General features: G+C 38.4%; 1 protein-coding gene across 1 annotated transcript; it reads left to right on the forward strand.

The window, feature by feature from the left end:
* Positions 1–24,858: 24,858 nt before the first annotated feature.
* Positions 24,859–26,817, forward strand: LOC122282856. The gene is made up of 7 exons (XM_043094910.1): positions 24,859–25,020; positions 25,152–25,235; positions 25,303–25,461; positions 25,545–25,703; positions 25,797–25,850; positions 25,956–26,096; positions 26,242–26,817. Exons 1-7 carry the CDS (start codon positions 24,859–24,861, stop codon positions 26,641–26,643), a joined length of 1,161 nt encoding a protein of 386 aa, XP_042950844.1. The 3' UTR covers positions 26,644–26,817.
* The last annotated feature ends 36,402 nt before the right edge of the window (positions 26,818–63,219 follow it).

Genomic DNA, 63,219 nt, shown 5'->3' on the forward strand with positions numbered 1-63,219 from the left:
CTGAAAGTGAAATCCCACTTGCTACTTCTTTAATTAATTGGGAAGGTAGTTTTGTGGCATCATGCAGAAAAAGCCACAATTATCATACCTTGTTTCTCTCTTTAGGCTATTTGGTATGACATCAAGCTGATTGTTTAAAACTTGGAATTATGTGATTATAGATCTTAGGGCAGGGAGATCCGCTTTATTAGTGCTAAAAATCAGCTTCACCTAGAGTAATATAGATCATAGACGTTCATGCACAACGTACAAAACAACTCTACTTCATGCCACACTCCCATATAAAAACGTAGAAATAGATGATAGCAACCACAAATGAAGTATTTTAGAGACAATGTATTGCAAATGGAATCTAGTTGGTATGTTGCATATATATAGGTTAAATGCCACAATTATTCAGTCAAACCAGGATGTTGAACTTGCAGTACTTATTAACCTTGATGCATGGAAAGAGCAGTACTAAAGTCTGAATTGGTAATCCTTTTGATGTGGCACCCGATCAAATGTCAAAGCACTGGTGTCAATAAGTAGTCAAATTATAAATGAAATTAAGTTTTATAGTACGGAGCTCTCTCTGCTTTAAAGTATGTCTTAATCATATAATGCCTGAATCTTGACATTATATTGAATTAATTTTGTATCCCCCATATATAATTCGATCGGGGCGTGACATTCATAGGTTGACTAGAATCAGTGTTCCATTATTCCTCTTGCATTAGACGATTCTAATTTTTCCATCTTCCCATGAGTAGGGCTTATCTGCTTACCTATTTTTCAAATCTGAAAAGAGAAGGAAGATCTTGCTTTAGGGAGGTGTTATTTTCAAACCCTTTTGAGCTTCTTTTACCTCCAACAATTTTTCTTGATAACTAATTCTCAGCGTACAGATGGTCCTTAATTTCTTGTCTCATACACCCATGTACCTGTTTATACCCAACCAAGCTTACCTCTCATGTAGGGCAAAGGTCTTGTACGTAGTTGGTAGAATCTTCCTTATAATTATAGCTACAAGCCTAAAAGATTACAAATTCAAAATTTGTAATCTGTTGTCATTTTGCCAAACCAATGGTTGAACATGTGAAATCGCATGAGGTTAGGATACAATTATAGAAACTTTGAGGTCTACATCAACAACTCTCCTAGCTCCTTATCTAGTCTTTTTCTCATGTATCATAAAAAAACCATCAGAGTCAAGAGTAATAAGAACCTTCCTTATGTGCATTATCATTGTGAGCATTATATAATATTTTAATACCACATTGCATATATTTAATTGCTACCAATCACAATCATATATATCTAATGTTTGTTATCATCGAGTACTCTACAAAGATTGGAAAACTAGTCTACACTAGACTTCTATACGATTAATCATAGTTGTGGGAATACTCATTATTTTCCCCTTGATTGAGCAGTGATGTGCATTACTCAACCTTTGCATAGTTGGTAGATTAGGTTACTCGTGATTAGTGTAATTCTTTACAGTTGAAAATATTTTAAGGGTCAAGGGGATCTTAAACTTTGATAGCTACTCTGCCATACTCCTACTTTCCATGTTTCTCTACCAATTTACCGTGTTACTTGCTTTCATGTGACATTCTGCAGACCTGGTAGCCCTTTATCATCACCCCTTACCATCTAGAATGTTACCTGGAATGTAGTACCAAACAACTGTCATAACCATAACAGATGGTTATTAATCTCCTACATGAAAATCAGCCATGAACGTAACAATCCTTCCTGAAAAATATTAGCAAAACCTTTTAGTTTAGCTTGATACAAATTCTGTCTACCTTAAATAGTTATGTAGTAAGAAACTTTATGAAGTCCCCTGTTCTTCTTTGGTCTTTTCTTTTTTTAGTAAATAATGATTAATATAACTTGTATGATATTTACCTATCAATAAAGTATGATTTGTATGACATGTGAACAAAGCACATTTGGCTGTATCACATTCATGTTTGCAATTGCATATGCACAAACAAAGTCATTCAATTTATTTTTCATCGAGTATCCTTTGCAAGGATGTGTGAATCATGTATGTTTTTCATTCTTATATCTACCATTCACTTAATATTGGTTGAAATTTTACTCAAGAAATTCCAAAACTTATTCCAACTGTTAATTGTGCCACTCGTTCTTGAGTGTTTTGCATGAATATTACAAGTTTGGCCTTCCCATTCATTCTTCTGTTTATTTATTGCTCTATCTTGATTGACATGTTTATTACTACCAAAAGTGGTTTGGAAATTAGCAAATTGAGCCTTCTATTGGTTGAATGTGATAACCAGCTCCCTCTTTTGCTTTGGAAAATAACCTTGTATTGTTCTCAAATAATCATATTTCTGATGAAAAAATACTGAACACCACCCTTAGAGTAGGGACACAAGAAGGGCTCTAAGATTAGAATGTATATAATCAATTGTGACCTATATTCGGCGGATAATTGTTTCAAAGTCTTCCCCTCTTCCCAAAAATATAGTGTTCACAAACTATGAAATTTCTACTTTTTTTATCACAAAGTTTACACTACGCGCATTGGCGATTAACATACCTCTCCCACTCATATGTTTGTAATGCACGTGCCATAACTAGCAAGTGTTTGCTGTCAATATCTGAAGATGACAACTCAGTTTTTTGGATGTGTTATTGTGCTGGCCTAAAGAAAATAAAGGCCATTAGCTTTATTACCTTTGGTCACAACTAAAGAGCTTTGTAAATTCTAATGGATCACTGGATTTAAGAGAGAGATTGACCTTTATTCGAGTATCTAGCAATCAACAACCTGGCCGTGAGTGGCGGCAACTAGCGACAGTGAGGTTCCACAGGGCGGTGAAAAAAGAAACCACCACTAGAGTTTTTCTTAGATTATGCAGTGTTGATGGGCACAATCTGGGCTAGGGATATCTCAAGTGAAGATTTAAGAGAGAGAGATTGACCTTTATTTGAGAAAAACAACAAACTCACAGCCTGGCCATGAGTGGCGACAACTGGCGACATGAGGTTCCATGGGGCCGCGAAAAGAGAAACCACCACATGAGTTTTTCTCAAATTATGCGATGTTGAAGGGCACAATTAGGGCTAGGGATCTCTCGGGTCAAGTTTTGAAGGCAAAACAGCATGGTGGAATGTTTTATTATTACCAGCAAAAATTAATATAGATTAGAGGCAAAAACCACAACCATTTAACACGAACACAATCTTGTCGCATTAAGTGGTTTTTAGCCATGACTTTCATCTGTGGCACATTTTTGGTTATAAATGTCAAAACTTATTGCGATGGAAGACTTTTGTCCCAGAAGCTAGTATTTCCCACTAGTGCTAGTCACGGAGAAAAAAATCGTGTAAAAAAATACTTTTTCTTGTAGTGACGGGATCGAATTCATGAGAATATGTGTAGTTATTACAACTGGATGATGATCTGCCTAAGGTCAGTCTGTGGCCAACAAAAGTATTTGGAAGATTAAATGACTTCAGTAACCAAGCCGATTGGGGGGAATAAGTTTATAGTCCTTTGGACCAACCAAGTCCACCTATGGGTACTGGCATTCATCCCTATGGGGACACAAGTTATGTAGCACATAGTCATCTTATTGCAATTTCATATGAGAATTCACAATCTAAATTTGTGAATGTAGGTGATGCAGTGTTATATGAATCAAATCCAAAATTGTATAGTGTTTTCGATTCTGGATATAATACTGGATATTGGGGACATTTGATTTTATATGATGGTCCCGAAGGAATAAAAAGTGATTGAGGTTATAAGTTGACTCGTTTCTTTGCTAATACAATTTCCCAACTATTTATGTTCTTTTTTATCTTTTAGTAAGAAAACTTGGCTAGTTGCTCAAGGCTATGAAAAAAAGTATTGTCCACATATTATACCATAAACAACATTTGATATTTAATAAATTAAGTTTATTTATATGTGACAACATGGCTTATTTGAAGCCTTTTGGGGGAAAAAAAAAAATCCCAAACTTTTCCAGCTAGCCATCCATTACTGAAAATATAATCAAGAGACTCCACATGATCAATATTTTCAAAACAACAATGGCACTTAGATGCAAGATGAATTCCCTATCTTCTAAATTGCCAAATCGAATGGAGGAGCCCGATTCCAAAACCCCTAAGCCACAAAAGAAAATTTTCCCAGCAAACCTTTTCACCAAGTCAATTTAGCCCAATACTAAGTATCGGAATGAACCCTTACCAAGTTCCACGCCTCTTTAGTGGAGAACTTACCATCAGCACAATGAGTCCAAATGAAAATATCCTAGCCTTACTGAATTGTAATATCAGAATTAACAATTTGTTCAAACATATCATCACTCACAAGTTCCTTAAGAAGTGAAATATTCCAACCCAAATGTGAAAGCAAGGCATGCACCTGAAGCAATTGAGATCCAATAACCGGCCTCAGCTTCGCTAAGACACCCAAAGGGAGCCATGGCTCTAACCAAAAACTGACCTCCCATTTCTGAATTTTCCAAACGCCATGTTTAAACATTAGAGGCACTCGAGATAAAATACTCCTCCAATATCTTCACCCCTTGGGTGATAGAGTAGTTTCAAAAAGATTGACCTTTCTCAAATAACGACTTCTAAATAAAGAAGCCCAAAGAGAATCACTATTAATAATTTTCCATACTAATTTTGTAATATCCTGTTTTTACGTATATTTTAATGAAGAATTTATTTAAATAATTATAAATATTAGTTCTCTTATTTTAAATTTAATGTGATATTTGTTGGATTTATTTTATGATTTTTAAGTTGTTCAATTTATTTTAAAAGGTCTTCTTGATGTTACTTATTATTTTGCATTTAAGTTGCTCTTTGCTTTAATTTATTTTATTTTTGGGCTTTAAATATTTTATTTTATTAATGTTTAGTTTTAGTGTTTTTATTAGGCTTTTATTTATTTTTATTGAATCTTTTTCTTCTATTTTCGGACTGGGCTCTTCCTAGTGGGTTTTACTCTTGTTTTTATGCCGAAACCATCTCAATTCGGGCCCAACCCATGACCCATAAGCCCAGCCCTCTCTCCTTAGCAAAATGGCATTGTTTCAGCCGTGTAGCCCTTAGGGCTTGATTTCTTTTTCCTTCCAGCGCTGTTACTCTCTTCTTCTTCATTTTCGTTGCTTTTTTTACCTCTGCAATAGACCGATTCTCCTTTCTTGTGTGCTGCGTTCTGTTACACTCAACTAATTGATGTAATAGAAAATGGCGGAATGAAATCAGAAAACTATATTAATTCTATGAACATGAGCTCTCTTCAAGGGGAGCACCTCCAAGTTCAATCGAACAGTATAAGAGAAAAGTTCCAGATCCTTCCCTCAGGAACGTACAGGCAATTTTATACTAAAAATGAAAATACGAAAATACTAAACTGCCCCTTTACTACATGGGCTTCAGACAACAATTGTATTTTATTTAGTTAACTAATATTGGCCCATAGGGCCTGCGATTCCAGTCCATTGCACTACAGCCTTGTAAGCCCATCCTTCGCATATCCCTTTCTCCAGACCTATGTCCTCTCTCAATCTGCTGACATCTTCTAGTTCGAGAGTGTGATGACCCGCTTTTAAATGTATTTTCACTGAAGGGTTGTTTTTAATTTAATTAATATATTGGTTTATTTATTTTAAATTATTGTATTTTAAATTGGTTGTAATTTATTTGATATGTTTAATTTATTTTAGTCGTTTTACGGTTTTTAATATTGTTTTCGGTGGATTGGTTTTTAGTTTCTGGAGTGAGGATTGGACCTCATTTATTTTCTTCTCTTTTTTCTTTTTCCTTTTTTTTTCTTCGTTTTATTTCCTTCTTTTTCTTTCTTTTCTTTCTTTTCTTCTTCTTCTTTTCCTCTCTTCTCTCCCGCGCATGCCTAGCTCTCTTTTCTCCTTACCGTCGCCATCCCTTTGACCACCCGATTCACCGCCGTCCAGCCGCCGTGTAGTGCACCACCCCCACCAAAATCTTCCCCTCCCACCAGAGATCATCCCAACTAATTTTCAGGACCATCCGTGTGATACCCCTAAATCCCCACGCACGGACACGGAAAAATCGAGATGTCCGGATGATGACAACACGGGTCACCACCCTATCAACGAATGTCAAATGTGTGTAAAAGCAACAAATGTGCAAAAGAAAACGCAGCAGATAACGAAAGTCAAATAACTAAGTACCAAAATTTTCCTTAGTTTAATACAAAGCTGTTTAAAACATACATAATAAAATATTACAAAACACAAATATTGTTTTAAAAACTAACTACAAAGCATAGACTTTAACTCAGCACTCCAGCGGAGCCGCATCCTCGGGCTCAGCCTCCTCGTATTCCTCGAACTCTGCACCAAAAACTATGGAACCAAAAATGGTGCTGCAGGTAAGCAAAATCCAAACACCACTAGATAAAAACATATAAAACTCAAACAATATGCGTGAAAGAAAAGCTAATGCACATGTCCCGTAAAACCATATTTTTCCATGCACGCCAAAAACCCATCTGGCCCACAAAAACATATCGCTTAAAATCAAGCCTCGCCATTATCCTAGATAATGGCCCAAACCACCATTTTCCCAGAAAATGGATCAAAAATCTCAAAACCAACTTTCGCCATTTTCACAGAAAATGGCCCGCATCTGAAAACCATAAAAATGACCCAATTATGCATGCACCATGATCACTCCTAGGGATCATCTGCACACCCTGGTTCTGTGCCACACCGCCGGTAACTACTACGCATGTGACACCTAAACGAGCGATGCCCAGACTCGCGCCCAGCGCGTACCTGGCCAGGCCATCCTCTAGTCCCCTCCACTCTAGGGAGCACGGAGTCGACATGACAACGTTACCATATCGTGCAATCCGTTCATCGCCCTGCGACAACCCGGGGGATGTCACTCAGTATTATCCACTCTCGAGTGACCAGAGGAGCTCTACCGAGATAATAACCCATCCCGGCTTGGGCTCGTGAGACACACGCACCCGAAATCCATTTACGCCAATAAAACATAATTTTCTCACTTAAAATAAATGCATATGTATGCAATATGTAACGCACGCCTCATGGCACAAATAACCAAATAATCACAAACTACCAAAACTAAGCATTCCGTCCTCAACCCATCCGACCCTCGAACTCCTCGGACTCATTCTGGAATCAACCAACCAATAGATAAATATTTATTGTATGAGTAAAATATATTTAAATCTAAAAGTAGGGTTTGAAAAATACTTATAGTGCTATACAGTATTTTTTGAAAGCTCGCGGCGTTGCAAACGGCGGAGGAAAAGCAATGTAACAGTGTAATTTACACTGTGGCCGTGGGTAATATATTACCCACTTTCGAACGGAGACAAACCAAGGCATGAAATTGATAGGGAAAGGTCTTGAGATATTTATGAAGCTAAGGGAAATGAGTTTTGGCCGTGGGTGGCGGTGAAAATGGCGGAGGAAGCGGAAAAAGCTCAAATCGGAGTTGAGCTCATGGGAGCTGCTCCGACAACGGATCGAGGCCAGAAATGGGTGGTTTAGGTCGGCAAGAGGTAGGGGAAGATGCTGTGAAGAGATGGAGGTGGTGCGATGGCGCCGGAATCGGTGAAATATCGTGTGGCTTGGAGGAGCTTGTGGTGGCTAACGGTGGCTCGGATGGAGGTGAAACTTGGTGGGGATGTTCACCGGTGAGATGAGAAGAAAACTGGGTGGGTGGTGTAGGCCACGCCACTGACGAACAGCGGTTCTGGGCTGCAAAAGCAACCAGCAACAAGGGAAAAAATAGAGCAGGTGCCGTGACTTCCAGGGGCTCGTGGCGGCTAACGGTTGGTTCGATGGCTTTGAAAATTGGTGGGGATGATATCTGGTGGGAGGGGAAAAGAATGGTGGGGGTGGTGCACTACACAGTGGCTGGACGGCAGCGCACTGGGCGGTCAAAGGGGCGGCGACGGTAAGGAGAAAAGGAAGAAGAGCTGCGCGGGGAGAGAGAAACCGGGAAGGAAAAAGAAGAAAAGAAAGAAAGGAAAGAAAAGAAGAAAAGAAAAAGGAAAAAGGGAAAAAGAAAAAGAGAAAAGAAAGAAATGAGATTCAATCCTCACTCCGAAAGCCAAACAATCGATCCGCCGAAAACGATATTAAAAATCGTAAAATGACTAAAATAAATTAAACACAACATTAAATAAATTAAACTCAATTTAAAATACAATAATTTAAAATAAATAAACCAATATATTAATTAAATTAAAAACAACCCTTCAATGAAAATACATGTAAAAATGGGTCATCACAATCCGACCAGCGGTTTTCCGCCGCGCACGGCTGGAAGTCACGGCACCAGCCCTGTTTTTCTTCTCTGTCGCCGGTTGCTTTCTAAGCCCAGAACCGCTGCTCGCCGATGGCGTGGCCTACACCACCCATCCAGTTTTCTTCCCCTTCCACCGGTGAACATCCCCACCGAGTTTCACCTCCATCCGAGCCACCGTTAGCCACCATGAGCTCCTCCAAGCCACATGATTTTTGTGCTTTTTCGGCGCTGTCGCTCCACCTCCAGCCACCACCTCTTCACAGCTTCTTCCCCTACCTCTTGCCAACCTAAACCACCCATTTTCAGCCTCGATCTGTTGCCAGAGCAGCTCCCACGAGCTCAACTCCGATTTGGCATTTTTCCGCTTCCTCCACCGTTTCCACCACCACCCACGACCAAAAATCGTTTCCTTTAGCTTCATAAACATCTCAAAATCTTTCCCTATCAATTTCGTGCCTTGATTTGTCCCCGTTCGAAAGTGGGTAATTTATTACCCACGGCCACAGTGTAAAATACACTGTTACGTTGCTTTTCCTCTGCTTTTTGTAACGCTGTGAGCTTTCAAAAAATACTGTATAGCACTGTAAGTATTTTTCAAACTCTACTTTTAGATTTAAATATATTTTTCTCGTATAATAAATATTTGTTGTTGGTTGGTTGATTCCGGACTGAGTCCGAGGAGTTCGGGGGTCGGATGGATTGAGGACGGAGTTGCTTGAATTGTTGATTTATGGTTGGTTGGTTGTTTTGTGCATTGAGATTTCATTTACATGGTGCATGCACGTGCATTTTATTTAAATTGAGAAAATCATGTTTTGCTGGCGTAAATGAAATTTTGGGTGCATGTGTCTCACGAGCCCAAGCCGGGATGGGTTATTATTTCGGTGGAGCTCCTCTGGTCACTCGGGAGTGGATAATACTGAGTGACATCCCCTGCGACGACCAGATCGCACAATACGGTAACGCTGTCATGTTGACTCCGTAGTCCCTAGAGTAGCGGGGACTAGAGAATGGCCTGGCCAGGGACGCGCTGGGCGCAAGTCTGGGCATCGCTCGTTTAGGTGTCACACGCGTAGTAAACGAGCTATTTGATTTGTTTGATTTGTTTTGAATTTATTTGAGCTAGTTTGCTTGTATTTATTTATTTAGTTATGTTATTGCATGCTGGTTTCTTTTTGGTTCTTGTTGTGTGGTTTGGTTTTGGCTTTTGGTTTTACGTTGGTTTTATTCATTTTTCTTAAAGGGGGTCAAAGGTTGTGTTGTGGCAGGAAGGCGGTATAATCGATGATACTATTATTAGGCAGGAACAATTAGTGTAGTAGGTTTGAATTTTTAGCAATGTGGTTTGCTTGTATGATGTTGAGGTTTGAAGGGAATGTCGAGGTTTAGGCAATCTTTGTAAGGTTGGAACTCACGTAGCAATGAGGGGAGGAATTATCTTTAAGTCGCTTAAGATGATTGAGGTCAAGGTTTTGTAGAATTTATGTAACGAGGCCATAGGATAGGAGAGTGTAGGTTCAGTGAACTTTAAGGATGTGTTTAAGAGAAGTTTATGTAAGGTTTGCGACCAGATTTATGCAAAATGGTAGTTTGCCACCGGATTACAACTTTTCAGGATTTAGTAGATTTGACCACTCTAGCAGAGCGTGAGGTTAGTTTGAGTGTGGGCTCCCCTCTAGGACATAAGAGGCGGAGTTTTTCTGGTAAAGGAAGTAGTTCGGGTTTGACTTAAAAATTTGTTCAGCGGACCAGGACCCGACCACAAGCGGCCTCAGGTGTACGTATGGGAGGACGGGTGCCAATTTGCAGAATATGTAATAGAGCTCACGAAGGCGAGCGTCGTCTGGGTAGTAACAAATGTTTTGAATGCGGTCAGACGGGGCATTTTGCTCATGAGTGCCCTAGTTGAGTTCAAGAAAGCCGTGGAGCTCATCGCAGTGGTAAAACTAACCAGAGGCAATTAGCTCGGGTTCAAATGTATGCAGTGACTCTTGGTACCATTAGAGGCGATGTTACGGAGACTCAGAATGCTGGAGTCATGGCAGGTAGGGGTCTAATCTAATCTTTAGTGATGAATGCCTTGTGTGGTTTGTTTTTTTTATATTATCGAGGCTTAGAGAGAGTGGCATGATCTGGGTGATCTTTTAGGGAAGTAGAATAATTGAGTTCTTTGGTTCCGTGGAATTTATGAAAATGGTCTAAAAATAGTAGGTTGTAAGTTCAACAAATTTTGATGTTAGATTTTATGAAGTTTCAGCAAAGTTTTAAAGTTTGGGGCCTTGTAGATTTTAGGAAAATAAGTTTATGGTAATTAAGGTGTTAGGTTCGACAAGCTTTTGCGGGGGGATAATTAAATTTGGAGTTGTAGATTTCTTGATTTGGATGAGTAAATTGGTGGCAATTGGGGCTTTAGATTTTACAAGCTGTTAAGGTGAATGTTTTCGATTAAAGCCACCAATCTTGAGAATTTCAGAAAATGATTTGTTATTTATTAATGTTTTAGAATTTGAAAGATTCGAGAGTCGATTTATTCTTTTATAGGTTGTAAGTTCTTTGATCTTAGGAGTTCCGGAAGATGATTCTTATTTGATTTAAGGTTTTAGAATTGTAGAGTTGAAGGACTGATTTATAATAAGAATTGAGTTCTTAGTTTTACAGACTTAGTGCTGTAGCTTGATTTACTCTAGTGAGTGATTAGTTTGTAACCAATAAAATGGGGTTGATTGGAGTTGAGTTATTGATATGAGAATTTTTCTAGAGTAGATTTCTTTGAGGATTGAAGATATCGAGCTAGTTTAGAAAATAATTATTGTTAACCCGAGGTTGTAGTTGTAGATTTTAGGAAATGATTCTATCGACTCGAAAGATATAGGTCATCAGGGTGTTGGAAATAGTAGATTTTGTGTTGGTATTGAATTTGAGGCTATATGATCCGTAGACTTTTGGGAATGGATTCTTAGCAGGTTTAAGGTCATTCTCGGTACCAAACTTTAAGCAATAGCTAGTTGCTGATTTAAGAATGTAAGTTGAGTAGATTCAGGAATGATTCTTGTTGAGTTGAGGATATAAGTCCAGGTGATGGAGATGTGATAATGGATCACTTGTATGTTTGAATGATTTGTGGTGTTGGCTAAGAGTACATGAGATCGATGAGTAGTAATGGTAAGTGCGTATGGATTTCGGGGAGTGCTGGTCCTAGTCTCATCTATTTTTTTTGGCTTGGTAGGAGTTGAAGAGGAGTATGTGTGGTAATATTAAATTCAAGAGATTTTGGCTTTGAGTTGTTTGGTAAGTTGAATGAAATGTGCAGTCGAAGCGGGTTACCCATTGGGATGATGGTTTGAAATGATTGTTGTGTTTATCTTGAGAATTAATTGCAACTTGAAGTCATAGGAATTTAAATTGGTGAGGCTATACTTTTCTTTGGAGATCAAGTATCTATTTGAGAGAATTGGGGATATGGTTATTTAACTTGAAAGGAGATCGTTAGGTCACCATGTGTGGTGTATGAAGTAATAAATATTGGAAGTTGAAACTTGTGCATCAATGGTGGGTAGCATAATCATATGTATGAAGTAATAAAGCAATAGGATCCATGAGTGTTGCTTAATAGTTTTGATAGATTGAAGATTTAAACAGTATGGCCTGTCTTGAGATTTATTTGTGAAGTGCTATTGAACGAATTAGTTGTACTAAAACTAAAGTTTTTGATAGTACAAGTAGGTGGGTGAGTTACCAAGAGCATTTCGATTATGTCTAGGTGAAGTCAATGGTAGCTAATAGTGAGTTAGTTATTGCAAGATTAGATGTTATTCAAAATATAGGTAATGAGCTCGAAGTGTGGGATATCGGATAGAGGTTATAGGCGCTCTCGTTGGCTGGCCGGGAAAGACTTGGGCCTTTTGGAGATGTTCCTTATCTTTAGAAGAGACAGGTGTATTTTGGGATGATGTTATGTGTTTTCAAATTGGGGCCTGGAGGTTGATTAGTACTGGTTTCCATCATCAATCAATGGATGTATTTTTGCGGAATGTTGGTTTTCATTTAGGGTAGCGATGGCCAACTGAGGAATGAGTGGAGATTTGTGGTTTTTGGAAGTATATGATTCTCTATGGAAATGTGGTAAATGTTTTCTTGTGATTAGGTGTGGGTTGAGCTTGTACTTCATGATATTAATTTTTGAGGATATAGCCTTTATGTAGTTTGGTGAGTTATCAGAGTGCGCGCGAAAGCATGATTTTTGGAGATTCTTAGAATTTCAAATTTTGTGTTGATTTTGAAGAATTAGTAGTGATTCGAAGTTTTAATGGGAGATTAATCTTTTGATCGTGCAATTTGGTTTATGGATAGTTAACTTTGGAAGTGGCTATTAGGTTACCAAAGGTGGAATGGGATGAAAGTTTGGAAGGTAAAGCAGAGACGTCGTTGATATTAGTAATTTATGGTGTGAAGATAATAACCATTGGAATTGTTGGGAGTTGTCGATGATATGTATCTCTCAGTTATGTTCAGAGTTGTATCCAATATCTTTTTGGCGCTAGTGTTTGATCTTGCAAATTTCGAGGACGAAATTTGTTTTTAAAGGGGGGAGGATGTGATGACCCGCTTTTACGTGTATTTTCACTGAAGGGTTGTTTTTAATTTAATTAATATATTGGTTTATTTATTTTAAATTATTCTATTTTAAATTGATTTTAATTTATTTGATGTGTTTAATTTATTTTAGTCGTTTTACGGTTTTTAATATCATTTCCGGCGGATCAGTTTTTGGGTTCCGGAGTGAGGATTGGACCTCATTTCTTTTCTTTTCTCTTTTTTGTTTTTCCTTTTTCCCTTTTTCCTTTTTTTTTCTTCCTTTTCTTTCCTTCTTCTTCTTTCTTTTCTTCTTCTTCTTTTCCTCTCTTCTCTCCCGCGCACGCCTAGCTCTCTTTTCTCCTTACCATTGCCGTCCCTTTGACCGCCCGGTTCACCGCCGTCCAACCGCCGTGTAGTGCACCACCCCCACCAAAATCTTCCCCTCCCGCCAGAGATCATCCCCACCAATTTTCAGGACCATCCGACCAGCCGTTAGCCGCCACGCACGGCTGGAAGTCACGGCACCAATCCTGTTTTTCCTCTCTGTCGCCGGTTGCTTTCTCAGCCCAAAACTGCCGCTCACCGGTGGCATGGCCTACACCACCCACCCAGTTTTCTTCCCCTTCCACCGGTGAACATCCCCACCAAGTTTCACCTCCATCCGAGCCACCGTTAGCCACCACGGGCTCCTCCAAGCCACATAATTTTTGAGCTTTTTTGGCGCCGTCGCTCCACCTCCGGCCACCACCTCTTCACAGCTTCTTCCCCTACCTCTTGCCGACCTAACCCACCCATTTTCGGCCTCGATTTGTTGCCGGAGCAGCTCCCACGAGCTCAACTCCAATTTGGCTTTTTCCTCTTCCTCCGCCGTTTCCACCACTACCCACGGCCAAAACTCATTTCCTTTAGCTTCATAAACATCTCAAGACCTTTCCCTATCAAATTCATGCCTTGGTTTCTCCCCGTTCGAAAGTAGGTAATTTATTACCCACGACCATAGTGTAAAATGCACTGTTACGTTGCTTTTCCTCCTCCTTTTGCAAAGCTGAAAGCTTTCAAAAAATACCGTATAGCACTGTAAGTATTTTGCAAACTCTACTTTTAGATTTAAATATATTTTACTTTTACAATAAATATTTGTTGTTGGTTGGTTGATTCCGGACTGAGTCCGAGGAGTTTGAGGGTCAGATGGATTGAGGACGGAGTTGCTTGGATTGTTGATTTATGGTTGGTTGGTTGTTTTGTGCATTGAGATTGCATTTACATGGTGCATGCACGTGCATTTTATTTAAATTGAGAAAATTATGTTTTGTTGGCGTAAATGGAATTTCAGGTGCGTGTGTCTCACGAGCCCAAGCCGGGATGGGTTATTATCTCGGTGAAGCTCCTCTGGTCACTCGGGAGTGGATAATACTGAGTGACATCCCCTGCGACGACTGGATCGCACGATACGATAACACTGTCCTGTCGACTCCGTGGTCCCTAGAGTGGTGGGGACTAGAGGATGGCCTGGCCAGGGACGCGCTGGGCGCGAGTCTGGGCATCGCTCATTTAGGTGTCACACGCATAATCGTTACTGCGGTGTGGCACAGAGCCAGAGTGTGCGGATGATCCTTAGGGGAGATCGTGGTGCATGCATAATTGGATTGGTTTGATGGTTTTCGGATACAGGCCATTTTCTGGGAAAATGGTGAGGATGTGTTGAGGCTTTGTGATACATTTTCTGGAAAAATGGTGGTTTATTGATTTGGGCCATTATTTGGGATAATGGCGAAGGACTGGTTTTAAAGGTTAGGTTTTTGGGCCCAAAGGGTTTTTGGCGTGCGTGGAAAAATGAAGTTTTACGGGTCATGTGCATTTGTTTTTCTTTCATGCATATTGTTTGAGTTTTATATGTTTCTATCTAGTGGTGTTTGGATTTTACTTACCTGCGGCACCATTTCTGGTACTGTAGATTTTGGTTTAAAGATCGAGGAAGAGGAGGAGGAGGCTGAGCCCGAGGATGCGGTTCCGCCGGAGTTCTGAGTGGAAGTTAATGTCTTGTTGTTGGATTTGAATAATATTTGTAGTTTGTAATATTTTATTATATATGTTTTGAACAGCTTTGTATTAAACTAAGAAAAATTCTAGTACTTAATTATATGGCTTCGTTATCCGCTGCATGTTTCTTTTGCATATTTGTTGGTTTTACATACACTTGGCACTCGTCGTTAGCGTGGTGACCTGTGATGTCCTCATCCGGACGTCTCGATTTCCCCGTGTCCGTGCGTGGAGATTTGGGGGCGTCACAGAGAGCCTTCCAGTTCGAGATAACTCCAAGCACTTAGCCATTCATCTTCTCATGTTACTAGGCTTCCGTATGCAGTGTATACCAACTACCCCCTACTCTAGAACACCTTGCCGACAAGGTGAGGATATGCGGCACAAAGTGAATGGTAGGGTTCCCTCGAAGCATCCTCTGGAGGTTGTCCCTGCCAGCGCACCAAGAGTTCAACCAAGGGGCGATTTTTTTCCTTCCTCATCCTTCTGGTGAGCACCTCCTCCGGTTCTGGTTTAAAAATGCCATTTTTATCCACTGGTGGTAGGCTAGGAGTTAGTGTCCGATTCTGACCTAGTTTCGGCTTCAATTGCTAGACGTGAAAAACGTCATGGATCTAAGCGAAATCCGGTAGCTGGATGCGGTAAGCCACTTCGCCCACCTTCTAAAGCACCCGAAAAGGACCATAGAACTGTGGTGAGAGCTTGAGGTTCTATCGGTGGCGCACAGATGACTGCCTATAGGGTTGTAATTTCAGGTAAACCCAATCTCCCTCATTGAAATTCTGCTGTTTCCTTCCTTTATCTGCGTATTTTTCATACGATCTTGAGCCCGCACTAAATTTTGTTTGAGAAGCACCTAGAATCTATCACAGTGTAGTAAGTTATCTTCTACCTCTTGGACCTTGGCTGTGCTCATAGTGTAGCTCACCCACCTAGGAGGTTTATACCCATACAATACCTCAAAAGGTGTGACCTTTGTTGAGGCTTGTACACTAGAATTGTAACACCATTCTATGAGGGCCACCCACTGTGACCATTCCTTCGGTTTGTCCCTCACATAGCTTCTCAAGTAATTCTCAACCCATTTATTTAGAGCCTCTGTTTGTCCATCCATTTGAGGATGGTAAGCAGTACTAAAGGCCAATTGTACCCCCTGTAACGTGAAAAGCTCCTTCCAAAACTTACTTGTTAAGGTTGGATCCCTATCTGAAATGATGGAATGGGGTAGACCATGAAGTTTGAAGATATGTTTGACAAAAAGCTGAGCAACAATTTTAGCTGTGTAGGGGTGGGATAAGAGAATGAAATGGGCGTATTTTGTGAATCTGTCTACAACAACCCATAAAGAATTAAACCCTCCTGAAGTTGGTAACCCATCAATGAAATCCATGGTAATATTAGACCACGGTAGAGAGGGCAAGGGCAGAGGCTGAAGAAGGCCACTAGGTAAGGTATTGTCCACCTTGACAGTTTGACAGATTTCACAGTTTCTTAAAAATTCCTTGACATCAGATTTTTGCCTTGGCCAATAGAAATCCCTTCTCATTTGATGCATAGTTTTGTCAAATCCCATATGGCCTCCCATGGGGCTGCTGTGTATGAAGTCCCAGAGTTTCTGGAGGAGAGGTTTATGGGCAGGAATGTAAAGCCTATTCTTGTAAAACAGTGAGCCATCCCTCACTGAATAGGGTGCTGGTAATAGGCCTTCCTGGTGCTTCTTTAAAAGATCTTTCACCTGCTGGTTAGCCCGATAATGGAATTTTATTTCATGCATCCAATCCCATGTGGGAAGAGATAACATAGAGACCATAAGTTCCATAAAGTCATAGCCCATTATCTTAGAGATTGCTACATGATTGTTCCCGCTCTCTGGTCTAGAAGGAATTTCAAGCTTTGATGGTCAGTTTTAATCACAAAAGGTTGCCCCATGAGGTAGTGCCTCCATTTTTGCACTAAGGAGACGAGTGCAACAATTCTTTCTCATAGGTAGAGAGTGCTATCGCCCTGCCTTTAAGTGCTTGACTAAAAAAAGCCAGGGGTCTGCCCCCTTGCATTAAAACTGCTCCAATGGCATTCCTTGAGGTATCACATTCAATGACAAAGTGAGACTTAAAAGCAGGGAGGGCTAGCACAGGTGGTTCTGTCATGGCCCACTTTAAATTGTCAAAAGCTGCTTGGGCCTCCTCATCCCATTGAAAATTGTCCTTTTTTAGTAAACTGGTCAACTTAGCAGCAATAGAGCCATATCCTCTTATGAATCTTCGGTAGTAACCCCTGAGGCCTAGGAACCCCCTCAAAGCCTTTAGGTTCTTAGGAGCTGGCTAGTCAATCATGGCCTTGAGCTTGGCTGGGTCGGCTCGCACCCCATTCCCTGAAATTAGATGGCCTAAGTAGGAAATTTCGGTGCAGCCAAAACCGCACTTGCTCAACTTGGTAAAGAGTTGATTTTCTCGTAAAATTTCAAAAGTCAGGTGCAGATGCTCCACATGGTCAGCAGTGTTTTTGCTGTAAATCAAAATATCATCAAAGAAAATTAAAATAAATTTTCTGAGATAAGGTTTAAAAACCTGGTTCGTGAGGCTCTGGAATGTTGATGGTGCATTGGTTAAACCAAATGGCATCACCAAGAATTCGTAGTGGCCATCATGTGTGCGAAAGGCCATTTTAGGGATGTCTTCGGGCCGCACTCTAATCTGATGATATTCGGACCTGAGGTCCAGTTTTGAGAACACTTGAGCTCCATGTAATTCATCCATGAGCTCTTCTACCACAGGGATAGGAAATTTGTCCTTTATAGTAACATTGTTTAAGGCTCGATAGTCCACACACATCCGCCAAGAATCATAAGCTTTTCTTACCAGCAATACAGGTGAAGAGTAGGGGCTTTGACTGGGTCGAATGACCCATATTTCCAGCAACTCCTTAACTATTTTCTCGATCTCATTTTTTGGAAAATAGGGATATCGGTATGGTCAGACTGAGATAGGATTAGTGTTTGGTTGAAGGTTGATACTGTGGTCATGGGATCTTGTTGGGGGTAGGCCAGTTGGTGTAGCAAAAATGTCAGGATAATTGTCGAGGAGTGATTGGATAATTGTAGGAATGGGTGGGTTCTTTGTAGTTGGAGTGTCTTCAATTAACTGTAAGAGGAGACCTTTTTGTTCCAAACTTTTAGATGAAGGCAACTTCCCTTCTTCAATTAACTTGGTACTGCTGAGCCGTTTTAAAGTCACTAGTGCTGACTTATGAGTGAACTGCATAGTAAGCTGTTGAAAATTCCAAAGTATTGATCCAAGGCCTTGCAACCATTGAACACCAAGGACAATATCACATCCAGCCAATACCAACACATACAAGTCCATGGTAAAAAGATGCCCCTGCATATTAATATTAACTCCCACGGCCTTCCCTTCACTTTTGATTTGATCTCCATTAACAACCTTCACTTTCACCCTTTCTTCTTCCTTAACAGCTAGGGGTACTCGGGTTAAGAGTGCTGGGTCAAGGAAATTATGAGTACTACCCGAGTCTATCAAAATGGTCATTGCTTGATTACCAATTCGACCTCGGATCCGCATTGTTCTAGGGTTGAGTGACCCCAAGATGGCATGCAATGAAATTTCTGGACATTTGCCTTTATCCAGAATTTGTACCACTTCCCCCTGGTCGGATACTTGGCCCGTATCGTGTTCTATAGGAGGCTAGTTCTCATCCACTTCCTCAATTAAGTACAGTTTGGGGCTGTGACATCTATGGCCTAGATTCCATTTGGAATCACAATGATAACAAAGGCCCTTCTCTTTGCATTCTTTCATTTGATTTTGAGAGATCTTTTGGACAGGGACAATTGCATTGGAAGAGGTAGTGTTTGCAGGTTTGGAAGGTGTTTGGGTCAGTTGCTGTGGTGTTTGGTAGATTGGCTTAGATTTGAAGATGGCTGGGTCGGTGTAAGAGTTGGTGCTGGGTCTTTGGTTGTGTTTCTTATACAGCAAAACTTTCTCCTCTTGAATCTTAGCAAGCCCATAGGCTGCCATCAAATTGGTTGGATCAAACATTCGCACACTTAGGCGTATTTCATCCTTAAGGCCACTAAGGAAGCAACTCAATTTAAAGGACTCAGATAAACCCCTTAATCTGTTTGATAACTCCTCAAAATGTGATTTATACTCCTCCACCATGCCCACTTGTCTCAATCTAGTAAGTTGCTCCACAGGATCATCATAGCTACTAGGGCCAAACCTTAATAATAAGGCTTTCACAAAGGCTTCCCAGCTAGATAAAACACCCGATTCATCTAAATCTTGGAACCACACAAGGGCCTTGCCCTCCACATCGAATGAAACCAACCTTAAACGATGCTGTGGTAATGTGTTGTGGAAGGAAAAAAATTGATTGACCTTATAAAGCCAACCCAATGAATTATCACCAGTAAAAATTGGAAAATCCAATCGTAATGTGCGTGGAAAAATCTCACCAGTATGAGGCGTGAGTTGATTTGCATTGCTGTTTTTCCCAGTGTGATTTGCACCAGCTAATATGATCTTATTCACATTGTGTAGATCTGCTGCATCACCTGAAAATTGCTGCATCATAGCCTCCATCTGCCTTCTCATGGCCAGCATCTCAACTTCAATGGTGGTAAACTAAGATTCAGAATGTTGAATATGAGATTCGGTGGATTGCTTAAATGCCATGAATCCCTCCTGTAAATCCTTTAAACGAGTTCCCTCAACCATAGTGCAGAATCGAGGGCTCTGGATACCACTTTCTTAAACTCAACTAATTGATGTAATAGAAAATGGCGGAATGAAATCAGAAAACTGTATTAATTCTATGAAAATGAGCTCTCTTCGAGGGGAGCACCTCCAAGTTCAATCGAACAGTATAAGAGAAAAGTTCCAGATCCTTACCTCAAGAACGTACAGGCAATTTTATACTAACAATGAAAATACAAAAATACTAAACTGCCCTTTTACTACATGGGCTTCAGACAACAATTGTATTTTATTTAGTTAACTAATACTGGCCCATAGGCCTTGCGATTCCAGTCCACTACACTACGGCCTTGTAAGCCCATCCTTAGCATACCCTTCCTCTAGACCTAAGTCCTCTCTCAATCTGCCGACATCTTCTAGTTCAAGAGCCTTCCAGTTCGAGATAACTCCAAGCACTTAGCCATTCATCTTCTCATGTTACCAAGCTTCCGTATGCAATGTATAACACGTTCCTCCCATCATTTCTCCAATTTGTTAGTTGCAATTTATTCTCTTGCATTTTCACTTCCATTTTTGCAGTAAACTGAAGCCCTCTCTCTCTTTTTTTCGCATTTTTATTTCATAGATTTTTCCTCCATTGTTGCAGGTTTGGCCGAAGCTTTTGTGCACTCTATCGTCGTCTTCTTTTCTTATGTGTTTCTTGTTATTATAGTGTAAAAACCCTTGCTTTTTCTCTTGTTTTTTCCCCCTTGCATTGTGCCCTATTTTGGATTTGAAATTGTGCTCTGTTTTTTATTCCGGAGATGCTTTGTTTTTCTTGGTCATTTTGTGTCCAGCTTTTCTTCTCTTTATATCTATAATTTTCGTGTACAAGATTCGAGTAAACCTTGTGATTTTTGGGTGATCTTGGACTCAAACCGTGCCCTCTTTTTCAGCCAACCCGTGCCCCTTTTTTTAATCCCAAATTGTGATCGTTGAGCTGGGTTTTGGGTTGGTTATTTCCTCTACCGTAAGCCTCATTTTCCAGCTGCAATATTCTGATTTTATCCTAGCAAAGCAACCCCTTATTCCGAGAATTTCATTTCAAAATTACCTTGTTTTGAAAACCCTTTTTAGTTCCAAAAATTGTAATTTTTGATGATTTATTTTCAAGCTAGCTTTTGGAGTTAATCGAGTATTTGATCTTCTAGAAAATTTGCCTTTAAAGCATTATAAGTATTTTTGTGAAGAACTCTTATGATTTAAATATATTTATGCTTTAACAAATATTTTATGTTTGGTTTGTTGTGCCGAACTGAGTTCGAGAAGTTTGGGGTTTTGTTGGAATGGAGGAAGGAGTTGTTTGCTTGTTTGGTTGATGTTGGGATTTACTGGATTATTTTTTGGACTTGTCGCATGCATTGCACAGTGCATGCATGATCATGTGTTGTAAAATGAAAATTGAGTTTTTGCATAGTGCATGCATATTCATGGACATGGATGAAAATTTGAATTTTCATGTGAAAGTGGATTTTTAGGTGCATATGTATCATGACCCCAAGCCGAGATGTGGCATTATCTTGGTAGAGCTCATTTGGTCACCAAGGAGCGCAATATACTGAGTGACTTCCCCTGGGCGATAATGGGATTGGACGGGATGTAAATACTCTCGTGCCGACTCCGTGGCCCCTTTGCTAGCGGGAGCTAGAGGATGCTTGGTTGAAATGTGCTGGGTGCGAAATTAGGCATCGCTTGTTATGAAGTCATACTCATAGTCGTTACCCATGGTGTGACGAAGTGAGCCAGAGTGTGCGGATGGTCTCTAGGGGAGACTATGGTGCATACGGATTAAAATTGGTTATTGGTTTTGAAAACGGATATTGGGCCATTTTCGAGAAAATGGGGAGATAGTATTAATGGATTTATGTTGGACCATTTTCTGGGAAAATGGTGGGAATGTTTTATTGGATTAGATTTCTTGGGCCAAATGGAATTTTTGGCGTGTGTGGAAAATTAGTCTTTTTTCAAGGAAATGATAATTTTTTTGGTATCATGCATATGACAATGCATTTTGTTTGGCATGAATGTATTTTTATCTCAGCGTTTATTTGAATGATTACTTACTCACGATACCGTTTTTTGGTATCGTAGATTTTGATGCAGATGATGAAGAAGCTGAACTCGAGGAGGTGGCTTTGCCAGAGGAGTAGATTGGTTTCTATACTTGTAATTGTTGGAAATCATTTTCCGTTTTCAAATTATGTATTTTGGTTTATGACTTTGTTTATGAAATTTGTAATATTTTTTGTACACTTTTGTTTAAGAGAATTTATATTTTAACCATTATGGTACTTAGTTGACTCAGTAATTATTCTGCTGGTACTTAGTTGACTCAGTAATTATTCTGCTGCATTGTTTTTATTGCACACGTATTTCTTATACACACATTTGGTACTTAGGGATGGGATGTGTGACCCGGGTTGTCATTATCCCGACACCTCGATTTCTACGTATCCATACATGAGAGTTGGGGGCGTCACAAATTTCATATGCAAAGAAACATTTACTTTTTCGAAAAACAACATCCCCAAACTTCCTTCCTTCACTGGACAATAAACCCATCTTCATGAAATCCAAACTCTTTTCTTCCTCCCATCAATTGAACCCTATAAAAATTCAGGCATAATGCGTTGAATCTCTCTCAAAACACCCGAGGGAATACTAAGCACAGAAAAAACATGTAAACAAAAACTATTCAACACGTGCCTCAATAAAAGTAACCATCATGCTTGCGGAAAGAAGGTTACGTTTCCATCCCGACAATTTCTTCCTTATTTTATCAATAATCGGATTCAACATTGAAGAAGTAAGTCTACCTATATGCAATGGCACACCCAGATACAAACAAGGGAATTTCCCTTAACTAACACCCGTGCCTGCAATAGCTTCAGCTTTCGAGTGTAACTGATTTTATTTGAACAAAGAATCACTGACTTCGCAGCACTAATTTTCTGCCCGAAATTGATTCATACAACCTCAGTCCTTAACAACCTTCTCATAGATCTCCTATCCCCTTTTGAAAAAAATTAACAAATCATCAGCGTACAAAAGATGAGTAATACTCGGGCAAGCTAAAGTTAAATAAAAAGACTTTATGTTGCCACAATCAAATTGGGAAACCAAAAGCCTTGACAGAATATCCTCAAAAAGAATGAACAAATCTGACGAAAGTGGATCGCCTTAACGTAGCCCACGAGAAACCTTAAAAAAACCCTTTAGAAACCCATTTAACATTATCGAAAAGGAAGGTGAGGAAATACAATGAAGGACCAGATCACACCACTGATTTGAGAAACCAAACCTATTCAACACCCGAAGTAAGAAACTCCAATTAACCCAATCCTACGCCTTCTTCATATCAATTTTGCAAATGACATTACCCCCTCGAACTCTAGAATTAAGCCCATACACCATCTCTTGAGCAAGAGATATGTTTTAAAAAATGCTGCGATTACTTAAAAAAGCTGATTGATTTGGAGAAACTAACTTTTCAAGGATCAGAGTCATCCTTTGCACCATAATCTTGAGGAATATCTTGTAAACCACACAACATAAACTAATTGGTCGAAACTTAAAAAAGCTATTAGGATTCTCAACCTTTGGGATAAGAGCCAAATTTGCAGCACAATAGAAAGTTGGCAAATGATCACCTTTGAAAAATTCAACCGCTGCCTACCAAACATCCATCTGCATGATATCCCAAGCCAAGCGAAAAACTTCAGCCGTAAACCCATCTGGACCTGCACTACTATCCTCATGGATAGAATCAAGTGCCTCTTTTACCTCCAATAAAGAAGGAGGTTGACATAGAGCTTCATTCTCCCTCTTTAAAGCTAAATTTGGGAGAATAGAGAGAAAATCCGCAACCCTCACCACCGGCTCAGCAGATAAAAGTTTTTGAAAATAAGCAATTGCCCCATCATGAATTTCTTCTAGAGTTCGAAAAGAAGTGCCATCTTGCATAGTTAAGGAAGATAAAATAGTATACCTCTTCTTTTTCATAACACTTGAATGAAAAAACTGAGTATTTGCATCTCCCTCCTCCAACAATCTAATACGGGAATTTTGCTTCCACATCATTGCTTCTCTATCCAACCCCACCTGATACTGTGCTTTCAAACTAAGCAAATGTTCCTCCCCCTCTAAAGAATAATTATAGAATACTTCTGACTGGAAGAGGATATAAAAATAAAATAGATTGGAAAATATAGATGTTAGAGATAGATGAAGAACCCTAAACTTAAGTAGTAATCACTTTGGTATTTGCGGATTTATCCCTTCGTTAGCTAGTGATTTAATTGAATTACTACACTATATCTAGTTATCACATTTCATATACAGTACTTCAAACAATACTTGTTCTGACTAGCAAAATTGATGGAATTAAATCTTAACAAAAGAAAATATTCTTTTTTATATTAATAGAAAATATCTTATTTCATCATCACATAAACTCTTAATGGATATATGAAAGAATGTTGTGTTTAATGAATGTATACTACTCAGTTCTGTAACACCTCTATGTTGGCCAATTGGTAATAGATTTGTTGTAAGTGGAGATCAATATGCTACAAAATAGCAGATCGTCAAGACAAATACATTTTATATATCCAATAATTGAACTGACATTTGTAGTTGTAGATGATCGATCGTGTGATATTTTAGTGTTTGGGTACTGAAAGTACTTCAAGTATTCTCAATTTACTCCACTGCTATTCATTACTTTATTATTACTTTTCATTTATTTTTTACTACTATTTATTATTTTTTATTACTATTTAATATTCTATTATTACTTTTCACCTACTTTTTTACTACTATTGACAACATTTTTCAACACTTTTCACTTCACCCACTACTTCTTAGCAGGCATTCAAATACACTTATGGGCCTATGAGCCTAATTAAAATTCCTAGGCGACCTCAATGAATTAATAGCTTGTGGGCTTTTCAAATACAGCCAATTAAACTCAATTTAGACCCAATAAAATTATCTATCTTTAATTAATATGTTTGGTATTTTAATTATTTTGTAATTAATGCACTTGACCTCAATGTTTTTCCCAGATAGCTATTTCCTTAAAAGTCATTTCCTAATAAATACAGCAATAATTCTACATTAATTATACACTTTATATATATGTCTTCTAAACCAAACTATTGCATGTCTATCATCAGACATGGCTTCGAGGGTGGACGTCCTGTTAGTCTTGTTCGTATGGTTTGTCCTGCTTAACCATAATATTGAGGTTGATGCAAATTGGGGATTATCGAGAAAGGAAGAATTGAGATTCAAGGAACAACTTACAAGTCTTAGTACGTCTGCAATTAGAAGCATCCACGTGAGATTTCTAAAAAACTCTTCTTTTTCCTTTTCAAGTCAAGGGTGTTATCTCACCAGTAGTTCCATTTCTTCATTTAACATTGGCCGACTTTGTGGTGTAAATTGTTCTGAATTCATATTGATATATAGGAAGATGGCGACGTATATGACTGTATTGATTTCTACAAACAGCCTGGTTTTCATCACCCTTTTTGGAAGAATACTACATTTCAGGTTTGGATTATGTTTACCCCAACTCTTGCTATGGATCTTGTTCTGACTTGTTAAAACCATAATCCAGATGAAACGTAAATTATTTATGGAAGGACTGCGAAATAAAACGGATTTGCCATTGAATATTGGGCTAAAAGATGAAGGTTGTCCTTATGGAACAGTTCCAATTAGGAGAATAGATAAAGTTGAAGTAAATTCAGATATAGAGGAAGAACCCGGCCATCATGTAAGTAATAATTTTCTATTTGTTGGTTTATCTTGGCGCTAGCAGTAGTTCAAACGAGATAATGGTTTTGTTATCACCTACAGTATGCAATGCTTCAAACAAAACCAGATCCGAATAGGAAGATTGATGGAATCGAATCATACTTTGGTACATTCAACCCCAAAAGTATTGAGGGCTCCCAATATAGCTCATTTCGCATGACACTTTCAAATGGTGATGATAGCTTGAAAACGGGATTGACGGTAAGTCTTATGATTTTAAATTGCTTGTCGTTAGCTGTTAACATTTTTTTAACTTCACAGCAAATCTTAAGATCCCGGGTGAATTTATTTTAGGTGAATCCATTATTATTCAAAGATAACAAGACTCGATTGTTTACTCATATCGTGGTGAGTATTAGTAAGCTATATTCAATGTTTATTTCTTTTCTCTTAGTAACGGAGTAAAATATTTCATTTTCATTTAGCTTATTCCATGACTTTAAACTCTATTAGTTGAATGGAAGAACGCAATGTTTCAATCAACAATGTCCGGGATACATACAACTCAGTTCTGAAATACCTCTAGGTTGGCCGGTCGGAAAAATTTCAGTTGTAGGAGGACGTCAAGCTTCTCTAAAATTGAGGATTAGCAAGGTAAATGCCATTAATATACGCACCATGTCCACTAGCTTACTGACATAATCTAGAGAAGATAATAAATAACTTAAGTATATATATGTTCATATATTTGCATAGAGTATTGACATTTGCTATATATTGCACTTGTTACCATTGGAAGGATTATATGAGCACCGGACCGAATTCAATAGAATCTGTGTGGCTATTACAAATGGATGATGATATGCTTAAGGTCGGTCTGTGGCCAACAAAAGTATTTGGAAGATTAAATTACTTGGGTAACCAAGCCGATTGGGGGGGAGAAGTTTATAGTCCTTTGGACCAACCAAGTCCACCTATGGGTACTGGTATTCATCCCTATGGGGACACAAGATATGCAGCACATAGTCGTCTTATTGGAATTTCATATGAGAATTCAGAATCTAAATTTGTGAATCCAGGTGGTGCAGTGTTATATGAATCAGATCCAAAATCGTATAGTGTTTTCGATTCTGGATATCGTACTGGATATTGGGGACGTTTGATTTTATATGATGGTCCCGGAGGAATAAAAAGTGATTGAGGCTATAAGTTGACTCGTTTCTTTGCTAATAAAATTTCCGAACTATTTATGTTCTTTTTTATCTTTTAGTAAGAAAGCTTGGCTAGTTGCTCAAGGCATGAAAAAGAGTATTGTCCACATATTATGCCATAAACAGCATTTGATATTTAATAAATTAAGTTTACTTATATGTGACAACGTGGCCTATTTGTTTCCTTTCTTTTCCTTTTTGTTGCAAACTTGCAATTTGTAAGGTGACTCGTTCTTTTTCTTGTCCCAAAATCCTTGTGCAACTTTATATGTGAGAGTCGCGTAGATGTTTGTAAAAACAACTCTTCGATTTGTGGAAAGATTGAGATTTGCAAATGCTAATTAACAATATAATATGGATTCCTGTTATATATTCCGGATAGCGTAACTGTTAAATATACCTCAGGAAACTGAAGCTTTGATAAAATCCTGGCTATTACATTCGTGCATCCCTAGAATAAAGAGGGGGGGATCCTATCGGATATCTAATTTAGTTTTGAATAAAAAGTGCTAACTTTCGTTCTGACAACGTATGTTCAGTCGGGCTTTCAAGTGGCGCTAGCAAATATATGTATGTTGACGATAGTGAGTTGAATTCCATAATATATATATATACACGAGGTCAGCCATTTACTTCATGTGAGCATGACCTCTTGTTTTTAATATTCAAAGACTATTAGCTAGAAGTAAATTTTGCGAGAGACTCACATCAACGTTTAAGCAGTAACGTCCTGATTTATAACTTGTAAGTGAAGATGTGCATGTGCTAAATATCCCAGATAGATGTCTGCTAGCCAATGAATGAATTACGCCAGATTTTTCCTGTAGTTCGAATTACTTTAGAAGTCTCCACCACGAGCAAATGAAAAACGGCTTTCAAGAAGAAAATTTACAAGAACTTTGCAATGACGATCCCATTGATGCCACAGAAACTGTTTCTTTCACCCCCACAAATTTAAAGTACCAAGGTAGAACGAAAGCAAAAAATATATAACAAATAATAAAAAAAATAAAGCCAGACTATGTAGTACTGCAATTATGCTGAATCCTGCACTATTTTCTTTCTCAGTAAAGAAGCATGCATTTTATTAATGAGAAAACTAGCGATAACCCAATTAAAGCATTCACATTGGCCCGGCTAAAAGTCTTGAAAAGCCAAAATATAGACTTTGTGGCTTTTAAACCCGCTGAATTGGACTGGGTAAAATAAAGGAGTTGAAGCTTTCAATAACAGTAAGTCTATCCCTTTCTCCATATATAGTGAGTTACTGGTCATTGTCAAATCATTATTTTATTGTAAAATCACATCTCTTACCCCGAATGATCCTTTTTCCCTCGTAAATCTGTTCTCCCCAAAACGCTTCACTTTCTCTCCCTTTCTCCCTCGGCGAACACCTCATTCATTTTTTCCTCCCCGTTTCTCTCTTCCCTTCTCTTTCTCATCAGTCGTCTCTTTGGCCTGACACTGCCTCTCTCCCCTTCTCTCCATTTTTTCCATTTTTCTTCCAGTTCTCTTACTGTTTTTGTTACCTCAGGGCTGTCGAAGTTGAGAATCTGGTACTAGGAGAAGGAGCAGTCGATTTGCAAGAGAGAATCAATTTTAATCAACCGGCAAGGCCTCTATGGGTTCTATTGTGCTTCACAGAAGGTAATCAACTCCCCCTTCTCTTTTTTTTTTTTTTTTTTAATTATTCGATTTGTAATTTTATTTGCAATGTACGTATTTGTGTTTCTGCCGGAAATGGAGCTCCTTTCTGTTGGCAATGGAGCTCGATTGGAGTTGCAGGGGCGTAAAAAATGTTTTCTTTAAGAAAGGGCGGGTTTTCTCTTCACAAAGAAAGAAACGAATTTCTGTAATGGGCCCTTTTACCTTGACTGATTTGAGAGAGTCACTCTCCAAGAAGTAGATGAATGAGAGAAATAGAGATGGAAATAGAGAGACGAGAGAATGATTGATAAACTTTCTGATGCCTTTTCCCTTCCTTTCAGTTCGTTATTTATAGTTGAAAACAATTACAAACATCATCATTTTTACTTTCTTCCTTTCTTTCAGATTCATACGACATCTGCCTTTAATTCTTTTACTCCCAACATAAAACGACACCGTACTAATAACCTTTCTAAACTGCAACTCATATTACATGTTTGTTAAGAAGCATCTGTCGTTTAGCCTTACACACACACGTAATGCAGCACCTGCATCACTACTTCTCAACACCTCCACAACAGCATCTTACACACTCCTCCCCTTCAAAGCACCTTGCCCACAAGGTGAGGAAATTTTTCCCGAAGCTTCCAATATGATTCCCATGTAGCTTCTTCTGGTGTAGCACCCATCCACTGAACCAACACCTCCACAACAGCCCTGTTGTTAAGTTTTCTGCTCCTTCTTTGTAAAATCTGCTGTGGCTCAGTTTCAAGTTGTCCCTCTGCATCAACTGGTGGCAAGGTAGACAAGGGAGATATATGTTGACCCAATTTCTTTTTTAAGGAGGACACATGAAAAATAGGATGCAAACGGGATTGAGGTGGCAAATCCAATTTATATGCAACCTGTCCAATCCTGCTTACCACTTGAAATGGCCCAAAGAACTTTGGTGCCAGCTTCATATTTCTTCGAAGAGCTAGAGAACTTTGTCTATAAGGCTGAAGCCTCAAATAGACCCAATCCCCCACCATGAACTCCCTCTCAGTATGCCTTTTATCAAAGAATAGTTTCATTCTTTCCTGAGCCAACATCAAATTATGGTTCAGAGCTTCTAACACCTCATGCCTTATTTTAAGTAACTCATCCACAGCCTAATTCTGAGAAAAACCAGGAATGTACTGCTGTAATTTCAGAGGCGGGACACCATACACTGCTTCATATGGTGTCATTTTGGTGGATGCATGACAGGAAGTATTGTACCACCATTCAGCAAGTGGTAACCAATCAAACCAACCCCTTGGTTTGTCACCTGAAAATGACCTTAAAAAGTGTTCCAAACACTTATTTACTGCCTCGGTCTGACCATCAGTTTGAGGATGGTAAGCTGAGGAGTAAGACAAATTTACTCCTTGTAATTTGAAGAATTCCTTCCAAAAAAAACTTGTAAAAGTGGCCCCTCGATCAGAGACAATACTGCTGGGCATCCCATGCAGTTTGAAGATATTGTTCAAAAACAATGCAGCAACTGTGGCTGCTGTAAAGGGATGCTTCAAGGCTAAGAAGTGTGCATACTTCGATAGCCTATCAACTACTACCATTACTACAGAAAATCCCTTTGACATAGGCAATCCTTCAACAAAATCCATAGACACATCAGTCCATATTCGTTGAGGAATAGGTGAAGGTTGTAATAAACCTACTGGCAGCACATTTTCCCCCTTGTTTCTTTGACATACTTCACATTCCTTAACAAACCTCTTCACCTCAAGTTTAAGACCAGGCCAATAAAAATCAGCTCGGGCCCTATGTAGAGATTTATGGAAACCTGAATGTCCAGCCAATGGACTAGCATGAACATAGTATAAGATTCTTGACTTTAAGTCTGCACAATTAGGAATGTAAATCCTGCCCTTCTTGAAGAGAATGCCTTGCTTTAAAACTAAATTTGAGGAAGATTGGCCCAGCTGGACCTCTTCTATCTTCTGCATCACAAGAGGATCTTTATCATAAGCTTTTCGAATATCCTCTACCCATGTAGGATTAGGAACTGTAATTGCATTCAATGACACAGCTTCATCACTTTCATCCCTTCTAGACAAAGCATCAGCTACTTTATTGTCCACTCCTTTTTTGTATTCAATTGTAAAGTCATAGCCCAAGAGCTTAGAGAGCCATCTCTGCTGTGCAACTGTACCAATCTTTTGCTCAAGCAAATATTTCAAACTGTGGTGATCTGTTCTCACTACAAAAGCACCACCAAGAATATAAGGCCTCCATTTTTTAACTGCCAATACCAAGGCCAAAAACTCCTTCTCATATGTGGACAGCAACAGATTTTTCCCTTTCAATGCTTGGCTTAAGAAAGCCAAGGGTCTTTGGTCCTGCATCAGTACAGCCCCAACTCCATTTGCACATGCATCACACTCAATGATGAAAGTTTTTGTAAAGTCTGGTAGTGCCAAAATAGGTGGATTTGTGACAGCTACTTTCAATTCCTCAAATGCTCTTGTGGCTTCTGAATTCCATAGAAAGGAATCTTTCTTCAATAGTGCTGTCAAAGGTGCTGCAATAATACCATAGGCTTTAATGAACTTTCTGTAGTAGCCAGTCAGTCCAAGAAAGCCCCTCAAACCCTTCACATTCTTTGGTATAGGCCAACTAATCATTGCTTCAAGTTTCTTTGGATCTGCTTTCACTCCATTTCTTGAAATGAGATGACCGAGGTATTCTATCTCTTCACAAGCAAAGTGGCATTTTGATCTCTTTGCATAAAGTCTTTTCTCTTTCAGTGTTGCTAAAACAGCATCTAAGTGTATACAATGAGACTCTATATCTTTGCTATACACCAGGATATCATCAAAAAAAACAATTACAAATTTCCTCAAAAAAGGTCAAATACATCATTCATGAGACCTTGGAATGTTGAAGGTGCATTTGTAAGACCAAAGGGCATTACAAGGAATTCATAATGCCCTTTATGTGTTCTAAATGCAGTTTTAGGAACATCATCCTCTCTCATTCTAATTTGATGATAGCCCGATCGAAGATCAAGCTTAGAAAAAATTGTAGCACCAAACAACTCATCAATTAATTCATCTACAACAGGGATAGGGTACTTATCTTTGATTGTAGCTTCATTTAAAACCCTGTAGTCGATGCACATCCTCCAAGATCCATCAGCTTTCTTCACCAGCAACACTGGAGATGAAAAAGGGGACTGACTTGGCCTTATTACTCCAGAATGCAATAATTCTTTAACAATTTTTTCAATCTCAGTCTTTTGATAATAAGGGTATCTGTAAGGCCTAACACTCACAGGTACAACCCCTTGCTTCAAGTTGATTTGATGATCATGAGATCTTTGAGGAGGTAAGCCAGTTGGTTCCTCAAAAACACTACTGAACCTACTCAACAGCTTTGTTATCCTCTCAGGTTCTTTAATAATACCTTCTTGAGGTTGCACAGAAATCATATGTAAGAACATACTTCGATGTTCCAATCCAGCTGTACTGGAAATTTCCCCATCTTTAATCAAGGGACTACAAGGGGAAGATAACCCTTGTAAAGAAATACCTCTTCCTTGAATGTTAAACTGCATTTGCAGCTTTTTAAAGTCCCAAAGAATGGGCCCTAGAGACAATAACCATTGCACCCCTAGGACAACATCACATCCACCTAACTCCAGGGTACAAAAATCTATTACAAATGTAGTTCCTTGAATCTGAATTCCTACTTCAGTACACACTCCTTCACTACTAACCATATCACCATTAGCAATTTTAACTTGCATCGGATTGGATCTCTGTAAACACAACCCAGAATTAATGGCTACCATGGTATCTACAAAATTATGAGTACTGCCACTATCAATCAATATCACCACTCTCTTCTTCCTTAGCTGTCCAACAACCCTCATGGTTTGAGGGCTTGATGTACCCATCATTGCCTGAATCGAAATTGAGGCCACTTGATCAGCAAGTTGTTCATCTTGATGTTGTGCCCCCTCTTGTAACTGCTGAGTTTCCTCTACTAGCTCCCATGAATCCATTTGAGACAAATCCATTCCCTCCAAAACATACAATCTTGGTTTGACACATTTATGCCCTTGATGATATTTTTCCTCACAAAAATAGCAAAGGCCCTTCTTCCTTCTTTCCTGCATTTGAGTTTCTGAAATCCTTTGGTAAGGTGTTTTAGAGACAACCTGCCCTTTAGGAGGAGCCCCCAAAATAGAAGGAACTTGTATTGATCTTTGTACACTAGTTCCAAAATCATAAGAACTCGACTTCCAAGCTTTTCTTGTACTCCAAACATTCTGTTCTTGAATCTTGGCCAAGCCAAATGCATCATTCAAGTTCTTGGGACTTAACATCTTGACAGTAAACCTCACCTCATCCTTCAAGCCACTTATAAAGCAACTCAACTTATTTCTTTCAGAAATCCCCTTGAGTCTATTAGAGACCAAATCAAATTCTGCCTTGTAAGCCACAACAGAACCCCATTGTTTCAGCCTTGTTAACTCTTCCATTGGATCATCATAAACAGACAATCCAAACCTCACTTGTAGTGCTTGGATAAATTCATCCCATGAGTGAAAAAGGCCTGCTTCTGTAGAGTTCTGAAACCAAACCAAGGCGTCTTCCTCCATGTAAAAAGAAACAAAGAAAATCCTTTGTGCTGGTGGAACTTGATGATACAAGAAATATTGGTTTGCCTTATACACCCAAGAAACAGGATTTCTCCTAGAATACTTTGGTAGTTCTATCTTAATGCTCTTAAAGATTCCTCTATCAATTGAGTCACGAAACTGCCCTCCATGACTGCCTTCATTTTCTTCAAGATTCACATTTTCTTGATGCTGTCTTGTTCCATGATCATTCCCAAGAGAATTATTCAAAGAAATTCTTGAGATTTGCTGCACAATCTCAGCAAACTTTCTTTCTTGATTTTCCCTATCCACACGAACAGTTTCTTGCTGCTGAATCAAAATGGATATCGCATCTTCCAACTGCTTTTGCTGCACTTCTTGCTGTTGCCTTAACTGGTTTACTGAATCAAGAACCTGCGCATATGACCTCGTACCTTCTGCCATAGTACTGACTCTTGATACCAAATGTAATGGGCCCTTTTACCTTGACTGATTCGAGAGAGTCACTCTCCAAGAAGTAGATGAATGAGAGAAATAGAGATGGAAACAGAGAGACGAGAGAATGATTGATAAACTTTCTGATGCCTTTTCCCTTCCTTTCAGTTCGTTATTTATAGTTGAAAACAATTACAAACGTCATCGTTTTTACTTTCTTCCTTTCTTTCAGATTCATACGACATCTGCCTTTTAATTCTTTTACTCCCAACATAAAACGACACCGTACTAATAACCTTTCTAAACTGCAACTCATATTACATGTTTGTTAAGAAGCATCTGTCGTTTAGCCTTACACACACACGTAATGCAGCACCTGCATCACTACTTCTCAAGACCTCCACAACAGCATCTTACAATTTCACAATGGGTAGTAGAAAGGGATGTGCATTTCACTTCCTTTTCTAAAAATAAAATAATGCCCACATGGTTTGTCAAGAAATGCAGTTTTTGGATGGTTTGATACGGATTTAATCTCCCATTCAGGCTCAATCAAAACCCTTGTTTGATTTTTTCCTGTTGGATTTTTTTAAAAGAAAAAATGGATGATCTGTTATTGCTGATCCTGTTCTCCAATTTTATCACTGCGAGCAATAGGTTTCGCTGTTCAAATGTAGAGTACTAAATAATTTAGGCATATTGCAATTTTTCTTTTTTTGATTGAAGTTCTATTTCAATTTCATTAGGATTCTGTGATTATGAGACAACGAAAACCTTGCTAGTTTTTCCCGTGATGATTGCAAGATGTCCTGTGGGTTCTGTTTGTTCTGGTCTTGCATGAAGCTTGTTTTCTTTACACTACTTACCTTTTCCTATTTATTTATATCTACTGTGGGATTGGAACTTATAAGATGGGGTTTGTTAAGAAGATGGTTAGATATCCTCTTTAAGGCTAATGCCTTTGATAAAATTGTTGATTTGGACAGTTTTTAATCGACTGGGTACTCGTGGCTTTATTCTGGGATTCGTATTAAGTTCTAGCAGGACCCAATGGTGGTTTGAAATGATCTCTATCTTTCTGTTGTTTGAAGCATGGTCAACCAAATGTCTTATCCTTCAATATTTAGTTGTCGCAAATTATTTATTGTTGGAATGATCTGTTCTAGTATTGTTGGGGTCCTATGGGAATGGCTACATTCTTAGTTTTCACAGAAAAATTTAAGCTACTAGTTTATAATGAAAAATAGGGGTGCTAGGAGCATGGGAGGCATATATGTGATTGAAAAATCACAAACCTAGCCTTCTGAAGAATCTGAAAACCCCTCAGGATTAGTTTTGGTGATGGCTCTCAAGTAATAATTGATATTATCATAGAAATTATGAAATAACAAAAGAAAACGATAGCACTTGCTACAAGTGTAAGGAAGAAAACAGAATGTTTTTTAATCTCTGTGATGCAATTGGAGCTTCTTGACAGAAAAGAAGATATTTAGATAATCCTTTTGTGACCCCAGTGGTAACTTTCTTATCTCTCTCTCTCTGACTTCCATCCCCCTCCCTCCCACAAATCTCCATGCCATTATGATCTTCTTTTTAAATTAAAGTAGAGATGTGGTGCCCCTCCATTTATGATCTATTAATTATAGCTGTTTCCTAACAGTTGCACATTAATCTCGATTTAGATAATTAATCTATAGCACTGTAGAATCATTGCTTTGATGAAGAACGCAAAGACAGAGTAATAAATCATCTCCTTGTTTTTCATTCTCCCATGGAGTGGTACAAGATCAATCCAGTGGCATTCTACATTCTACATTTTTCCATAAAGATAAAAGTAAAGCAAATTTAGTACAATGCTAATGCAACTACCTGGTCCATCTTTGTTGGGTTTTATTTTATTTTACATGTTGTTAATCCATCTACTTTTAAGCCAATAGTTGATATTGGTTTGTTCTTTACGACTTTCATCATTCATTTACTTTTTCCTTCTATGTTTGGGCATGCTGAGCTAAATGTATTGTTTTGAACCTGCTATAGAACTTGCTTCTATGTTTGGTACTGAACTTTCATGAAATTATTTGGGTACATCTACTGCAGTGTAAAATTGCTACTAAAATGTACTGAAGTGTACTGCTACTGAAATGTATTGATTTTCATTTGCTGAAATGTACTACAGCTTGGCCTTTGTTGGGTGATACTGAATGTTAATGGATTTTGGGATTCGGCTTGACTAAAATATATTTTGGAATGGATTTTGGAATGTTGCTGAAATTTACTGCTATTTTCATTTGCTAAAATGTACTGTAGCTTGGCCTTTGTTGGGCGATACTAAATGTTGGTGGGTTTTGGGATACAACTTGGCTCAAATGTATTTTGGAATGTTGCTGAAATGTACTGCTATTTTTATTTGTTGAATGTATTGCAACTTTAATTGTTTTTTAATTAAAGTCCTTTAATTATTGTTTTTTAATTAATCCGATTTTTCAAACTAATGTCAATTTAAGATATATTAATATTGGGAAACAATAATTTTCTTTATTAATTTAATATATGGAGTGTAATTGTAAAATATTGAAACAATCTAAAAAAAATATTATTAAATATCTAATATTATATTATTATTTTGACTTTATGATAGCTAATCCAATGTGGAACACTATCTCTATTGGTTTGAACTTTAGCTAAAATCTCTACGATACCCATAAAATGGTACCACAAGTAAGTAATAATCCAAACAACCTAAGAGATAAAAATACATTCATGCAACAACAAATAAGCGTGGACCTGATGAAATATGCAGGAGACCTGAAAACCTTATTTTTCCATAAATGATTATTTTCCAACGCACACCAAAATCTCATTTTAGCCCAATAACAAATCCATTAAAACATATCTGTCGTTTTTCAAAAAAATGGCCCATATAGAAATCCATCATTTTTCTAGAAAAATGGCTCATTAACCAATTAACTTTGTAGGTGGGACTCTACTACCATTCTTACTTACCACCATCTCTACCGCATGTACCATACGTAGAAATCACAGTTGGAACTCTACCACCATTTCTGCTTACCACAATTCCTACAATTCCTTTTATCTCTCTTTCAATTTATCAAAACACTGTAGGCGGGACTCTACCACCATCCCTACTACGTGCATTATAGGCGGGAATCACACAGGGGACTTTACCGCCATTCCTACTTACCACCATCTCCTCTCTCAAACCGTTCAATTCATTCATTTGCAACATATCCAAAATCATTTATCACATAAAATCCAGTTTTCAAATATACACATGAACATACATGCAATTATACGAAAACTAAGTTTTCCTTTACAAACATGAGCATGCGTGCTATTATGCAATTCATAGGAGACGACATAAATAATCAACAACCAACCAATCACAGCATAAACCAATCACACAAACAAGTCCATCCTCCAAATCTAACCAACCCCCAAACTCCTCGAACTTAGTCCAGCACAACCAACCAGATCACAAAGATTTGTTAATGCAAAATATATTTAAACCACAAAAAGTTATTTGAAGAATATTTATAGTAGTATAATATAATTTTTGAAAGAACATGGAGGCGCAAGAGGCGGCAGCAAAGCAACGTAACAGTGCAAAATGGACAAGGGTCATGGGTCTCAAAAACTCAACTTTTGAACGGAGACAAATGAAGACTTGGGATAGCTAGGGAAGGACTTAGGGGTGTTGGTGAAGCTAAAGGTAGTGGTGGTTAGCCATGGGTGGCGGCTAGCCATGGGTGGCGGCATAGTTGGCAGTTGAAAGCCAAAAAGTACAAATCGGAAAGTGAAATGGTTGGGCCTCATCAGTGGCGGATCGGGGTTGGGGAAGGGTGGTTTGGGTTGTTGAAAGGCCGGTGATGAAGTAGTGAAAAGATGGTGGCATGGGGTGGGGCGATGGCGGTGCTAGAGCTCAACGAAGCCACAGCTTAGAGAGGGGTGTGGGGCCTAACGACGGCTTGGTTGGGGTTGAAAATGGAGAGGTATTGTCACTGGCCGGTGGGGAGGATAATGGACGGGGTGGTGTTGACCATGCCGGCGAGCAGCGACGTTGGGAGGAGATCGAAAAAATTGGAAGAGGGAGAGAGGAGGGCTAGGTCTTCCGGGAGAAAGGAGAAGTAGAAGAAAAATAAGAGGAAAAGAAAAGAGAAGGGAAGAAAAAGGAAAGAGGGAAAAAGGAAAAGAGAAAAAGGAAAAAGTGAGGGAAAGAAATGAGATCTAATCCTCACAACTTCGGTCACAAAGCTGATCCAACGAAAATTAATTTCAAAACAGTAAGTTGAATACAATAATTTAAACGTAGTGAATAAATAAAATAATATAATAAAATCCAACAACACAATAATGTTAAAGTCCAAAAATAAACTAATTCAAATTAAAGAGCAATTTAAATGCAAAACAATAATTAATATTAAGAAAACACATCAAATTAAATTTCACAACTTAAAAAAATCATAAAATAAATCTAACGGGAAATCCGATAAATTTAAATCAAGAGAACCAACATTAAATTAAATAAAGTAATCTTTCAAATAAAATATAATAAATATGGGTTATCACACCCTCTCCCTTATATTCTCTCAATTTACATCTCCTTCTCTCTCTCTCTCTCTCACTCAGTCTTGCATCATCCATGCTCCGCCCACTTTGGTGAGGTTACTACACAGTGTTTCAGCTCGCCTCCATTTCATTGGCCTCTATTGGTAAGCCTCCCCTGCAATGTTTTGTTTTCCTTCTCAAGAGGATGGGGGCTGTAGAATGAAGATGACACTTTGGTTGCTTTTAGGTTTACATTTTAATTTTATTAAATTACTTTTATGCCCTTTCAAGTGAAAAGCTATTGCAGATTATGTGTTTTGGGTGGGTTTTACGTGTGCTATTGTGGGCTAAGCTTGTGTTTATTTGAGATTGTTTTAAAATTAGTTTGGCACGATTACAATTTCTACATAAATTATTCTTGTGATTTTAAGTGGGCTTTATTTATATTTTATAATAGTCTTTATTTTTCCTACAGAAAATATTTAGGAGTTCTTAAGTTTAGATACTATACATTAATTATAATAATAGTTTACAAGGATTTCAATATTAAATACTATTAAGTCTATTTTTATGTATCGAATCTTTCCACCAATTATTTTTATAAACTTAGATAAAAATATATATAATATTTATGATTTAATGTTTTGTATGAAACTTGTTATTATTAAATCAGCAGAGTGTTAAGACACTTTAGATAGTTTTGGTGATGTTTAATACCTCGTATATGTGACGCATTAGAAGTTGGAAATAAGGAAACATGGACTTAAGCGTGTTTCACTCCACGTTATGCAAGTTAAGTGAGATACGAACTCAGGCATGTTTTGGTCCATATTATGCAAGTTAAATGAGATATGGACTCAAACGTGTTTCACTACATGACAAGTTATGAGGTGCCACGGGCTCAAGCATTGTTCACCATATGATAAGTAAAATACAAGACAAACTAGTTATTCATGCATTCACATTACATGTTTGCCAAGATTCTGTATGTTTCTGGTCATGTTAATATGGATAGACATGATATGAGAACCTGTGAAAGATGTATGTATGCTTGAAGAGTCATTTCAAAAAGTAAGTCTATGATAAGTTATGTTATGATTATGGTATGATGTGCTATCTATTGAGTTTTTAACTCATTTTAGTTTATTCTTATTTTCTAAAAACTCCACCCAGGTCAGGTTGAAGATCAGTACGAGCAAGTGGGCCAAGTCTACAAGAATCAGATTATGAACTTGGCATTTTCAGTCCAGTTATATTTGAATTTGTATTGTTTTTATTAGTTAGTTTATGTATTAAATTTAAATTGTACAAATGCAATCCTCTTGCCTAGCTTTATGTAATAAGGGAGTGACAATTCATATCCTGAGGGATCGGGCTGTGACACTTTCCTAGTGGAAAGGATCAAAGGCTAACCCCCAACCCCTTCAATCCAGGGCGAGGTGGCCTCATTAGTGGTTGTCCCCGCCTAAGCATGTAGATCTTCACACAAACCTCCCAAACCACTGCTGACTACAACATCCAGGAGGAGCCCACTTTTCGTTTGGTGCCCTGCCCCCATGGTATTGGGAGCTACAACAACAGTCCTCTCAATAGCAAGGTCCAAGCCCCCAAGTAGTTTGAGCATCTCCTCACCCACCTCTAGAGTCAGATCACCTTATCCCCTGATGGCAGGTGAAGATGCTACAAAAGGCATGCCCATAATGTCAACCTCATCACCAGAAGCATGGCCACCAACAACGGAACGAGCAGTAGAAGTAGAGGCGACCATGGTGTCGACACCAGGAGGACATCGTCCAGTGAGAATTGGAGAGGTAATTGTAAGGGGGGCTTTCCCCCTTTCTAGCAGGCCTATAAGGAACCACCAAAAGAGCAAAGAGAGAAGGCCCAACCTAGTGGAAATGGGCCCCTCAGCCCAGCCAACGGATAATCCCCCTAGAAGTAACCCCAATGGGGGAGTGGCATGCAGGGAGATGGGACTCGTCAATCTGGAGATCCCTCGAACAGAGTCAAGCCTTCAAGTATCTGCCTGCATAAACAAGCATGAAACAAGGAAGACCCTTGATCCTTTAACAAGGCGACATGGACGGACCACTGAAAGTACCAATGGAGGAAGGCAAACATGGGAGTAGCATCACATGATGCGTCACATGATGATAAGCAGCAAGGTATGTAGATGCTATTGAAAGAATATGAGGATGTGTTCCAGGAGCCCTCAAGTTTGCCACCTAGTCACAAGGTAGATCATTGCATTACGCTCAAGGAAGGGACTAAGCCAATTAACGTATGTCCATATAGATATGCCCATTTCCAAAAAGTAGAGATCGAGAAGCAAGTCAAAGAGATGCTTGATTCAGGGCTCATTCGTCCTAGCACCATTCCATTTTCTTCACCGGTACTACTAGTGAAGAAAAAAGATGGTAGTTGGTGGTTTTGTACAACTACCAAGCACTTAACGTTGCCACCATCAAGGACCGTTTTCCAATTCCAATAGTGGACAATATGTTGGATGAATTGTATGGCACCTCATACTTCATCAAGCCTTATATGAGGACCGGCTATCATCAAGTAAGAGTAAATCCTCTTGATATTATTAAAACTACTTTCTATTCTCATAGTGGCCATTACGAATATCCCGTAATGCCTTTTGGCCTTTCTAACGCATCCTCTACATTCCAGGCCATCATGAACTCAATATTTTGACCCTAGCTTTGAAAGTTCATTTTGGTTTTTTTCGATGATATTCTGGTATATAGTCCGACTTGGGATGAGCATGTGATGCACGTGAAACAAACCCTGGAGACCTTACAATAGCACCAATTTTTTGCCAAAGAAAGCAAATGTGTGTTTGGCCAACAAGAATTGGAATACTTGGGGTACATTGTCACAGATCAAGGAGTGAAGGTTGATGACAGTAAAATTGCAACCATGGTCGCATGGCCACCCCCCACTAATATTTCTGAATTACATGGTTTTTTAGGCTTAATAGGGTATTACATGATGTTTGTTCAAAACTACGACATCATAGCTCGACCCCTTATCAACCTTCTGAAAAAGGGAAAGTTTGGCTGGTATGATGAAGTCAGCCTTCCTGGCTCTTAAGCAAGAGATGACAACCACCCTGACGTTGGCGATGCCTAATTTCAATGACTCTTTCACCATTGAAATTGATGCCTCAAGAGAGGGGACTGGAACAGTTTCATCGCAGCAAGGCAAGCCCATTGCATTTATGAGTCGAGCACTGGGGGTTACAAAAAAATCTTGGTCAACCTACACCAAGGAAATGCTTGCAATTGTGAAGACATACGCTTGTGGCAACCTTATTTACTGGGGAGGAATTTCTTCATCCAAACCAACCAGCATAGCTTGAAATATTTTTTGGAGCAGTGTGTGGCTATGCCAGAACAATAGAAATGGGTGGCCAAGTTAATGGGCTACGACTATGAGATCATTTATAGCCCAAGCCCTCTCATGCAAGTCTGGTAGCCCAATTCTTCATCATTTGCATGTGCTAGAGGTGATCGTGTGGGAAGAGATTAAAAGGGCCTATGAAGGAGATTCTTATATCCAATCCTTGACCCACGTGGCCAATGCTCAACTAGAAGGGCCATATGCATGGTGTAATGGATTGCTCTTATTTAAAGGAATGGTGGCCATTCCTTCTCATGCAGCACTATGGGCGAAACTACTGCATGAAGTCCATGATACAAAAGTAGGAGGACACTCCGGAGTCTCGTTCAAGAAGTTGGCCCAGCAATTCTACTAGTAGAAAATGTACCAGACAATGTAAGAGTATATTAAAAGCTATGAAATATGCCAGAAGACAAAGTCTGAAACAATGTCTCCAATGGGGCCCCTGCAACCTTTGCCCATTACTTGTCAAGTGTGGGACGATATCATCTTAGATTTCATTGAAGGATAACTGACATCCCACGTCAAGGACACTATCTTGGTAGTTGTCAACAGGTTGAGTAAGTATGATTATTTTCTAACCTTAACTCATCCTTTTACTACAAAAATCGTGGCTGAAAAGTTTGTGGAAGGAGTTATTAAGTTGCATGGCCTATCCAAGTCCATCATCAATGATCAGGACCCTATCTTTATTAGCAAATTCTGGCGGGAGTTTTTTCAAATGTCAAGAACCAAGCAACAACTTAGCTCTACCTATCACCCATAAGTAGATGGATAGTCCGAAGTTGTCAATCATTGTGTGGAGCAATACCTTCGAAGTTTGGTTCACCAATGGCCATGCAAGTGGAGCAGCTACCTTTCATGGGCTGAGCTCTAGTATAATACAAAGTACCATGCATCTACGGGGATGACCCCCTTTCAGGCGCTATATGGTCGTTTACCTCCTCCAATCCCCATTTACCATAGTGGTTTAAATCCCCATTTACCATAGTGGTTTTTCTTCGATGCATGAAGTGGACCAGAGTCTCATATCTAGAGACAAGTTGCTTTGCCAACTCAAAAGTAACCTGGAGACTTCCATTAATTGCATGAAGCAAATGGCAGATAAAAAATGTCAAGATCTTTCATTCGAAGTTGATGATCTGGTGTTTCTTAAGTGGCACCCCTAGCAACAGTTAGCCTTTAAACGTGCCCATCGAAAGCTAGCCAGTCGATTCTACAGGCCATACACAATTATATAGAAGATTAGGGTCGTCACATACAAACTTCAACTGCCGGAAGGAGCCCAAATTCATCCTATCTTTCACATTTTGCTCTTAAAAAACTTTGTAGGAGATCTTGTGATGCCTTCAAAAGAGCACTGCCAGTAATCGATGAAGGGGCTGTTATACTATAACCTCAGTACATACTGGATACTCATTGGGTCAAACAAGGGAATAAGTTTGAGGAAGAAAATCTGGTCCAATGGAAGCATATACCAGCAGAGGATGCCACGTGGGAGAAAAACAAGTCGTTGTTTGAACAATTTCCTTCTGTGGACCTGAGGACAAGAGTCCACTTGATGGGGCAAGTATTGTTAGGCCATGACGTTTGATTGAGCTGAAATATTGCATGTTTTAACTATTTAAAACTGATGTATTTTAAATTTCTCATGACATTATTATTGGTTTTAGATGAAAAAATGGTTAATAAGCATAAATACGAGTTGTGATTTTTAATTGATTGATATCATGTTTATGCTTAATTTTATAACTATGATTTAATGGGACAATATTTCCTCGCATATATAGTCTATTTTTGATAATCTATTTTTCTTTTAATTTACTTTTGAGTGTTATTTCTTTTTTCTTATTTTCAGCTTAAATAAAATTCAAATGGGATTCGCTTGGAACTTTTGATCAAAAGTGCATATTAATTGAGAGGAATGAAGAGAAGAAAAGAAGCGATGTACTTGGACAACTGAAAAGTATAGAAAATGAAGAATTGGTGGTTATTTTCTTTCTTTGATTATTCAAGATGCATGTGATCTTTATGGTTGAACGAAAATTACGGAGGCTTGAGAATTTTTGATAGTGCAACATTAAGGTCATACAAGGGGGCTAAATTACAACAAAAGTGAAAAGAGAAAAATGAATTTTCGGTGGGAGTGTGAATGTAATTGGGCGGCAGCTTGTTGTTATTTGACTTAACTTTCACGTGAGAATCAAATATTCGATGTCGGTTGGTGCAACTAAAGTGTGGTGCAGTTAAAGTGGACTTGATTCAATCCTTTGAAAGCGTGGTAGTGTCAAGCAAAATAAAATAAATTTGGTGTCGGCTGGAATTAAAGAATGAATTCAGTGTGAAAGGAGTGACTTCACGACCGACTTGAAGCAGCTATATATATATTACTGGACGGAGGAAGAGAGAATTATGGGGGGGCTTCCCCTCCTGGCTGGATTGAGACTTGGTTGGGAGGTGGAAAGGAAAGAAGGGTGACGTGGGGGAGTAGTTAGCTGAGAGTAGAGAAATAAACGTGTAGGGAGTGAGCTGTGCTTGAATTGGAATGGGAAGAGAGAGTCGGTGCATGAACTTAATTTTCTGCTTGGTGAGTTTATTCTCTTAGAGTTGGTGGTGCTTGAGTTGGAGTTAACGTGAACCAGCAGAATTTTCTAGAGCGGATTGGAATCGGTCACTGAGTTAAGTGGGTTAGAGTTTCTTAAGTTTAAAGAGTCGGTTGGTCAGTGGGATGTGTGAGTGAAAGAAACGTGTAGAGGCTGCTTTATTCTGCTGGCAGGAGAATTGGTTGCTTGTTGCTGGAGTTGAGGAGTGTCGGCTGTAATTTTGCAGAGAAGGATATAGAGGTGTTGTGCAGGAAATTTGTAGGGGTCAGTGCTGTTTTTAAAAGGAGTCAGTCGGTGGGGAGAGAAGAGATAGGAGAGTGGGTGAGTAGAGAAGTGTCGTGCTTGAGTTTTCAACCAAGAGAAATGTGTAGGAGTTGGAGTTTTATTGTGCTGAGAAATTATTAACTTTGGAGGAGAGATCATAATCGGTGGGGGACTGTGTGAGGACGGTTGGAGGTTGTACGTGAAAGGGAATTTATATTCTTGGTGGGGAGAGAAGAGATAGGAGAGTCGGTTAGAGTTTCTCTTGAGTTTTCATAGGAGAGAGTCGGTTGTTTACGTGAGAGGGAGAGTGGACGTTGGGAGTTGAAGGGGAGTTCTTGCCCAGCCTTGCTAGCTTCATTTCTATTGATGGCATGGATTTTATTCTATTCGCATCAACTGAGTTTTAAATTTTATTGTTTCTAAATTATTGTCTAGTATTTCTTGTGTTTTATTTTAGTTTTTTAATGAATAATATTTATGTGATTTCTATAGTACTTGTAATAAATATGTTTGGCTAAATTTTCATACTAAGGTTAGCGGTGAAGTTTAATGATTTAAATATTATTTTTGGATCCACGTAAAATTTATTCTGCGAGCTTGATCGATTGAAGGATTTTATTATTGGATATTTTGGATTATCTATATACTCATCTTGATTCATTGTGATTTCCGAATACAGTGAATGCTTGAGGAATCCCTGTGGTATTCAAATAGATTTGTAAATATTTTAATCATCAATCATTCACGCTCAATCATAAGCGACTATTTTTCTTGATCTTAAATGCTAAATCTTCCAATTAAACAGAATCATTATTCTAGTTTAATTGAAGTAAATTGATCGGAAACAATATCATAAATTATTAGACGGATCCTCGAAACCTTAGTCTTTCTCCATATCAATTCATTTGATCATTTTAGTTTGATTCAGTTATTTTATCAATTTTCATTTGATTGCACGTTTCTTTTAGTAATTTCGTTTCATTGTCTGAATTTATTTTCTTTATCACAAAAGTCAATCCCTGTGGATTCGATCCTGTAAGATACTACAACACCTGTATACTTGCAGGTAAAACTGCACTAAATTTTTGGTTCATTAATTTGAGTCAGAATTTAGGCGCAACAAGTTTTTGGCGTCGTTGCCGGGGATTGCAACATGTGATAACCAAAAGAAGAAAGAAAGAAAAAAAAATAGTAATCTTTTGCTAATTTTCTCATTTTCTTTTTGCAGGTACGATTTTTACGCAAAAGAGAGCAAGTAACATTGCTCCCATATTCATATCATCTGGTAATTTCGTTCAAAAAAAAATTACTTTCTTGCTTGTTTTGCATTTTGTTTTGGTTTTTTTTTTTGTTAGTTTTTGAATGTGCTTGATCCTCTATGATGAATGATCTCGTGGCAACGTGATCAAATTGGTAGATTGAGAAGAGAGGAAATTGTTATAAAAGAATTAATTGATAAGTTGGGCATACCGTACTGCTTTTAAAATCTCGATTGGAATGTCCACATATTGACTCATTTTTGGAAAGGCTTGTCACTTACCTGTGGAATTGGAACACAAAGCTTATTGGGCAATCAAGCAATTTAATTTTGATGTGAATAAAGCTTGCTCTCTTCGATCCCGATGGATCGGTCCCTTTGTTGTAAAAACTATTTATCCTTTTAGGGCCTTTGAGATAGAAAATTCAGAAAATGGTAATGTTTTCAAAGTTAATGGACAAAAGTTGAAACCATTTTTGGATGATTTTACTCAAGAGGTTGAGTCCACTACTCTGGAGGATCCTGCTTATCAGAATTAATTTATGATTCCTCATTGTATATACCATATTTGTTTGTTTTATTTTTCTTTCTTTTACTTTTTGTCTTTTAACTTTGACAGAAATCTACTCCTTGCGTACACTCGAGTATCTCAGGTGAATTCTTTCCTCTCTGTTTCATCATTTTCGTCTCAATATATGTTCTGCAGTGTTTATCTTGCTCCAATTCCTGCCTGTATAGCATATATTATCGAATATTCAATTGCTGAACATTGAGGACAATGTCACATTTAGTTGGGGGGAGGGTTTTATGTTGAAAATTTATTAGTACCTATAAAAAAATAAAAAATAAAAAAAATAATAAAAAAAGTGAAAAAAATTAAAAAAAATAATTTGTGAGGTGCATTGAAACATAAATGATTAACACACACTTCTGGCATGTTTGTTAGATTTGAGTATCTTGGTGGAGTAGTTGAGCGAAATTATTTTGTGAAAATTTATTTTCAACCTTAAGCATAGAACATGACTTATGATGCATCATATTTTGTTGAGGAATGACTTGAAACATCGGGATGCGATATCTACAAAAATGAGAATTTGTATGATTTGTATAGAATGAAATATTGCATGTTTTAACTATATAAAACCAATGTATTTTAAATTCCTCATGACATTATTATTGGTTTTAGATGAAAAAATGGTTAATAAACATAAATACGAGTTGTGATTTTTAATTGATTGATATCATGTTTATGCTTAATTTTATAACTATGATTTAATGGGACAATATTTCCTCACATATAGTCTATTTTTGATAATCTATTTTTCTTTTAATTTACTTTTGAGTGTTATTTTTTTTTTCCTTATTTTCAGCTTAAATAAAATTCAAAAGGGATTTGGTTGGAACTTTTGATCAAAAGTGAATATTAATTGAGAGGAATGAAGAGAAGAAAAGAAGCGATGTACTTGGACAACTGAAAAGTATATAAAATGAAGAATCGGTGGTTATTTTCTTTCTTTGATTATTCAAGATGCATGTGATCTTTATGGTTGAACGAAAATCACGGAGGCTTGAGAATTTTTAATAGTGCAACATTAAAGTCATACAAGGGAGCTGAATTACGGCAAAAGTGAAAAGAGAAAAATGAATTTTCGGTGGGAGTGTGAATGTAATTGGGCGGCAGCTTGTTGTTATTTGACTTAACTTTCACGTGAGAATCAAATATTCGATGTTGGTTGGTGCAACTAAAGTGTGGTGCAGCTAAAGTGGACTTGATTCAATCCTTTGAAAGCGTGGTAGTGTCAAGCAGAATAAAATAAATTTGGTGTCGGCCAGAATTAAAGAATGAATTCAGTGTGAAAGGAGTGACTTCATGACCGACTTGAGGCAGCTATATATATATATATATATTACTGGACGTGTGACGCCCCCTAATCCCCATGTATGGACACGGGGAAATCGAGACGTTCGGATAATGATATCACGGGTCATCACCCTATCAACGTGTGCCAAGTGTGTGTATAAGCGACGAATGTGCACGAGAAATACGCAGCGAAAAGCAAGTCAATAACTAAGTACCAGAATTTTTCTTGTTTAATACAAAGCTATTCAAAACATACATAAATAAATATTACAAGACACAAATATAATTTTAAATCAAATACAAAACATAACATCAGCACCGCGGCGGAGCCGCATCCTCGGGCTTAGCCTCCTCCTCCTCATTCTCGATCTCTGCACCAAAATCTACGGTACCACAAATGGTGCCACAGGTAAGTAAACTCCAAATACCATTAGATAAAAACATATAAAACTCAAACAATATGCATGAAATAAAAATCAATGCGCATGCGCCATAAAACATGATTTTTACATGCACGCCAAAAACCCATTTGGCCCACAAAAATATATCCTTAAAACCAAGTCTCGCCATTATCCCAGATAATGGCTCAAACCATCATTTTCCTAGAAAATGGATCAAAAACCTCGGAAACCAAGCATCGCCATTTTCCCAGAAAATGGCCCACATCCGAAAACCATAAAAACAATCCGGTTATGCATGCACCATGATCTCCCCTAGGGATCACCCGCATACCCCGGCTTTGTGCCACACCGCAGGTAACGACTACGCATGTGACACCTAAACGAGCGATGCCCAGACTTGCGCCTCGCGCGTACCTGGCCAGGCCATCCTCTAGTCCCCGCCACTCTAGGAACCACGGAGTCGACACGACAGCGTTACCTTATCGTGTGATTCGGTTGTTGCCCTGCGACAACCCAGGGGATGTCACTCAGTTTTATCCACTCCCAAGTGACCAGAGGAGCTCCATCGAGATAATAACACATCCCGACTTGGGCTCGTGAGACACACGCACCCAAAAACCATTTATGCCAATAAAACGTGATTTTTCCAATTAAAAACAATATGCACATAAACCCAATATGTAACTCACGCCTCATAGCACAAATAATCAAGCAAACCCAAACAAACAAAACCAAGCACTCCGTCCTCAATCCATCCGACTCCCAAACTCCTCGAACTCAGTCCGGAATCAGCCAACCAACAATAATTAATTATTGAGAGAGCAAAATATATTTAAATCTAAAAGTAGGGTTTGGAAAATACTTACAGCGCTATAAGGTATTTTTAGAAAACTTGCGGCATTGCAAAAGCCGAAGAAAAAGCAACGTAACAGTGAAAATTCACTGTGGCCGTGGGTTGTAAAATACCCACTTTTGAATGGGGACAAACCAAGACTTGGGATTGATAGGGAATGGTCTAAGGATGATTATGAAGCTAGTGGAAGTGAAGTTTGGCCGTGGGTGGCGGCGGCGAAAATGGTGGTTGATGGCCGGATTTCTCAAAATGGAAAGCTAGCTGTTGGGTGCTGTTCCGGTGGCTATTAGAGGCCAGAAATGGGTGGGTTAGGACGGCAAAGAACCAGTGATGAAGTGGTGAAGAGGTGGTGGCCGGAGGTGGAACGACGGCGGCAGATCGGGGCAAAAATCGTGGGGCTTCTTGGGCGTTTTCTGGCCAAACGGCTGGCCGGATGGGGCTGAGGTTCGGTGGGGTGGTGCACCGGCAGGAGGGGGTTCGACCGGTGGGGGTGGTGTCGACCACGGTGGCCGGACGGCTGTGGGTCGGGGCTGGGGCTGAATCCGACGTGGGAGAGGAGAGAGAGAGAGGGTCGACGCACGGGAGAAAGAAAAGGAAAAAGAAGAAGGAAAAAAAAGAAAAGGAAAAAGAAAAAGGAAAGAAAAGAGAGGAAAAAAAAAGAGAAAAAAAGAAAAAGGAAAAAAAAAAAGATGTAGGAAATAAATGAGGTCCAATCCTCACTCCGGAAAGCAAAACAAATCCACCGAAAACGAGATTAAAAAAAACCGTAAAACGACTAATTAAATTAAACACCATCTCAAATAAATTAAAAACCAATTAAAACACATTAATTTAAAATAAATAAACTAATATATTGATTAAATTAAAAATAACCCTTCAGTGAAAATACACGCAAAAGCGGGTCATCACATCCTCCCCCACTTAAAACAAATTTCGTCCTCGAAATTTGCAAGATCAACTACCAACTTAAAGCAAGCCACATAAAATCACATAAACCAACTGTGACCAAGATTAAGATACGTACCTTCATTACTCAAACAAGTATGGGTACTGCTCCCTCATGTCCGCTACTCGCTCCCAAGAGAAGTCTTGAGCTAGCGGATCTCCTCACGCCACCTTAACCAAAGGTATCGTCTTGGACATCAACTGTTGCTCCTTCCAATCTATGATCTGCAATGAAACAACCTCATAAGTGAGATCCGGTTGCAACTGAATACCCTCTGGGTCGACGAAGCGTGGCTCTTGTTGTCCAAAGCTCTTCTTCAAGGATGATACGTGGAAGACATCATGAATATCCCCAAAAAACTCTGGCAAAGCAACTCTATAGGCGACGGGCCTTACATTCTCCAGAATCTGAAAAGGGCCGACATACCTCGGATCCAGTTTCCTCTTCTTACCAAAACGCTTAACACCTCTCTTGGGAGAGACTTTGAGATAAACCCAATCACCAACTTCAAAAGATAACTCTCTCCTCCTGGTATTAGCGTAGCTTTTCTGGCGACTCTGAGCTGCCGCCATTTTATCTCTGATGATCCGGACTTGGCTTTGCATCTCTTGAATTATTTCGGGTCCAATAATCTTACTCTCCCCGACTTCATCCCAACACAAGGGCGATCTACACTTCCTCCCGTAAAGAGCTTCATAGGGAGCCATCTGAATGGTCGCATGGAAGCTGTTATTATATGCAAACTCTATGAGCGGCAAATGGTTTTCCCAACTCCCTTGAAATTCCATGACACACGCTCGCAACATGTCTTCAAGGGTCTGAATGGTGCACTCCGATTGGCCGTCTGTCTGAGGGTGATAAGCAGTACTAAACTTCAACTTAGTACCCAAAGCTGCCTGCAAACTTTTCCAGAACTGCTGTTGTGCCTAAACTCTGACTCAAATTAATGAACCAAAAATTTAGTGCAGTTTTACCTGCAAGTATACAGGTGTTGTAGTATCTTACAGGATCGAATCCACAGGGATTGACTTTTGTGATAAAGGAAACAAATTCAGACAATGAAATGAAATTACTAAAAGAAACGTACAATCGAATATAAAGATATGGAGAAAGACTAAGGTTTCGAGGATCCGTTTAATAATTTATGATATTGTTTCCGATCGATTTACTTCAATTAAACTAGAATAATGATTCCGTTTAATTGGAAGATTTAGCATTTAAGATCAAGAAAAATAGTCGCTTATGATTGAGTGTGAACGATTGATGGTTAAAACATTTACAAATCTATTTGAATACCACAGGGATTCCTCAAGCATTCACTGTATTCAGAAATCACAATGAATCAAGACGCGTATATAGATAATCAAAATATCCAATAATAAAATCTTTCAATCGATCAAGCTTGTAGAATAAATTTTACGTGGATCCGGAAACAATATTTAAATCATTAAACTTCACCTCTAACCTTAGTATGAAAATTTAGCCAACCATTTTCATCACAAGTACTATAAAAATTAAGTAAACATTATCCATGATAATATTAAAATAAAACTCAAGCTAAAATGAAAACAACTTAGATCATAAAACAGGAAATTGAGCCGAAAAGAACTCCCTTAAAAACCAGTCCGTCCCGCAGCTACTCAAACGTGAACTATCCTTCCGTAAACGTCCTCCTTTACGTCAACACCAGCAGCTCCTTCCTTCTGTTTTTAGCTTTCTCCACGTACGTCCTTCATTCCGTGTGCTAGCTGCCTTTTCCGTTGCATGTTCTGTCCAGCAAGTAGCTCAGGTCCAGCTGCCGATTGTCTCCAGCCTGAGAAATAAAATCTTGCCGAAAGTCCCTAGCTTTTCTTTCTCTCTGTATTTTCAGTGCTGCCGAGAAACTCCAGTCTGAAGCTTCTGCAGGTGTACCATCTTCTCAGCTTTTCGTTCGGCGTCAAACTGCCCAGGCGCTCTGTTTTTCACTCCGGAACCAGCATCCATTCAATCCAACTTCACGTCTTCGTTTAATCCCGCAAAGCCAAGAAAAATCACCCAGTCCGAGTCCGAGCCTCCTGCTCTCTTGTCCCTCACTCTCCGTAAATGTCCAACTGCCGAGAACTCTAGTTTATACGTTCGTTAACGTCAAACCAAAGCCTCCCTTCGTTCGTTTCTTTCTCCGCCCGAAGCACCAAAAAAATGGATGGCCAGCGTCTCTCGTGTTGCTTTGTTTCTGCAATGAAAAATAAATAAATCCCCCACCATTCGTGTTGCATCCCAGACGAAAAAAGAAAGCCCACTCAAACATCCAGTTCACATCCTGCTCTCTCTTCCATGCCATTATCTTCCTCCCACTGATCTGTGTTCTTTTTCTTTTTCTTTTTTTTTTTCGCTTCCGTTCACGTAGAGACCAGCGTGAGTTCCTCCTTCTCTTGAGTTGCTCTTTATTTTTATTCTTTCCTTAAAAGCCTCTCCGTTTCAGCTCTCTTCTTCTTTGCTCCCCAAACAGAACTGAAAGTCCAACCAGCAAGATGAAAACAAATAAACTACAGTATATGTCCAAGGAAGGCTACTCACTTTCCGAAAAATTTAGTCCTCTGTTTTCTCACACTAAAAACAGAGCAAATCTCCTCACACCGGTTCCGTGTTGTTCTTCGTTCAACCCACATAAACTTCCTCTACTTAAACACCACAAGCTCCCCTTCACCTGTCGTCCGTAGCTCCTCAAAACGAAAATGAAAGTTCCCTCTGCAGTCCGTCCAGCATAAACTCCTCTTCCCTTTCTTTATTTTTTTTTTTAGTTACTCTCCCCACCTTCTCTAACGTCCAGCTCTCTTCCTCCCAGACGAAGTCAGCCAAAGAAAGACGCAAGAAAACTCCCTCCGTTTTTCCGTCTGTATCTATCAAAAAAATAATCGCTCTCCCTCACGTAAAAAACCCCTCTTATCAGCAAGGAAAATAATCTTTAAAAAGCTGAACTCCAAACATCTACTCTCTCTCATAAAAGCTTTTCAACCTTTTCAACCCACCGAAAATTCAAACTGGAAAAGCTCCCATCTAAACCTTACGTTCACACTCCACTTTTTACAGCTAGCCGCCTCCTGAAGCCCGCAAGACGCCACACCACTCAAATGTAGAGCCCCTGGAAAATAAAGAAATAATCCATCGACTTCTCTCTTCAATTCAATCAAGCGCCGATTTCCTCTCCTATATCAACGTAAAAAACCAAACAATCAATTAGCTGCACCAACCATCAAAACCAACCAAATAACCGCCTCAAGAAGACGCCAAACGTGAAGACTTTTTCTTTCCGTATACGTCCAGCTCCATTTCCTTCTGTCCTTCACTTCTTTTTATAGCAAAAATAAATAGCTGAACAACCCCATTCACATTCAATCGGTTTCTTGCATTCACATTTTCTCTTTCTAATCTTGCACCCACCGGTTGCCTTTATTCACTTCCCTTCAATCACGGCACCTCTCTTTCTTTACACACCAACCAACTAATATTCAACTCATGCACAGATTCTTCAATTTAATCAAGCACCTCTTTTCTCTCATCACTCCTACACATCTCCCTTGATTGAAAAATTAAACACGGCACTTCTCTACTCACCCACTCTCCTATCTCTTCTCTTCGTCCACTTTAGCTGCACCAACCTTCTTTCTTTTTTTATTTTTTTATTTTTTTAGCCCACATGCCTTCACGTTTCAGCTCCCTTTTTAGACTTTAATGTTGCACCTCCAAAAATTCTCAAGCCTCCGTGAGTTTCGTTCAACCATGAAGATCACATGCATCTTGAATAATCAAAGGAAGAAAATAACCACTGATTCTTTATTTTGTGTCTTCTTTTTCAGCTGCCAAGTCCTTTCTTCCTCTCAACTAGTATGCATTTTTGATCAAAAGTTCCAACCGGATTTCATTTGAATTTTATTTAAACTGAAAATAAGAAGAAAGAAATAACACTCAAAAATAAATCATCAAAAACAGACTATATATGTGAGAAAATATTTTCCCATTAAATCATAGTTATAAAATTAAGCATAAACATGATATCAATCAATTAAAAATCACAACTCGTATTTATGCTTATTAACTATTTTTCCATCTAAAACTAATAATAGTGTCATGAAGAATTTAAAATACATTGGTTTTAAATAGCTAAAACATACAATATTTCAGCTCAATCACACCCCCAACTAGCTTTTTGCTAATCCTTTAGCAAAATAGTGAAAATTAATTGAGATGAACATTACATAAAGCTCGAAATTCAAACAAAAACAATCAAACATAATTCTGAATTCTCACAAAAAAATTGATTCGTGACTACTCAACACCATGAGTTGTATCCACAAGAAAAGTCTCAGTAATTGTTCACATAGAATTGGGGCAAATATCTTAGAACTCAGATATGTGTGTGTGGCTAAACCTCTGTATGTTCCTCACTAATAAACATGATTTATCATAGGATTTTTCAACCTTAAGATTAATCATTATTGATTCTAACTACCTCAAAGCCTAAGGGACTAGCAGTTTTCACGCCAACTCTGTTTAAAGGTTGAACATTCAACCTCCAAAGTTTTGGATAACTGTTTCTAGCTTTTTATTCAGGAAAAATTACATGATTTTTTTTTTCAATTTCTTTCTTTCTTTCATTCTTTTTTTATTTATTTATTTATAAGGCTCGGTAGTCCTGCAGTTTACTTCTCCTGTTTTAAATCAATGAACATTAATGAGGAACACTACAAGTGTAAGCATGTGCAAAATGTTCTTTCAAAACTTGCCCCTCATTCTATATAAATCAAACTAATTCTCATTTTTGTAAATATCGCATCCCGGTGTTTTAAGTCACTCCTCAACAAAATATGATGCATCATAAGTCATGTTCTATGCTTAAGGTTGAAAATAAATCTTTACAAAATAATTCCACTCAACTACTCCACCAAGATACTCAAATTTCACAAAAATGCTAGAAGTGTGTGTTAATCATTTATGTTTCAATGCACCTCACAATTTTTTTTTTTATTATTATTTTTTATTTTTTTATTATTATTATTTTTTTGGTACTAATAAATTTTTCAACAGAAAACCCTCCCCCCAACTAAATGTGACATTGCCCTCAATGTTTAGTAATTGAATGTTTGATTATGTATGCTATACAGGTATGAATTGGAGCAAGATAAACACTGTAGAACATATATTGAGACGAAAATGATTAAACAGAGAGGAAAGAATTCACCTGAGATATTCAAACGCACATAAGGAGTGGATTTCTGTCAAAAAACACAAAAAGCAAAAGAAAGAAAAACAAAACAAACAAATACGGTATATACAATGAGAAATCAGAAATTAATTCTGATAAGTAGGATCCTCCAAAGTAGTGGACTCAACCTCTGGAGTAAAATCATCCAAAAATGGTTTCAACCTTTGTCTATTAACTTTGAAAACATTACCATTCTCTGGATTTTCTATTTCAACAGCCCCAAAAGGATAAACAGTTTTTACAACAAAGGGACCAATCCATCGGGATCGAAGCTTGCCAGGAAATAAATGGAGCCTTGAATTATACAACAAAACTTTTTGGGAAGGCTCAAAAGATTTTCGAAAAATATTTTTGTCATGAAAAATTTTCATTCTCTCCTTGGCAATGCGAGAGTTTTCGTAAGCTTCATTTCTGATTTCTTCCAACTCATTAAGCTGAAACTTACGAAGAGAGCAAGCTTTATCCAAATCAAAATTAAATTTCTTGATTGCCCAATAAGCTTTGTGTTCCAATTCCACAGGTAAGTAGCATGCCTTTCCAAAAATGAGTCGATATGTGGACATACCAATCGGGGTTTTAAAAGCAGTACGGTATGCCCAAAGTGCATCGGTTAGTCGTAAAGACCAATCTTTGCGACTTGGGTTAACCGTCTTTTCTAAAATTTTTTTGATCTCCCGATTAGATACCTCAACTTGGCCACTTGTTTGTGGATGATAAGGGGTAGCAACCTTATGAGTAATACCAGCATTAAGACCTCGAAAGGCTTATTACAAAAATGTTTACCCCCATCACTGATAATGGCTCGAGGTGTTCCAAATCTTGATAAAATATTTTCTTTCAAAAATTTCAGTACCACTTTGTGATCATTGTTTTTCCATGGAACAGCTTCAATCCATTTGGACACATAATCCACAGCTACCAAAATGTAGAGATTGCCAAAAGAAACTGGGAAGGGTCCCATGAAGTCGATGCCCCAACAATCAAATATTTCAACAACCAAAATTGGATTTAATGGCATCATACTCCAGCGGGTAATACCTCCCAACTTTTGACAACGCTCACAAGTTTTACAAAATTTATGGGTGTCCTTGAAAATGGTAGGCCAATAGAAACCACATTGCAAAATTTTAAAAACAGTTTTCTTTCCAGAAAAATGGCCACCACATGCCCCAGAGTGACAAAAAGATATCACACTTTGAAATTCGTTATTGGGAACACATCGTCTAATTATCTGATCTGGGCAATACTTGAACAGATATGGATCATCCCAAAATAATTTTCTTACCTCCACAAAAAATTTCCTCTTATCTTGTTGAGTCCAAATGTGAGGAATTTCACCTGTAGCAAGAAAATTAGCAATGTCAGCATACCATGGCACTTGAGATATACCAAAAAGTTGCTCATCTGGAAATGTGTCTTTAATAGGAACTGTCTCTATGGAATCTGAAAGAACAAGTCTAGATAGATGATCAGCAACAACATTCTCAACTCCTTTTTTATCTTTGATTATTAGATCAAATTCTTGCAGCAAAAGGATCCATCTAAGCAACCTGGGCTTTGCATCTTTTTTCGCTAAAAGGTACTCTAACGCAGCATGATCAGTAAAGATGACAATTTGAGATCCAATCAAATAAGAGCGAAATTTGTCAAGTGCAAAAATTACTGCAAGTAGCTCTTTTTCAGTTGTTGAATAATTCATTTGAGCACTGTTTAAAGTTCTACTTGCATAATAAATAACACAAGGCTTTTTGTCCTTACGTTGACCCAACACAGCTCCAACAACATAATCACTAGCATCACACATAATCTCAAATGGTAAATTCCAATCAAGTGATTGCATAATTGGGGCTGAGATCAACATACCTTTTAGCTTTGTAAAAGCTAACTCACAATCATCAGTCCACACAAAAGAATTTTCCTTTGACAGTAAATTGCACAAAGGTCTAGAAATTGTGCTGAAGCCTTTGATGAACCTCCTGTAAAAACCTGCATGACCTAGAAAAGATCTGATATCTCTGATGTTCTTTGGGATGGGCAATTTAGAAATTAATTCAATTTTGGCCTTGTCCACTTCAAAACCTTGAGAAGAAACAATGTGACCAAGAAAAATCCCTTGAGTGACCATAAAATGACACTTCTCCCAGTTTAAAATCAAATTTTTTTCTTTGCATCTAATCAGCACTTTTTCCAAATGGGTTAAACATTCATCAAATGAATCACCAAAAATAGAAAAATAATCCATGAATATTTCAACGAAACGCACTATCATGTCACTGAATATGCTCATCATGCATCGTTGAAATGTAGCAGGAGCATTACAAAGTCCGAATGGCATCCTTCGATATGCAAAGGTACCAAATGGACATGTAAAAGTGGTCTTTTCTTGATCTTCAGGAGCAATCTCAATTTGGTTATATCCAGAATAACCATTTAGGAAGCAATAGAATTTATGACCCGCTACACGTTCAATGATTTGATCCATGAATGGTAGGGAAAAATGATCCTTTCTGGTGACAGAATTGAGTTTTCTGTAGTCAATGCACACACGCCAACCAGTAGTAACTCTAGTTGGGATCAATTCATTATCAGCATTCTTAACTACAGTCACACCAAATTTCTTGTGTACCACCTGCGTAGGACTAACCCATTTGCTGTTAGAAATAGGGTAAATGATCCCTACATCCAGAAGTTTTAACACCTCTGTTCTGACAACCTCTTTCATGTTGGGGTTCAGTCTACGCTGTATTTCTCTAGAGGGTTTAGAATTGTCCTCTAGATAAATCTTGTGGGTACAAATCACAGGACTGATACCTTTGATATCAGCTATGGTCCATCCTATTGCTTCTTTGTGTTCAATGAGAACACCAATCAATTTGCTCTCCTGAATTTCATCCAGTTTTGATGAAATGACCACTGGTAATGTCTCTGCTTGGCCTAAAAATGCATATTTGAGATCAGCAGGTAGAGGTTTCAAGTCGAGTTTTGGTGTTTGCACATTTGAGGGGAGAGACACGACATCATGAGGTGGTAATTCCTCAAAACGTGTTCTCCACTTATCAGTGTCCATTATAGGAGTAGATTCTAGCAAAAAATTCATAGATGCAAGTACAGAATCATCATCAAAATTTTCACCATGAACCAAACAAGCCTCAAGTGGGTCAGAAAAACTTGACAAATCAAATTTATTTTGAACAAGAGTTTGGATCAGATTTACTTCATGCACATCATCATCATCACCAGGTTGTTTACAAATATTGAAAATATTCAACTCCAAAGTCATGTTGCCAAAAGATATTATCATCACACCACTCCTACAATTTATTAAAGCATTTGAGGTCGCAAGGAACGGCCTACCCAAAATTATAGGAATTTGAGTGCAAACATCAAAGACAGGTTCTGTGTCCAAAACAATGAAATCCACTGGGAAATAAAATTTGCCTACTTGAACTAGCACATCCTCAACTATCCCTCTCGGTATTTTAATTGAACGGTCAGCAAGTTGGAGTGTTACCTTGGTGGGTTTAAGTTCACCAAGACCCAACTGCTCATATACCGAGTAGGGTAGGAGGTTAACACTAGCTCCGAGGTCAAGTAAAGCTTTTTCAATTTTAAAATTTCCAATCACGCAGGAAATTGTTGGACAACCTGGGTCTTTGTACTTAGGAAGAGAATTGTTCTGGAGGATGGCACTTACCTGCTCAGTGAGAAAAGCCTTCTTCTGCACCTTCATCGTACGCTTCACTGTGCATAAATCTTTCAAAAACTTAGCATACGATGGAATTTGTTTGATTGCATCCAACAAAGGAATGTTGATTTTTACTTGTTTGAAAATTTCAAGAATATCAACATTTTGAACCAACTTGTGAGAATGTTGCAATCTTTGGGGAAATGGAGCAGGTATTGGAGCTTTCACAGGCACATCCAATTCAACCTTCTCAAGTTCACCATCACTTTTGGAATTTAAAGAGTTGTTGGTCTCATCAACTTTTGTTGTTGAAATACTCTTATCAATTATTTTTCCACTGCGTAGAGTGGTGATGGACTTGGCATGTTCAAATTTTGAATCAGAGGGATTTGAATTTCTTACCTCAAATTTACCTTTGGGATTCGGCTGAGGTTGAGCAGGAAACTCACCCTTCTCTTGAGCATGCAATGCAGAGGTTAGGTCGCTAATAGAACTTCTCATCTCAGTAATGGCCTGCATTGTCTGACTGTTGATATTTGCTTGTCCCTGCATAAAAGCCTGTAATGTTTCCTCAAGGGTTTTCTAATGTGGAGGCACATAAGGACCAGAAGAAGATGGCCCTTGAGGATTTTGATTTTGATTGGACTCATTCCTCCAACTAAAATTGGGGTGATTTCTCCATCCAGGATTATATGTTTCTGAATAAGGAGAAGAAAATGGTCTCCTATAGGAATTCATGACATTTGCTTGTTCGTGCAACACCTCTTTAAAAGCAGGGATTGTTGGACAATCCTGAGTTAGGTGTCCACTAATCTCACAAATGCCACAATTTTCTTCTTCTTTTTCACTGGCCTTAACTGGATTTACCTTCCTAACCTCCATGGCTTCGACTTTTCTTGTCAGACTTGCTATCCTAGCATTCACATCATCATTTCCTTTAAGAACATACATACCTTCTTGAGACATGGCACTGAATTTGGGTTTATTTGACCAATCAGAACGATCTGTGTTATCCCAAGATTGGGCATTTTCAACTAACTGGTCAAAATAGTCCCAAGCGTCATCAGGATCTTTATTTAGAAAATCAGCGTTACACATCATTTCTACAAACTGACGCATTTGAGATGTTAAACCTTCATAGAAGAAACTAATGGTGCGCCAAGTCTCGTAGCCATGATGTGGGCAAGTTAGCAACAATTCTTTAAAATGTTCCCAACACTAAAAAAATGTTTCATTTTCCTTTTGAGAAAAATTCATAATATTTCTGCAAAGAGTGTTGGTCCTATGAGTAGGAAAAAACTTTTTTAGAAATTCCCTTTGCATTTCTTGCCATGTGCCAATAGATCTTGGTCTCAAGAAGTTCAACCAATTCTTAGCTTTTTCTTTCAAAGAGAATGGAAACAACTTTAATCTAACAACATCAACATTGATAGTTTGGTTTTGTAAAGTTGCACAAACTTCTTCAAATTCTTCTATATGCAAATAAGGACTTTCTGAATCCAAGCCATGAAACTTGGGAAGTAATTGGATTACTCCTGGTTTTAAATCAAAATTTCCCATATTCGTAGGAAAAATCATGCAAGATGGAGTACTTGTCCTTGTAGGTTGCAAATATTCGCGCAAAGTTCTCATTGGCGGATTATTTTGTGCCTCTTCATTTTCTTGTTCATCATGAACACTACGATTGTCAACCATGGTATTAGAATGAGAATTTTTAGAATCACCTGACAAAGTATCAACCAATTCTTTTAAAACAATTTCCTCTCTTCTCAATCTACCCGTTTGATCACATTGCCACGAGATCATTCATCATAGAAGATCGAGTACATTCAAAAAGTAAAAACAAAATGCAAAACAAGCAAGAAAGTAAAAGAAAAAATTTTTGGAGCGAGATTACCAAATGGTATGAATATGGAAGCAATGTTACATGCTCTGTTTTCCGTAAAAAAATCGTACCTGCAAAAAGAATATGAAAAACAATTAGCAAAAGATTACTAAAAATTTTTTTCTTCTTTTCTAAAAAAAACAATTATCACACGTTGCAATCCCCGGCAACGGCGCCAAAAACTTGTTGCGCCTAAACTCTGACTCAAATTAATGAACCAAAAATTTAGTGCAGTTTTACCTGTAAGTATACAGGTGTTGTAGTATCTTACAGGATCAAATCCACAGGGATTGACTTTTGTGATAAAGGAAACAAATTCAGACAATGAAACGAAATTACTAAAAGAAACGTACAATCGAATATAAAGATATGGAGAAAGACTAAGGTTTCGAGGATCCGTTTAATAATTTATGATATTGTTTCCGATCGTTTTACTTCAATTAAACTAGAATAATGATTCTATTTAATTGGAAGATTTAGCATTTAAGATCAAGAAAAATAGTCGCTTATGATTGAGTGTGAACGATTGATGATTAAAACATTTACAAATCTATTTGAATACCACAGGGATTCTTCAAGCATTCACTATATTCAGAAATCACAATGAATCAAGACGAGTATATAGATAATCAAAATATCCAATAATAAAATCTTTCAATCGATCAAGCTCGTAGAATAAATTTTACGTGGATCCGGAAACAATATTTAAATCATTAAACTTCAGCTCTAACCTTAGTATGAAAATTTAGCCAACCATTTTCATCACAAGTACTATAAAAATTAAGTAAACATTATCCATGATAATATTAAAATAAAACTCAAGCTAAAATGAAAACAACTTAGATCATAAAACAGGAAATTGAGCCGAAAAGAACTCCCTTAAAAACCAGTCCGTCCCGCAGCTACTCAAACGTGAACTATCCTTCCATAAACGTCCTCCTTTACGTCAACACCAGCAGCTCCTTCCTTCTGTTTTTAGCTTTCTCCACGTACGTCCTTCATTCCGTGTGCTAGCTGCCACTTCCGTTGCATGTTCTGTCCAGCAAGTAGCTCAGGTCCAGCTGCCGATTGTCTCCAGCCTGATAAATAAAATCTTGCCGAAAGTCCCTAGCTTTTCTTTCTCTCTGTATTTTCAGTGCTGCTGAGAAACTCCAGTCTGAAGCTTCTGCAGGTGTACCATCTTCTCAGCTTTTCGTTCGGCGTCAAACTGCCTAGGCGCTCTGTTTTTCACTCCGGAACCAGCATCCATTCAATCCAACTTCACCTCTTCATTTAAGTCCGCAAAGCCAAGAAAAATCACCCAGTCTGAGTCCGAGCCTCCTGCTCTCTTGTCCCTCACTCTGCGTAAACGTCCAATGGCCGAGAACTCTAGTTTATACGTTCGTTCACGTCAAACCAAAGCCTCCCTTCGTTCGTTTCTTTCTCCGCTTGAAGCACCAAAAAAATGGATGGCCAGCATCTCTCTTGTTGCTTTGTTTCTGCAATGAAAAATAAATAAATCCCCCACCATTCGTGTTGCATCCCAGACGAAATAAGAAAGCCCACTCAAACATCCAGTTCACATCCTGCTCTCTCTTCCATGCCATTATCTTCCTCCCACTGATCTGTGTTCTTTTTCTTTTTCTTTTTCTTTTTCGCTTCCGTTCACGTAGAGACCAGCGTGAGTTCCTCCTTCTCTTGAGTTGCTCTTTATTTTTCTTCTTTCCTTAAAAGCCTCTCCGTTTCAGCTCTCTTCTTCTTTGCTCCCCAAACAGAACTGAAAGTCCAACCAGCAAGATGAAAACAAATAAACTACAATATATGTCCAAGGAAGGCTACTCACTTTCCAAAAAATTCAGTCCTCTATTTTCTCACACTAAAAACAGAGCAAATCTCCTCAAACCGGTTCCGTGTTGTTCTTCGTTCAACCTACATAAACTTCCTCTACTTAAACACCACAAGCTCCCCTTCACCTGTCGTCCGTAGCTCCTCAAAACGAAAATGAAAGTTCCCTCTGCAGTCCGTCCAGCATAAACTCCTCTTCCCTTTCTTTATTTTTTTTTAGTTACTCTCCCCACCTTCTCTAACGTCCAGCTCTCTTCCTCCCAGACGAAGTCAGCCAAAGAAAGACGCAAGAAAACTCCCTCCGTTTTTCCGTCTGTATCTATCAAAAAAATAATCGCTCTCCCTCACGTCAAAAACCCCTCTTATCAGCAAGGAAAATAATCTTTAAAAAGCTGAACTCCAAACGTCTACGTCTCTCTCATAAAAGCTTTTCAACCTTTTCAACCCACCAAAAATTCAAACTGGAAAAGCTCCCATCTAAACCTTACGTTCACACTCCACTTTTTACAGCTAGCCGCCTCCTGAAGCCCGCAAGACGCCACACCACTCAAATGTAGAGCCCGTGGAAAATAAAGAAATAATCCACCGACTTCTCTCTTCAATTCAATCAAGCGCCGATTTCCTCTCCTCTATCAACTTAAAAAACCAAACAATCAATTAGCTGCACCAACCATCAAAACCAACCAAATAACCGCCTCAAGAAGACGCCAAACGTGAAGACTTTTTCTTTCCGTATACGTCCAACTCCATTTCCTTCTATCCTTCACTTCTTTTTATAGCAAAAATAAATAGCCGAACAACCCCATTCACATTCAATCGGTTTCTTGCATTCACATTTTCTCTTTCTAATCTTGCACCCACCGGTTCCCTTTCTTCACTTCCCTTCAATCACGGCACCTCTCTTTCTTTACACACCAACCAACTAATATTCAACTCATGCACCGATTCTTCAATTTAATCAAGCACCTCTTTTCTCTCATCACTCCTACACATCTCCCTTGATTGAAAAATTAAACACGGCACTTCTCTACTCACCCACT

The sequence above is a fragment of the Carya illinoinensis genome, chromosome 11, assembly GCF_018687715.1.
Source record: "Carya illinoinensis cultivar Pawnee chromosome 11, C.illinoinensisPawnee_v1, whole genome shotgun sequence".
NCBI lineage: Eukaryota > Viridiplantae > Streptophyta > Magnoliopsida > Fagales > Juglandaceae > Carya > Carya illinoinensis.

Coding starts and splice junctions, on each gene's coding strand:
- LOC122282856 (XM_043094910.1), top strand. CDS start 24,859: ATGGCTTCGAGGGTGGACGTCCTGTTAGTCTTGTTCGTATGGTTTGTC. Junction 25,021..25,151: donor CTGCAATTAGAAGCATCCAC/GTGAGATTTCTA, acceptor ATTGATATATAG/GAAGATGGCGACGTATATGA. Junction 25,462..25,544: donor AGGAAGAACCCGGCCATCAT/GTAAGTAATAAT, acceptor TATCACCTACAG/TATGCAATGCTTCAAACAAA.